A 72089-nucleotide genomic window follows, 5' to 3' on the forward strand; every position below is an offset into this window, starting at 1 on the left:
ATACATTGCAAGATCAATAAACTATTGAATAATTGAGTTTGCGTATCAATTCTCTAACACCCATTTGAGTTTTCTTGGTGTGTTTATCAGCTGTTTCGTCATGCTTGGAACCTTACATATTATCTGTTGTTTTCGCTAACACCTCCTTTTCAACCAAAAGTATTGTTTATCAGGAATATACTCTATAAATGATGAAATCGTGGTCTCCAACAGAATTTTGTAACTGTTAGGATAATTCTACTGGCTTACTTTAATTATGCAATCTCCTCACTTGTAACTATGGTATTTTTATTATATCACCAACATCCATTCAATATATCCAGATGTTAATTAACTAGCTGAAATCATGAACATTAATATCCTAGGAATATTCTTTACTATGTCACACAATCACGTGACTCAATATCCATACACGGAGATGTTCCAGTAATAACTAGTTCCATATAAATATTAGATGTCATGCAGTTGATATTTTAAGTAGCTAAAGAGCTAACTCTTATCTATTTCAAATATAGTATGGTTTTATTAAAACCAAATGTCTCCCCTCCTCCCCAAATTGAAATTCCTCCAAGTTACACCTCTTTCCCGTAATGTACTGCATATGATATGAGAGAAAGCATGGACAGGATCATAGACATTATGAACTGCACTTTGTGCATAGAGGAAAATATGGAAAAAAGATTCAACATCAATGTGACCAATGCCATTGCTGCATATGATAATAAAATAATTACTGGTATGCTGAAGTACTAGTAAAATATGCACATGTCCTTCTACATAAAATACTATAAAACAATCTTCTTAGATCCATTGTAAAGTTTAGATCCCCAAGTCAAAACTATGTCAGAATGTTAATAAATGGTAATGAACTGTTGTTCAAAATGTCATGGTTATGTGAAAACATATCTATACATGTATGTAGGAGAAGTGTTTACAAGCTATTTTACACCCTTCATCCCTCTTAGGTCCACTATAATTTTAAGGATAATGATTGACACTACTGTTCCTACAATATGTATATCTGCAAATAGCAACGAAGCATTGTACACAGTTTCAAGATTATTGGATAAGCCATATAGAAGTAGTATTCACAAGCTTTTTATACAGCTCACAATTATATTATATTTCCTATACCCTTTAAGAAAATAATTGGATCCCCATATGCCGACAATATGAAGATTTGCATATCACATATATCGACAATATCAATATCTGCATTTCACGTATACTGACAATATGAAGAGATCTCAAAAATGTAGACCCCATGTCACAATAGGTGTGGGACGATACAGATCCTTCACTGCTGAAAGGTCGTAAGCGTCGAGGATGGAGCTAAATTAGCAGCCCGTAATTAGCAATGGGGACAACTCCATATGAATGAAAAAATTTTGGAGTGGGACGTTAAACAACATACAACCAACAATCGACATATCCCGTGAGGACCCGCGTTAGAACTGGTCCTCAGTACCCCTTGCTGGTCGTAATAGGAAACTAAATGGAGGAGGGGAAATATACAAGAGGTTATGGGCTACACCGCTCACCTGAGTCACCTTGGCCCACATTATTCCTTCAATCTGGGTTCAAAATCTTGGTGTCATGTTTAACTCCAAGATGGATATGGAGAAACAAGTGAACTCTGTCAGCAGATCTTGTTATGCACAGTTGCGGCAAATAGGCCATATCAGAAAATATTTAACAACAGAAGCAACTAAATCTCTTGTGAACTCCCGAGTTACATCAAGGTTAGATTACTGTAACGCTCTCCTGGTTGATGTTCCAATGAAAGTCCTGAGCAAGCTCCAACATATTCAGAACACTGCCGCACGTCTCATATCCAGGACCTCTCGTTACAACTATATCACTCCAATACTAAGAGAACTACACTGGTTACCTGTGCAGTATAGGACACAACATAAGATACTTACTTATACTTACAAAGCCTTACATGATGAGTGCCCAACTTATATCAAACAATTACTAGAGGTATACAAGCCTACCCGAAATCTTAGGTCTATAAAACAATCAGTCGCTTTAGTTATTCCAAAAAGTCGAACCGTAACATACAGAGATCGGTGTTTCAGAACAATAGCTCAAAAACTGTGGAATGCTCTTCCAGAACATGTAAGGGACTGTAGAACACTGTGTGCTTTCAAGAAGTCACTGAAAACACATTTTTTCCATCAAGTTTTCCAGGACTAGTTTCTATCATTTCAGTCATTCGTGTAGGTTAGATTCTGTGAAAAACTGTGAAATATATATATATATATATATATATATATATATATATATATATATATATAAAAGGAATTGTATGTTTTAATGTATTATACCCGAGACATTATATGCTGTGTGTGCGTTTGTGTATTTCATTATTATTATTTAAATACGCCCTGAAACTGATGTTTATTATTATCTAGCATATTTATGGTTATCTTGTGTGTTCATGTTTTATATGTACAATGAGGATAGGTACAGCTTTTAATGTTTTATTTATTTTCTATGTATTATGTGTATAACATTCTGTTGTAAGGTATATATGCATTGTGATGCACCTTTGGGCGTACATAGTGTATGAAAAGGGTGCTATATAAATATGGTATTATTATTATTATTATTAAAAAGTTTTCCATAAATATTCGCTTGTTAAACTTTGATTGTCTATTGTTGGTTGGTTGCTTTACACATCTGAATCTGCACTATGCCAGGAAGCTTTCATGTAAATGTTAACTTTTATGGCTCAATGGTTCTTCAGAAGAAGAATTTTTAAAGACATTCTCTGTGTATTAGTATGTGATGTTATTAGGAAGTTTTCATGTAAATCGGTAATTTACTAGTTCAGTGGTTCCCGAAGAGAAGATTTTAAAATAGTTTCCATGTATATTTGTAAAATTTTGATCCCTTATTGTGGCCCCATCTTACCCCTAGAGATCATGATTTTAAGAAACTTGAATCTGCAATACGTTAGGAAACTTTAATGTAAAGTTCTACTTTCCTGGCCTAGTGGTTCTTGAGAAGAAGATTTTAAAAGATTTTCCTACATATTTGTCTGTAAAACTTTGATCCATTATTGTGGCCCCATCCTACCACTTGGGGCCATGATTTGAACAAACTTGAATCTGCTCTACATCAGGAAGCTTAAATGTAAATCTCAACTCTTCTGGCCAGTGGTTGTTGAGAAATGTTTTAAAGATGTTTCCTGATATATTTGTATGTAAAAAATTGATCCCCTATTATGACCCTATCCTACCACCGGGGGTTATAATGTCAGGAAGCTTTCATGTAAATTTCGATTCTTCTAGTCCATTGATTTTTAAATAACACCACCCTATTTTTCATTTTTGTGATTATCTCCCCTTTGAAAGGAGGATGGCCCTTCAGAAACTGAAAGCCTTACACTTAAGTATGCTTTTCGGCAAGTTTGGTTATAATTCGCCCAGTGGTTCTGGGGAAGTAATCAAAAATGTGAAAAGTTTACAGACAGACAGGCGGAGAGACGGCGGACAACAGGCGATCAGAAAATTTCACTCAAGGCTTCAGCTCAGGTGAGCTAAAACTATTGGGAAAGGTTTATACTATTTGTAGCACCGCTCCTGTTTAGCCCAAGATATCAAACTTAGGCATTTTATTTATCGGGGTTTTGTGTAAATGATGGAACAGTAAAATCCCAAATGACAATTTTTATGAATTCTTCACAGAATATAAACTTGAGAGTAGGGCAGACCCGGAACCCTGGTATGAATTTATTTGTCTGTTTTACGTCCCTAGAAAATAATCCACTTATGTCACGAGTCACATGGTTCTGTCTCAATGTATGTTCAATGTCATTTAAAGGTCAAAGCGACAAAATCATGATAAAGAAAGGGGAATTTATTGACTTCCAACAAAAATGATGCTAAACTTCTAATAGCAGGTACTCTTAAACGAACGGACAGGTACAGCTTACTGTCAAATAAATTAGAATATTACCTTGTATCATCCATTCTTTCATCGACATCGCGCCATCGTCCCTGGTAGACTTATCTTCTCTTTTTAATGTAGGTGGGTCGTCATCAGATACTGTTAACATAGTATTAACAAAGTAAATATCTAGTCAGACGACTGTTGTCTACCACATACATTTTTGATAATCATAATTAAGTTAAGATATGAAAATATCGATAAAAATATTCAATGATTACTTTTATCTATACCTTGTTTCAACAGATGTTCAGATTCAGAAATACCTGCAGCATTGTTGAGGAGAGGTTCACTTCCATTTTCCTGGTTTCCAAGATTTTTTCTTTCTCTGATGTCGTCATCAACATGTAGTGAATGGCGTCTCTCTACAAAAAGAGGTGGGTTTTTTTTTTCATTTTTCAATAGAAATTTCAGAGGGAAGATGGAAACACACCCAGCTTTGTTTATCTAGAACATATGACAGAATGTTTTTGAAATATTTTTGGAATGTTCTGTCATGTTCTTTCTTCCATAAATATCAAGTCAGTTATGTCGACGCTTAGTGTAGTTAAGGGGTTGTTTCTGAATTCAAATGTGTGGGTATCGCATATAATTACGTCTTTATACAATGTCTCAATCAATGGTGATGACAATATTACTTGGTCGCTGTGTATATTTGCCTCATCAAAAAGAGGAAAAGAAGAAACTTTTATGTTAGATCATTCCATGCATTGATTGTAAATAAAAGACATCAAATATAAGGTGTTTTTTTTTATTTTATACTGTGTTATAAAGTTAATGACAAAAAGAAATACTATTATAAAGATGCTGGTGAAAATCTGAATTCAACCTTCCCTTGTTCCCAATTAGCCTTGAAGTTCCCAATATGTCATGTACACATGTAGTAATACATACAGGTAGCAATATTCCATTATCACTTTCTTATAGTGTGTATATATCTCAACTGATTCGCTACGCAATAGCTTGTTCTGTGTATGATCAGTTTTTAAATCGAGGCAGGCTACTGCCAACCAATTTGATGGTTCAGAGGTTTCAACACTCTCGTTTAAAGTCAGCATTTTGCAAATTTACCTTATCACGATATAGGGCTCACGGCGGGTGTGACCTGTCAATAGGAGCTGCTTACTTATCCTACGCATCTGATCTCACCTCTGATATATCCAGGGATCCATGTTAGCTCAACTCTCTATTTTGTATTTCTTATGAAATTAAATACTGTTCGTTATGTTCGCTTCCATATGCGTGAAGAAATATTTTCGAGAGGGACGTCAAACAATATCCAATCAATCACACAGTCAACCACCACATGATACAGTTACAATACAATCTACTGAGTGTATTTTGTTTATTGCTGCTATAAGATATATTTACAATAACTGCTGCATTTAAAGTCATGGTTTTATCACATTAACTGGCCAATTACATTCTTATGTGAACATATTTACACCCTCAAAATAAGAACTAACTAGAGAAGAATATGTATTTATAAAATGCATGATAGGAAGATTATCTAAACTTTTAAAAAAGTGATATGACATTAACTACACAAGAATACTGTGTTATTGGAGTTTGTTTATACCAAAAAGAGTTGTCATCTTTATTGACAGGCATTGTAGTTAGTAATCCACCATATTACATCCCGTTCTGTGAGAGACAACAGAAGTAGTTGTTGTCATTTCTTCATAATTTACTATATTTGATGGATTTCTGAAGCAGATTAAGAAGTACGTGGGGTTTTCTTTTTGTCAGTGGTGTTACTGCATTTTGTTTTTCAAAACAAATACGGATAGTAATCAAATGCTTTTACTAAAGGTGATCTTGGTGTGAACGTGATATTTTGTGAACTCTCAATAAACCAAAATGCTTGTCAGACCTACTGAGGAATTATTCAAAGGGTCACACAACAGATGCAGCAGAGGAAATCAGTGAGTTTAATGGTTTTCACGACGTTCTTAAAAAATAGTGAACTATGAATTCAATATTGACATTGTAAACAACATGTCTGCAAGTGCATCAGTTCCATTTCCACAACTTAAAGACGTATTTACAAGTGCCACCATGAAAGAAAATGTAATTACAAATTTTATTAAATAGTAAGATAAAACTAAAAGGAACTGAAACAATGTTCCTATTACTAATAATGGTTATCTAAATTGCTATTTTTTTTTTTTTAAAAATAAATTCATTAAAAGTGCTATTTCAAATAAATTTGATGATTGTTTTTACTTTTATCCGTCAGTGAACTATAAGATTGTATTGCATTACTTATTGATATTTTTAGATGTATATGAATTATGGTCACTATTTTCAAATATCTAATAAAAACAAAAAACAAAATATGGTAAAATCTGCAGCATATCTGATATCAATCATCAACTTTTACAGTATTACCCCGAGGGTCGTACGCTGATATTGGAGTATCGGGTTAATATGGGGTATGATTCAGATTTTGCCATGTGTTATTCTCTATTTATCGTCCCTTGTATATAACTCTCTAGACCAATCAGATAACGCGTTGTATATAACTATCATATTGAGGTATTATATTAGCATATGTTCCCTTTCCATCATTCATCTTTTTTAATATTCCATACATTGCAAGATCAATAAACCATTTAGAACTTGTATTTACGGAGCGATTCTCTAACACCAATATGAGTCTTCTTGGTGTGTTTATCAGCTGTCTCGTCCTGCTTGACACCTTACATATCTTTCTTTTTAACTTACACCATTGCTTATCAGGAATATAGTATATAAATATATGATGAAACCATGTTATGGAAAAAGGCACATTAACTGTTTCATGTTTCTGCAATCTTCGAACTTTTAAATATGCTATTTTTTTTCATCATGTCACCAACATGCATGTAAATAACCGAATTTGAATAACTAATTGACAATAGTATCCTATAGGAATATTCTTTACAATGTTACACCATGGTAACTCAATATCCACACATATAGATGTTCCAGTAGTAATTGCTTATCTACACGTGTTTGATTACATGCATTTGAAATATGAAGTAATTAGAGCGGTAATACTTTAAGATTTCTTTCAAGTATAAGTTGTATCTATTGAAAACAAAACCGCCACGGTTGTCTAGTAGTAGAGCATTCGCCCCGCATGCAGAAAGTCGGGCTTCGAATCCCAGATGCAACATACCTAAGTCTTTAAAACAGGTAGTGGCAGTTTCATTGTCAAACGGTCGGTATCAGGTGTGCATGTTACAGGTCCTCAGAGATGACCTTAAACGAATGCCCCGTGTCACAGCAGGTGTGACACGCTATTGAACCCTCATTGTTGAATAGCCGTAAGCGCCGAACATAAGCCTAAATTTGAAGCCCTAAATTTCTATTGGTGACGTCACCTCACGAGTGAATGTGGTTGATTGATTGTATCTTGCTTAACGTCTTGCTCGATAATTTTTCACTCATATGGAGACGTCACCAAGACAGGTGAAGGGCTTCAAATTTAGGCCTATGTTCGGCGCTTACGGCCATTGAGCAGTGAGGGTTCTTTAGCGTGTCACACCTACTGTGACACGGGAAATCTGTTTATAAGGTCATCTCCGAGGACCCGTGACATTCACACCTGGTCCCGAGCGTCGGGCGATGGAACTATCACTACCCGTGTTAACGACTTGGGTCTGTCGCGGCCGGGATTCGAACCCCGGCCTATCGCATGCAGGACGTACGCTCTAACCTCTCGGCCACCGTGGCGGTCCCCGAGTGAATGTGGGATGTGGAAGGAAGCATAAACAGGATGATAGAGATTATGAACTGCACTTTGTGGATTAAGTAAAAAAATGGAGAAAAGATTTAACATCCATGTTATCAATGACATTGTTTGATATTATGAACACAATAATGATTGCTATCCTAAAGTACCAGTAAGAAAGTGAGCATAATATTGCACATAAAAAGCTATTAAACACTCATCTTAGATTGGACCCACTGTAATGTTTATGAAAATATTAGATACCTCAGTCAGAACAATGTGAACGCCATTAAACGAAAATGAAGCATTGTACATAATTCCAAGGCTATGCGACATTTTCCATTTGTATATATGTGTTAGAGGAGAAGTGTTCACAAACTATTGTACACCCCCATCCCTCTTACATCCACTGTAACTTTAAGGATAATAATTGAACCCCTTGTTTCAACAATATGAACTCTATCGGATAAGCCATATAGGAGAAATATTCACAAGCTATATTACATCCCCAAACCGTTTTAGATCCATTGCATGTTTTAGGAAAATAATTGCATCCTCACATCCTTGCAATACGAATATTACAAATGGCAATGCACCATGTATACAGTTTTAAGTTTATCTGATAAGTCATACAGGAAGAAACGCGTTTATTAGGTTTTGTGAGAGACAAACGAACAGACTGGTAGTTTAGCAAACAGACAGACATAAAGTCTAATTTAAACATGTCCCCCATTGAAGAGGGAAAACATAACATTTTAGGAAAGGTGTATACTCATATATTAATATATCGCTCTTGTTAAGCATTAATCACCTGTACCAAATTTAGGTTCTTGATTTATCGGAGGAGTTTATGTAAATTAAGATATATCTGGTGTGTCCAGGGGTTCGTGTTGGCCCAACTCTCTATCTTATATTGTTTATAGGAGTTATGAGATTGATTACTGTTCTTCATCTTCACCTTTCATCAAGTATCAGGTAAACAATCAATACACATCTGACAAGAAGACGTGGAAGAGCAATATATGTGTATTGTCATTTCCCCCTCAAAACAAGAAGGAACATGTGACATTGGTAATGCAATATGAAACAATCAGGTTTTTTATCGGTACCATTTAATGGCCCGATATTCTCTCCAATTCAAAATGGGAAATTTTTTTTATTTATTTTATGGAAACAATTATAATACCGAACCTATTTTGCTCAAAATCAATCATGCAGATTAAGATGCCCGAAAGGGCGAATGAGGGGGAAAATCGCATTTGTGTAAAATAAACATTTTAGGTATTCAATGGAGAGAGTGAGTTGTTATACACGTCTTCATTTATTAAATCAAGAATTAGAAAAGAAATACTGTGATTTTTCAAGAGGTAATTCGCTTCATTGTATTAGTACATGTTCCGGTGTTTAAACCTTTACTGAATTTATTGCGGTGTGGTGCTAGCTTTTTATAGAGGTAAACCTGATTTGTGTCCAAGTCATATCACAATTGGAATCAAAATAAAAATAATTTTTAAAACTCTTTTTTCTATTGTTATTTACTCGAAAAGCTTTCATATAGTTTAATCACAGTTGTTTTCAAGTCATGTCACGCAAAAAAAAAAAAAAAAAAAAAAAAAAAAAAAATTTAAAACATGTTCCTTTATCAATCTAATGTATTATTTCTATGGAATTGTGAAGTGTTCTAATTCAAAAATATTTTTTTTTTTAAATATTCTTGATATCTTTGAACTTTTTGAGTCACGTATCACCAATTCATTTCACTCTGAATATTACTTAAAGTTACAAAATGTCGAAGAAAATGGCCATATAGATAAATATAAATTTTGCATAGGTCAAATGTTACCTAGGTATCAATAGAAAAAGTTATCATTACTCAAAATTACTTTTTAAAAAAGAACAAAAAAGCAATTTATGTTCACATGAAATTTGTATAGGGGATGCTTACTCCTCTGGTGTGCCCAGTGGTCCGCGTTTGCCCAATTATCAATTTTGTATTGCTTATCGGAGTTATGAGATTGATCAGTTTGTTATCTTCACCTTTCATATACATATGCATATGTGTGACACGATGGTACTCAGAAAAGGGCAACACATCTTCAATAATTGCTTTGAAACTGAGGTAACCATCAAATAGGGAATATTGAGGTGAATATCACAGCGAAGATCGATGTCAACACGTAATGCTACAGTTGAACAGCTACTACTAATATGTATCAGCGAAATAGTTTTCAGAAAAATATATTTATATTCCGCAGTTTGGAAGTAGAAAAACCCATATATGAGCAAACCTTCTTGTATTCCGTAGCTCAGTTATTGTTACTGGATAATCATTGAAATGTCTAATGATTTAGCACACCACGTTTTAAGTAAACATGTCATTTATCACCATGATCAACACAAGTGACGTAATAAACCACGTTTAAACAAAATGACGTAATAGACCAAAATATACAAACATTCGTTTACTAATGGATAGTTTGCAAATGAGCAAATAAACATGTGAATTACACAAATTGATCCCGGTCAATATACACTTAAAATAGTATTAATATTTGATATGAAACTGAGCTAAACACCAAATAAGGGAAAGTGAGGTCAAAGAAATTGTTAAGGTAAAACAAATATCGATACAGTTGAATAGATGCCTCCAATATGCATCAGCAGATAAGACATGATAAAGATATTTTGAATAGTTTCTTTGAAACGAGCTAAACACAACGTGACACGGAAGGACAGACGGGAGGACGGAGGAATGGAAAGATGGAAGAAGGGCATGACTTACACTCAACATTCCGGTCATATCCATGACGGGGCATAAAAACGACAAAAATGATAATGGGAGGGAAATAGATTGATTTCCAACAAAAATTATGCTAATCTAATAGCACGTATTTATGGAGAAACTGACATGGTAGGTACAGTTTGCTGTCAAATAAATCAGAATCTTTCCTTCCTCCCACTCGGACACAGGGATAACGTCATACACCAGTGTGTCAGTTTCCGTCTCAGTCTTAGCATGTATTGTAAGTGGTGTGCCATCAGATACTGTTGAGATTGCAAGGACGTTTTTTTCTAGTCAGGAATCCTTTGTGCAAAGTGTGTTATCTATGATCGAAATTAAGTTGCTTATAGAAAAAGCTATAACAAAAATATTCAATACTTACCCTCATCTGTAAGTGTAAATTCAGAAACACCTGCAGCATTGTTGACGAGCGATCCACTTTCATTTTGTAAGTTTGCAAGATTTTGTCTTTCTCCAATGTCGTCATCAGACGGTCTTGAATGACGTCTCTCTACAAGGAAAAATAGTTTTTCAATTGTCAATAAAAATACCAGAGGAAAGCTCAAGACACATCCAGCCTTTGTTGATCAGGAGCCTTTGATAAACACCTCCTCAATGTTTTGGAAGGTTTTTGACACATCCTTCATTTCATAAAAACAAAGTGAGTTATGCGAACGCTTACAGCGTAGTTTGGTTTTATAGCCTTGCCTCTGAATTCAAATATGTGGGGATTGCATACAACTCAGTCTACATAAAATGATTCAGTAATGATGACATTAATTTACTTTGTATAATGATGTGCACTGTCTGCATAATCTGTGAAAAAGCTATATTTTGTTGAATTATCAAATAATTTTGTTATTGCATATTGCATTATGAAGCTAATGATGAAAAAAATGCTATTAGGAGGATGTCAGTGAAAATCTTAGTTTCCCTTATTTGGTTTGAAGTCCTCATTGCTACAAGTAAATAATTGTTGAAGTGTATTGGGATACATAGATCGAGTTACATTATTTTACGATTTCATTTTTTTGTGCTTTATGTAGTTTAGGCTTCGCAGCCTAAAATATAGCTTCCGGAGAAAAATCACCATGCTACAATTACGACATCACACCGACACTGAGTCCCAAAGAACAAGGCTACATTCTACATCGTAGGGATAATACCATTCCTCGTATCTCACTGTAGCTACTTCTGTACACTGTATCATGATTGTATTTCGATATGGACGACAAATGTCTTATTGATATTTTATAAACAATGTTTTTAATTTTAATATTTCCAAATTTAGTTATGGATTTGTAGAATTTTCTGTTTCCAAACGTATTTTCCACAAAACATCCATACCCGCAAGTATATAATACATTGTTCAGAGCTTTGTGATTTCATAATGGAAAAATGAATTACCTGGTGGCTGCGTATTTTCTGTCTCAGCTACAAAATAAAAATAGTTTTATTAGATATCAAGGTATTTGAGAATATGCCTTCTTAATCTAATTAGATTGATACTTTCTTAATGAATCTGTTCCATGTTGGAAACCAACCAACAAATTTGTAAAATAAGCTACATGTATGTGAAATGAGATTATTCCGCAATTTCACATATTATCTATGGGTATTAAGTATGGACTGATATATTCAATGTAGAGATAATACGTTGATTTTTCTACAGCACATATATGAATGATTGATATTTATCAAGGCTGTTTGCAAGTGTGGGGGAAAAGTACTTTGAAACATTAGATTTGTTTTACTATATGCCCATATGCGTAGTATTGAAATAGTTCATGATAAATATGAAATTTGACTCTCCCTCACACGTCCATGGCTAAAGTTGGTATCTCTACCACGTCTCCTGTCCAAATGGATGTCCATTACCCTATTCGGACAATGCATTATAAATAAAAAGTGAGTTCGATTGCTTCTATTTTCCTATAATTTGCATAAAATGCCTAACTTTTACAGTTTGATAAAGATATTCTTTATTCCTATGAGTCTATAAAAATGTCCAAATAATACGGCATATATAACTTTCAATAGATAAATCAATGAAACGTTGTTTTGTCCACTTTTTTTGTCTGGAACAACTTGTGATACTAATTTAATAATATAATATTTCCTTGTCCTATGTTTAACGCTAAATGTAATATTTCAGGGTGTTGGTTTACCAGAAAGATGAATTTAAAGGGAAACTGTCATGACGGGTGCATTATGATACTTATCATTTACTCTATACTTTATGTTCATCTTTTCTTTGTTAACACTCAGAAAACGCATTATTATCGGTGATGAGGACATTACCTTCCTCGTTGGATTTTTACCGTGTTTCTATCGGATGTGGCTTGTTAAGGTACCTATTTGTTTTGTTTATTTTTTTTTTCATTGTCGAGGAAAACAATGACCAAGACACTACAAACATATTTGGGATGTACTTATACGGAACGAATGAAAAACGCCTAATTGATACCATATTGTGATCAGTTTTGGATACGACACACATTTCAGGATGTTTCATTGAAACTGCAAAATTGTCAGAATTTGAAATTATAATGGCTGTTTGAAATTCCATCTTATATAAATATTTATATTCATATTTCTAAATTAGCAATACTGAAAAGATCAATTACCTAACAACTCCACCTCTGCCTCCTCTGTATTGCCTATAAGAAGAGACACATGTTTATGCAATATTAAGGCATTGAGGAATGGGTTTTATTTTAAAAGAAGATTAAAAAGAAACCATTGCGGATGAAAGTTGTTACACATACAACTCAAAATCATGATTTTGTTTCTAAAGCATATTTCTACATAACATGACAATGATTGTACCTGATTTATCCCTTCTCATCCGTTTCTTTCTCTTATTAATACATAGTATCACAATGATTGTACCTGTTCTCCTCTGTTTCTTTCTCTGTTTCTTTCTCCTTTTCCAGACAATAAATCCTATTACTGTTAAGACAATTCCAATTCCAATGATGACGACACCAGCTACCAGTCCTCCAACAATCGCCCCAACAGATCCGGCGTTAGTAGGTAGTGTTGTATAGACACCTTTCTCTGTTGTGTTAGAGAATTCAAAGGACGTCATGAAGCTTGCTGTAGAGCTTCCCCACGTGTCCTCTGTAGTGAACTGTCGTGTTCTATAATAATTGTAATAGATATTAAGTATAAACCAAATATATCAATTTATCATGTTATCAATTCCTGTCATCACTTACTTATTTGGACAAGACGGGTCAGCAAGATAACATTTGTAGTCTGTGTTGATTCTCTGACAGGCAGGATCTAATAAAAATGGAATGGTGTAAATATTCTAAATTCTAAATTCTTCTTTGATATCATATAAATTGCATCTCATTGTTGAATGGGAAAGCATATGAAGATCATATTAAATCACTAATTTTCTTACATCTGTATATTTCATTTCTACCGTAATGTATCTCTGGACAACCTTCAACAAACCCTGTACAACTTCTTTTAACAAGTTCTCCTTCGCTGACTTCCAAACAATTACCTAATGAATAAATGAAAATCAGGCATTACAACAGAGTTATTATAATGATGGATATTACAAACTATAACTTTCAGCCACATAACCCTGTTACATCATCAATACAAGCTGTCACTAAGGTTAAATGTTGCCTGGTGTCTTTGGACCATTCTTTACACAATGCCATTGACTGTTTACCAGATCAAAACACTTGGCTCATGACGGGTGTGCTTAATCTACGTATGCACCTGATTCCACCTCTGATGTTTCAGGGATCCGTGTTAGCCTGCTCTTAAGTTTGTATCCTTTAAAGGAAGTATGCGATTGGTCCCTGTTATCTTCACTATCCCATTCATAACAATTCAGATATCACGTCACATGTATATTCTAACTTGTATTAACTCCATAACTACATGTTGCAGTTCAGTCTAAATGTTTTAAGCATGTTCTCATGTCCCTGTCATTACTATAAATTCTCATACTGTGTCCTTGTGAATGCGTTTCTACTATTTACAATATCATGCTTGGTTATACACTTCATCGCTAACTTTAAGAAGGGAGTAAAATCGTTCCTCCAATGTCCCTGATATTCACCCACTCATCCTGGACTATGTAAAATATCATATAACTATCCTTCAGTACTAGACTTATTATACCGTTGGACCTGGTCATCCATCCCTTTTATTGCACTACACAGTAAATCATTTGCACCCCTTGCATACTAATACAAAATGGTTATGATGGTATCTAACAATAGCGTGATGCAGTCTTGCAAATGGCACTAAATGTACATGTAGTTGGAAATGTCTACATGAATTTAAAGAAGGACAATATCCGTGATCTAAAATGCTACAAAATAAAGGGACGCGATATGAAAATATTATGTGTATGATATATGTATGGTCATCCCCGTACCATGCGAAGGATTACTTAAATCGTTGAGATCCGATTAAATTGACAATCATTGAACTGCCATCGGTAAATATGAATGATGCATAATGTAAATGTGTGCTGCCGTAGTAAATATCATCAGCATACATGCATATGTATAATATTTGAAAATATACAAAAAATCAATTAAAGACATCCTGGTAACCATGGTATCCTAAGTGAAAGCCTACACATTATCATGTGAAAAAAACATTGAAGTTTTCTATTCATATAACTAACTCCAACTACAACCCAAATTCCCATATACATAGACTATGCTGTGTATTACTATGTTTCCCTCCATAGATCCTAGTATGATTTAACCCATTGGTACCAATGGATATTTTGTTTGCACATATCATTTCCATATTCCTATTTGGTGTTGAGTACTTCTCAGGTTTCGGTTTTAACGTAGTTCCACCATCATGTGACGTCATTACATTTCAAAAAGTCAATGCTTTAATCAGATCTATGCATGGCAGGAACATTTTTTTTTTTAGTCATTTTCAATAGTTATTGTAAAAATCGTGTTAACCATAATATATTTCAAAATCCAAAGTTATCAATGAATAATCAAATATACATTTCAAAATTTGAATCCAGGGGCAATAAATCTGTTTTCGTTGAATCATTTATGAAGTCCATTGAGCGATATATTTTCTTTCATTTTCAAAATTATTTTGTATATTTAAAAAAAAAAAAACAGTTTCGTGAAATTGTTATGGATACTATTATATCCAGATTTTGCGAAATTTTGATACTGCAGTGAAAAGAAAATTGCAATTTCCTTACGTTGATAACAGGCATATGTGTACTAAGTTATAAAAAGGATTAATGCCACAACATACGTCCTTTGCCACATGTTTTTATTACTCTGATATATTATTCGAAGAATCAACAATCAAATATAACATGGAATTTATAATTCTAGAGGGGTGGGATCACCTTTACATATATATTTTATAAATGAATAACCTATACATTTGATTTCCATTAGTCCAGGATAACAAAACTCCAAAATTAACTACTTACCCTTTTCAACAATACCCATGATCCCATTATTACAGAACTCCACGAGGGCAGTCTTATTAACGTTAGGGACACAAATGTACTGGTCATTTCCATACTTATCCCGGCTACAGTTCAGATTGGAGGACGCTTTGGTAATTTCTGTAGAATTCGCAGGACAGGACTCAACAATGCCACTCATAGCTATAATCATCAATAATAATTTGTTACAGTAGCGGTATAATTTTAAATATGTGTGTGGGTGAACATTGAAGTACATTGTGCGTACACATTGTTATTAAACTTTCTGTAAGTAAATTGATAGCAATGTAAAGAACACACAGGTATTCTAAAATGCACATGTATGTACATTGAGTAATCGGAATACCCAACCCGACTACACACCCCACCCCCCCCCCCCCCCCCCTCTTTAATATGGAATTTTGTAATGATTGCCAAAGCAAAGATAAAATTGCACACACATTGAAATTCGAATTATATCATTGAAGGAATTGTGGAAAGTTGTAGAGCATTCTCGCAGGACACAAATTGGAAGACATGACAGTAGCGGTTATTGACCATAATATTCACTAGACCGATGTGGATAGAAAAAAAAAACAAGGATAAATTAGGATAGTCAAAAGAATTAGATGAAAATTTAATAATTTTGAACGAGAATATGGGGAAAAATACAGTGTAGGGATATATATTACAACATAACGTACACATGCGATGAAACAATATTGGGATGTTCACACATATTATTAAGAGCCTGTCTAGCGAAAAAAAAAATCTTGCAATGCTGTTAAAACCGTAGGTTACTACATCTTGATGAAATTTGGTGTGTAGGTAGACATCCAAATTAGTAATTAAAAAACACTTCCCAAAAATTGCTATTTTCAAACATGGCCGCCATATGCAGCTCCAATACGCCAGTTTCGAGATACGAACTCTTCTGTATAGGAGGTGCATTTAGTGGAACTTTGAATGCCTAAGTGGGACAGAGTGGATATGCAGCCAACGAGGAAGACAATGAAATGTATTAAAAGCGGCTTCTATTTAAATATATAAATGTGGGAAATACTAAATACTATCGAAAGAAATGTTTTACCGAAGAGGAAACATACAAACAATGTCATATTTGCAAGAAATATCTTGGATATGGTACTTATGACCAGCGAAATAACGTGATAGGATAAGAATTATCTGTATTTAATTACTCCCTAAATACTTATCACTTACTTAGTTTGTGTATCAGTCGAATTCGGGTTATCAAACAGCGTATGAGAAACTTACTGAGTACATTCACTTGCGCTGTGATGAATATCTGTCCCACTCCCGCGAGTAAACAAATTATTTCGCACCTTACTATGTACGAGAGTTCTCCAAAGGGAAATAACTCGGACGTATCTCGAAACCGGCGTATTGTATTTTGCATATTTTCATCAATATTATATATAAAAATCCAGAAAAGGGTAAAAATCAATTAAATTATTTTTTTTTCAAAAGTATTTCAAAGTTACAACATACACTCCTCTTCCAAAAACGACATAAGCCATAATCAAACATGAAACACATCGAAGGGCAGACAACTCCTAAACATTTGTAGATTGCCAACTTTTCAGAAATGAAGAAAAGTACAAATTGGAAGGGTCAGATCTTCCAAATCCAGGCTAGGAAATAATTCATTTTCATACCACTGTCAAAATATACCACTAAACATCATTAAACCATATTATTGAGTATATGAGATATTAGGGTTTAGATAAATTCTGTTTATAAAATAAATCTAGAAAAAGTTATGTGTATATCTATATTGATTGATTCATTCATTCATTGATGTTTACCGCCACACCCAACACTTTTTCAGTTATCTGGTGGCGCCCAGTTTTTATTGGTGGAAGAGAGAACCCAGGTACATTGTATCTGGGTTATCTCTTCCACCAATAAAAGACCACCGACATTCCCAAAGTAAACTGGGAAACTTTCTCACTTACCGGCGCGAGCGGGATTCGAACCCGCGCCGACAGAGGTGAAATACCGTGTGATTTTGAGCGTGATGCTCCAACCAATCGGTCACGGAGCCCCCCGTGTATATCTATATTTTTCAGCCAAAATTAAATTTAAACATCATGAAATGAATTTCATACCAACAGCACACAATAACCTTCCAAAACTGATATAAATCATAATCAAACATGCAACATATCAAAGGACAGATAACTCTGAAAAATTGACGTATTCCCAATTTCTCAGAAATGAAGGAAAAGTACATATTTGAAGGGTCAAATCGTGCAAGAACAGGCTAGGAAATATTTGTTTTTACACCTATGTCAAAATAGACTACCAAACAATATTAAGGCATATTATTGAGCTTGGCTTTTAAAAATCATATATCTCTACTAGGGATTAGATAATGCCTTTTTAAAAAAGTATTGAAAAAAGGTTGTGTATACATTTATGTTATTAATCTAAAATTAAAATTATACATCATGAAATGAATCTCATAGCTACAACTGACAATAGCCTTCCAAAATGGTATAAGTCATAATCAAACATACAACACATCAAAGGGAAGACAACTCTTAAAATTTGGCATATTGCCAATCTTTCAGAAATGAAGAACAAGTACATATTTGAAGGGTCAAATCTTTCAAGAGCAGGCTAGGAGATATTATATATATATATATATATATATATATATATATATATATATATATATATAATCAAGTGAGATGAACGTTAACTTAACGCTTTGTTCACATTAATTCATGAACATAACGTTACATTAAAGTTAATCCAAATCCGTTCATATTGAATTTGACTACGAACAGCACAAAAATGCTTTTCCTTTCTTAAATGTTTTGTTTGATAGTTCCCAATCTGTGGAAACCACGATACTGTTTTAGATTTGAGGCAAATTATGTGAATCGCGCTAGTCTCAAATCGAAATCCGTTTATATTGAGCATGAACAACATTAAAAATATTGATGAAAAAATATATGGGATAATCGAGTTAGTTTTTTAAAGAAAAAGATGTCAAAAATTGATAAAAACCACCGAAGCAGCAGTTTTTAACAAGTAACGTTACAAGTATTCGCGGCGTCATTCAACAGCCTTATTCATTTACTTTTTATGTATCGCTTTAAAAGAACTCAAAAACAACGTTATTGGCTCCTGGTATTGAAGGGGAAATCAAATATGTATGAACGAAATAATCAATTATTTACAAAGTACATATCGGGAAAATGTCTTAATATATATTATGGATGTGTACATTTATTGCGTTATGTACAATATATCTTAATTGAGTTGTGCGGCTGATAATCGAAATTCTTTTCTTCTTTTGCAACCACATGATCCCAGTAACAATCCATAAAATAATATAATGGTATAATTTTATTTTTGAATTCAATTAAGGCGATTTTTTATTTTTATATTTTATAGTTTAATCACGCCTTAAAATTCTAATCAGAAATACAACTAAAGTTGTCTCTATTTTATAATGTATTTATGTTTATTTAGCACCCCCTCACTAGCTGCAATGATGTAGCCTTCTCCGATTTTTTTTTGGGGGGGGTACAACTCCTTAGGATCTCCGTAATGGTGCAAATGCAGGAGTGATTCACCCCCGCAACATTTTCGATCATTCTAAACATTTGCTAACTTTCTTTTCGTAAATAAAATCTTATTCTATCTTTCTTAGTCAATATATATAAAATTACAACCTGCAACTTGCGATTTGTGAGGCTCTATTCTACCGTTTTCAACAATTTCGATGTAATCCAATTGCACGATTCATATTTGTGCGCCATGATTGATGACTGAAGTTTCAACTTCTGATTGCCAAGTTATTTGCATATGCCATATAAGGTAGTATTTACATAAATGGACAAGTACGGAGGGGAAAGTTATTTCATCGGTATTGAAAAGGTTTATATTTACAGTGTAATATCAAGTTGAAAAACGAACAGCAGAGTGTACATTGTTTCTGCAATCTTATGGTATTCCTTTCTTTGCTGGAGTGGATCGAGTAAGTACATTTTGGCTCAGATTGTCAATGTTTAGGTTTTCCGATCTACCTTCGAGATCTCGCGATAACAAGCATGGCGGAGCAGACGAGGAATTTTGCATGCTGTACATATGTTCAATGAAAAACACCTTTATTAGACATGCCCGAGCACAAAGTTGGTAGCTCTTTTGGTGTAAACAACATTTGGGACTAAAACACGGAGCTTATTATCGGTTATTCATAAAATTAATTTGCACCATTACGGAGATCCTATGGAATGGTGGCCCTATACCGAAAACATCAGAATAAAAAAAATCGCATAGGGCTACATTAGTGCAGCTACCCCCTCACAAACACATAGAAATGCTCACTTCCCAAGCCACGCATCCCCTCACAAACACATAGAAATGCTCATTTCCCAAGTCACACATCCCCTCACAAACACATAGAAATGCTCACTTCCCAAGCTACACATCCCCTCGAAAACATGAATGAGGTTTAAAACTCTAATTATTTTTAACTTGTACTGCAGATTCACTTGAAACTCCAGCTACGTTTTCTCATTTTCAACCACCTTCGCTTTCTTGTTTTATTGTTTTTTGTTTGTTTTTTTCATTTAGAGTCTTCAGCCTGTTGCATTGTTTGAAATAACTGTGAGATTGACCGCCCGAGATGCATACATTTTACCATGGTATAGACGCCCGATCGGACGTCAAAATTTTTTTGCTAAATAAAACTAAGATGAATCAACTTCATCATTTTACCTGTAACAAAATGGACAGACCTGGTCACTTTAGTACAATTTACTGCATATTCTACCGCATATCAAAATTTCAGTAAATTATAATGTTCTAGAAACGAATTAGGTCCATCGTACTTCATTAGAAAATAAATACATGTAAACGTGATTTTTGAACATGCCGTTATTTTCTTAGGGCTAGTAGGTCTTTGGCAGGGCTAACAATTCTTACAAACAGTCAGCCCCGCATGTCTATGGCATGTGAAACGTTGCAATATTTGATCTTTTCCATTTGTATTGTATAATTTTCCATTTGTATTCTATATTTTTCATTTGCATTGTATAATTTTTCATTTGCATTGTATAATTTCCATTTGTATTCTATATTTTCCATTTGTATTGTATAATTTTCCATTTGTATTCTATATTTTCCATTTGTATTGTATAATTTTCCATTTGTATTCTGTATTTTCCATTTGCATTATATATTTTTTTCGCGTTTGCATTGTATAATTTCCATTTGCATTGCAAAATCTTTCATTTGTATTGCATGCAAGGGATTTTTTATTTTGATTTGTTACGAAGGATTTCATTAGTTTAGGTCCCACTTACATTTAACCGTCACCAGCTGCAGGTGACGTACCACAAATAGACTTACTATGCTACATGTACGGACACAGTGGCGTAGCAGTGGGGGTTCTTTAACGTGTCAAAGCCTGTCGCAACACAGGATGTCTGCTTTTAAGGTCACATTATCCGAAAGATCCGTGATTCTCACTTTTAGATATCAATGCGTATGGGAAAGTATTAACTATATTGATGCAGCCATGACACGAGTAGAACATGCGACTTCACGGTTACGAACCAAAGGGTATATCACTGAACTACCGCGATCGGTTCCATATAAGGACTAGTTGATCATACATGTACCTAGCAATGAGGAATCTTACGCCGGGAGACCCCCCCCCTCCCTTTACAAATATGATATTTTGTTTATAGATGTCGAAAAAGCATGCATGTACGTTTTATTTTGTTTCAGGGGACTTCCAGGGGCGGATCCAGGAATTGTGGTTACGGGGGCGCCACTTTATGAGGCAGGGGTTCTGGGGCCGCCTTGAGGCGGCCCCAGTGGGTCCAGGGCGAAGCCCTGATAGGATTTCAGGGGGCGAAGCCCCCGGAAGCTCCTGGATTTTACAGATTTTATAGGGCTTGAAATATGTCATTTTTAAAAAAAGGAAATTAGTAAATTGACGCAAATTTTAAGGGTTTCTGGAAAAATTAAGTTCTCTCAATAAAGTAATTCAAGAAATCAAAAGATTTTGTCATTTGTTTCTCCGGGAATGGAAGATATTATTACTTCTTTTATCGTTTAATACATTTTTCTAAACAAGACACCAAGATTTACCTTAAATTTGAAAAAAAAAAATTGAGGGGGGGCTGCGCCCCCTTATATCCGCCACTGACTTCGCCCCCCCCCCCCTGCACCCTCCACCAAGGCTTTGCACTGGACTCACTAGGGATCTTAAGGCAGTCCCCAGACATTCAGCAGTTTACTGCATCCTTTCGTTCAGAATTATCTAGATCAGCCAGTGGTTAAATAGGAGACTAGTCTGAATATGCTGATCACATTAGACGCATAAAGGCGATCAATTAAATACGATACATTCCTGCGAAACGTGGCTCCTGAACTTTACCTCTTCAACATCTCGTGCATTACCAAATTCGATAAACGATAATTATATTTTCCCGCGTTTCGTTAGTAATAGCGGGAAAATGTTGTATTGACGGTACAGTATATTGTACAGGTAGAATGGAATGATCCATTTTTAGCCAATAGAATGTGAGTTAGAAAAACAGGTTTTCGAGCTGCAATTCAGGTATTCACTTCTAGCCGCCGTTCGTCACGAGATAGACGAAATGGACGCCCAAGGAGTTCAACGACAGATTTACCCCATCGCATCAGATTCCGACGACGAGAAGAAAATCATCAAAGCGCAGTTTAGGGCTGACAGAAAAGTAAAAGACGTAAAAAAGCAACGCAGGGAACTGAAGGAAGCCAAGAGTCCCTACACAAAGCCATTGTTGTCGTCTCGGACAACTCCCAATTTATCTATCTGGAAGCCCGGCCACTGTTATCGATGTAACAAAAGGGGTCATTGGAGAAAGGATTGTACAGATAAATTAGATGATAAGATAAGTGCATTTGTTCATCAAGAAAATAATTTGAATACACTCGCAAATAATAGCGATAATTATGATAATGCAATGAAAAATCATACAAGTAATATGTGTATTTCACCTGTTGGTCGTTTAAAGGAAAATATAGGTCAATGGCGTTCGATTGGTGCAAACAGGTATATTTTAGACACTATTGAGTATGGTTACAAAATGCCTTTGTTTACCACACCAAAACCGGTTGAACTATGTAACAATAGATCTGCGTTAGAGAACGCTGAGTTTGTAGATCAAGAGATTGAAAAACTGCTCAGAAAGAATTGTATTGAGGTGTGTTCAAGTAAACCGAGGGTTGTAAATCCATTGACGGTAGCGGGAAACAAAATAAAAAAGGTTAGTATTGGACGCTAGGCACGTGAATCCTCACTTCTTTAAATATAAGCACAAGTATGATAATGCTTATGTTTCAAAAAGCTTATTTCAAGCAGGTGATCATATTTTTTCATTTGATTTAAAGAGTACATATCATCACATTATGATGCATGAACTAGACAAGGAATATCTGGGTTTTAAATGGAGAAGTAAGTATTATGTGTTTAAAGTGTTGCCGTTTGGGCTCAGTACAGCAGGTTACATATATTCTAAGGTTATGAGAGAAGTGTTGAAATTTTGGAGATCCAAAGGTTATAAAATTGTCATCTATTTAGATGATGGAATGGGTGGAGCTTCAACTTTGCATAAAGCAGAGTTGATGAGTTTAGAAATTCAAAAAGATTTGGAGAAACTCGGGTTTCTAATCGCAGTAGATAAGTCATTGGGAGCCAGTGCAGGAACTGATATGGTTAGGGTATGTTTGGAGTACAGTAAACAACAAAATATCGGTTGCTATGCCTAGGGTGAAAAAACTTAAAAGTTTCTATAGAAAATGTTCTGGAAGGCTACAATTCTGGAGTTGTTTGGTTTGAGGTAAGAAATATCGCAGCAGTGGTTGGACAAATAATCTTAATGCAGACAGTACTGGGTGGTGAGGTCAGACTTAGGACAATGTATTTATATGCATGTATTTTGAATCGTACCAGTTGGAATTCAAAAATAATGTTGTCGACAGAGGCAGTAAGTGAACTTAGATTCTGGGAAACATCAGTGGAAGAAATGAATAACAATGGTACCCCATTAAGTCAGTTGACGGAGTCTGAGGTAAACAAAGTGGTAGTCTATTGTGATGCCTCAGACACGGGGTTTGACGGTCATTTGACATTATGCTCAGAGGGTGGGCATACTGATTTAGAGTGGTATGGAGTGTGAAACGAATGGGAAAGTAAGCAAAGCTCTAATTGGAGAGAGTTTGAGACAGTTAACAGAATATGATCAAAGTCAGTTGACAAAGTTGAAGGCATGTCAGTTGAGATCAATTCTGATAATCAAAATGTGGCGCATATATTGAGAGTGGGAAGTAAAAAGAAAGTTACAAGACATTGCAATGTCGGTGCATAGTATGTGCAAAGACAAGGCCATTCAAATAGAAGGAAAATGGATACCTAGAGAAGAAAATCGTAAGGCAAATTCTTTAAGTAGAATTACAGATTGTGATGACTGGTCAGTTAAACAATGTGTATTTGATTATTTTGATATTATATGGGGATCACACACGTGCGATAGATTCGCCAACTTTTATAACAGTAAGTGCAAGAATTTTAATTCCAAATATAGGTGTGAGGAGTCAGGCGCTGTAGATGTGTTTTCTCAAGTGTGGACATATGATGTCAACTGGATTGTACCACCGTCAAAGTTAATTCCGGAGGTAGTAAGGAAAATTGAGAATGATGAATGCAGTTACACGTTGGTTATACCGGAATGGAAGTCCGCTCCCTATTGGCCAATGTTGGTCGATATGGAGGGAAATTTCAAATTTTACATTAAGAATTTTTCGAGAATACAAAATGTGCATGCTATCTGCAGGGGTAAGGGGAATAATGGAATCTTTGGTATAAAGGGTCTTCTGTTTAACATGCTCTTTCTGAAAATTAGATTTTGATTACATTGTAAAATATATTTACAGGAATAGTTCTGCAGAACAGCATTAAAAAGACTGCAGAAAAGCATGGCGTTGAACCTGGAAGTTATTTGGCAGATATGTGTCCATTCTTAAGCAAATGGATTTTGTGCAGCAAAAGTGAAAACACTATCAAATCTTGCTTCAATGCTTTTAAAAGATGGGAGGTTTTCATCACAACACAAGGACACAGTGCGTTACCGGCAAGTCCGATCCACGTAGCATTATATTTGACACATTTATTACAGTCGGGGGCATCTCAACATCCCGTGAACAATGCGGTATACGCTATTACGTGGACTCGTGATTGTGCGGGTTTAACTGATCCAACGAAAAATTCATTTGTTAATTCTGTACAAGAAGCTGCAAGACGAAAAGCCAGTCATAGTATCCAGAAAAAAGAACTCATCACCAAGGATGCGTTAATTGCACTTTGTGATACATTTATTGATGAAAGTGATTTGTTAATTGTAAGAAATATTACAATGATTTAGTTTATTTTGCCGGTTTCCTTAGGTTCGATGAGGTTAGCTCATTAACATTTAATGATGTGATTGTACGTGATGATTACTTAGTGTTGTTAAGAAATCCAAAACAGATCAGTACAGACAAGGGAGCGAAGTTCTTATCGCTAAAGGTTCAACGTCTGCATGTCCAGTCAATATATATTTGAGACATATAGATCTTCTGGGTTCAATTGATGACAAGCAATGTTTCTTATTTAGACCAATTTTTAGGTCTAAAGATGTTTGTAAATTAATTTATAAGAACAAAAAGCTTAGTTATACTGCGGCTAGAAGCAATATTTTGTCTTTGTTAAAAACTGTCGTTGGTGAACACGTTAATATAGGTATTCATTCTTTAAGGGCAGGTGGGGCGACTGTGGCAGCGAATTCGAACGTTGATGAAAGATGTTTGAAAAGGCACGGTAGATGGAAAAGTGACACTGTCAAAGATGGCTATATAGTGGATTCTTTGGTGAAACGCCTTTTGGTGTCAAAATCACTGGAGTTATAGTTTTTCTTTCACAGTCGGTTGTTTTTTCACCCCCTTCTTTGTATTTTCTAGAGCAGTCACGGCTGGCTGTCAGGCAATGTATGTTAGTGTTATGTTTTTGGTGTTAAAATGTAGTATAGTTAATACTTATATTTACCCGCGTTTCGTTAGTAATAGCGGGAAAATGTTGTATTGACGGTACAGTATATTGTACAGGTAGAATGGAATGATCCATTTTTAGCCAATAGAATTTGAGTTAGAAAAACAGGTTTTCGAGCTGCAATTCAGGTATTCACTTCTAGCCGCCGTTCGTCACGAGATAGACGAAACTTAATGGATAATTAAATCTTATGTTTTCATCCATGCCATGCAAAAGTTAAACATTTACAAATAAGTTGTGAGGTCCGTTCACAAACCCCTGCATCCAGCGGCACTTGGCAACGGACACAGGTTTTCTAGAGTTTTTTGCGATTTTCATCGTTTTATTTCTAGTTTTTCCCTGGCCGGCCCTGATGCTATATAGAGGGGATTTGAGGTATATTTAAAAGTATTGATATGTATGTATTGCTCATATTTTGTATATGGAGTTGGAAGGTTATCTTAACTTTTGCACATGGGAAAACGCCTTGTTTTTCTGCGAATTGTGTATTTAGAATACAATAAATTACGGGCGTCCAGCAGTCACGGCTGGCTGTCAGGCAATGTATGTTAGTGTTATGTTTTTGGTGTTAAAATGTAGTATAGTTAATACTTTAAGATTAATCCATTGAACAAACTCGATGTTAACAATTGGTGGGGACCCAATAGCCGAATTAAGTTTCCCGAATCTACTGAATTCTGACTAAATAAAAATGTGCATTCTTTTCTGGACAGTTCTATTTTTTAAAAAATGATCGGGGGGGGGGGGGGAGATTCTCCATTACTAGAGCTTGCTACGTATTTTTAAAAATAACTAGTCCTCCATGGACCTGGTCCCGGTAACTCAGCAATATATCGCTTGGTTTGTGGGCGAGAGGTCGTGAGTTCGAGAACCGTTACTGCCATTAAGACATAAACAAAGACAGTGATTGCTCCATTACCAAACACTCGGCATTTAAAAGTGAGAATCACGGGTCTTTCCGTAATGACCTTAAAAACAGATATTCCGTATCGCTGCACAGGCGTTGGCACGATAAAGAACCGTCATTGCTACGGCCCTGTGTGCTAAGCACGTCTACATATGTAGTACATTAGTGATGTTACCTAATGAAATCCTTCGTAACAAATCAAAATAAACATTCCCTGGATACAATACAAATGAAAAATTATACAATGCAAATGGAAAATATAGAATACAAATGGAAAATTATAGAATACAAATGGAAAATATAGAATACAAATGGAAAATTATACAATACAAATAGAAATTATACAATGCAAATGAAAAATTATACAATGCAAATGGAAAATATAGAATACAAATGGAAAAGATCAAATATTGCAACGTTTGACATGCCATACATGTCAAGCTAATTTTATTGCGAGTTTCAAACACCTCTTGAAGTGGACAGTTGTAAGGTTCACCTTTGCTAGAATACAAGTATTGTTTACTTGCTGTCCACTAATACCGCCATTCATTTTTAAATATGATATATTCTCTCTCTTTCCCTATCTCCACTAAATGCACGGCAAAGTTCTGGGGGAAGGAAGGAGGGGGGGGGGGCTTTAAAGTATATGCAAATCCTGCTCATTTTTATTTACAAGGGTTCTGAAAATGTTTTCAGAGACATTTGCAGCAGGACACATTTCTTTTTAGAACATCCCTGCCCAAACACTTTTGATTATTCAATGTTGTCCGATCTTCACGAAATTTGTATGATGGGGTAAGAATAAAATTATGAACTCGCCATTTTCAAATGTTCGCCACAAACGCGTCAAATCTCTGAATAAAGCTTTCATGAACTGGAGAACTCCTGTCCGATTTTTTCCTGGGTTCTAAAAACGCATATAAAAGCATTCCCAACATCGCCAGTTGTCTAACCTCCCCAAGTTGTCCGCCGCTAAACTTTATACGGTAACAGGATAAAACATTACTAGCCGAAATTTTGCATCGGACACGAAAAGAAAGACTTAACAAAATTAAACGAAGCATGCTCTACTTCGATAATACTTTTGGTAATATTTATGTGATATCGGTAGAGTATTACGTACTTTATATCCAGTCAATGACCCCTGTATACTTTATCCAGACAGATGCTACGTCACAACTGAATGTGCACGTAAAAAGACATTGAAGCTTAGAATTTGCGTAACCGAAAACGATGACATAAGCAAAGTTGAGACCTACGTTAAATATACGAAGGGTAAACAGTATATATAACACAAGTTTCAAAATGCACACAGTTACAAATATATGCAAACATGCAGTGCCTGTACACCTTCATGGAGTGAGGCTTACATCCGTAATATAGTAAACGTATAATATTTACTCCTTATCCCCCGTATTTTGAATCTACACACTTTTTCTACCATAAAGCTGTAAGCCAGCCAAGCTTGTTGGAGCATCCGCTGTGTGATATGCAAAGCCACCTAATTGTATATATACATACAATGCCATAATTTATCTTGAACGACAATAACATGATCAATTTGGGAAACGAACAAATTAAGATTAAACACTGTCCTCTATTAAATGTATGAAAGGTGAAGATAACGAACAGTGATAAATCCCATAACTCCTAAAAGCAATACAATATAGATAGTTGGGCAAACACGGACCCCTGGACACACCAGAGGTGGGATCAGGTGTCTAGGAGGAATAAGCATACATTTTGAACCCCATCATTGACGTTAAAAACAGCCCAAGAATAACCATAGATGGTTAACTATGGAAACCTTTGTCTGTGTAAGTATGAATAAGATCTCTGGGACAATGCCGGACGAACATTTAAGAGACCTACAGTAGTAAACATTGATTAATGATAGTAATGATATCACCTAACCTTTGAAAATTAGATATATAAGAAATGAAGTGTGTGTGAAGCGCTGATTTGGAATGAGCAAACACAAGACTACTACTTTAATTCGATTGGCCTAACAATGGTCCTGCTTACTTTTTTGGCGTTTTAATACGGTAATTTCTACCATAAAATAGTTTCCCGTTATTCTACGAAGTGTGGGAAAGATATTTTATTTAAATAAATACCAAGAACCACCTGCAAAGTCATTGTCGTGAAACTAAGAAACAAATAGAAAACAGAAAATATTTGTAAGTCATTCTAGTTGGGTGGAGACCAGCATTGGTAATGGAAAAAAAAACACTTTCTCAAACCTTCTGCTCTATATTATGAAAATACTAAGATTTGATTAACAATTGTCGATGATGACTAAACATCGATACTACATTGCACCCCGAATGACTGATCACTAACATACAAACTAAAACAAGAGGTCCATGGGCCACATCGTTAACCTGAGTTACATGTACCTTGTCAGATATTTTAAGATTATTCGTATACAATTGCATGTAAAACTTTTATCCTTATTGTGACCCCAACCTACTCCCGGGGGCCATGTTTTTCTTTCTTCAAATTGAATCTGGACTATGTCAGGAAGCTTTCATGTGAATGTAAACTTTTCTGGCCCAGTGATTTTTCAAAAGATTTTTAATGATTCTCCCTATATATTTGTATGTAATACTTTGATCCCCTATCGTGGCCTCCTCTTACCCCCGGGGGCCATGATGTTAATAAACTTGAATGTACACTATGTCAGGAAGCTTTGAAGTACATTTCCACTTTCCTGACCCAGTTGTTTTGAGAAGATTTTTAAAGAGTCCCCCTATATATTTGTATGTAAAACTTTGATCTATCTTGTGACTCCATCCTACCCCGGGAGCATGATTCTTAAAAACTTGAATCTACACTATGTTAGAAAGATTCCATGTAAATTTCTACTTTCCTGGTCTAGTAGTTATTGAGAAGAAGATTTTTTAAAGATTTTTCCGACATATTTGTATGCAAAACTTTGATCCCACCTTGTTGTCCCATCCTACCCCCCCCCCCACCCGGGGGGGGGGGGGGGGAGGGGGCATGATTTTAACAAACTTATGTTAGGAAGCTTTCATATAAATCTCAGCTTTTCTGGCTCAGTGGTTCTTGAGAAGAAGATTTTTAAAGATGTTCCCTACATATTTGTATGTAAAATTTAGATCCCCTAATGTGACCCCATCCAACCCCCGGAATACTCCCGGGTGTAATCCGGGGGTTATGATTTTAATAAACCAGAATCTGCACGATGTCAGAAAGCTTTCATGTAAATTTCAGTTTTTCTTGCCGAGTGGTTGTTCAGAAGGATAATTTTAAATGACCCCACTCTATTTTTGCATTTTTGTGATCATCTCCCTTTTGAAAGGGACACGACCCTTAATTTGAAGAAACTTGCGAGTCCTTAACCTGAGGGAGATTTTGGCCAAGTTTGGTTGAAATTAAGCCAGGGGTTATGGAAAAGAAGTCGAAAATGTAAAACGTTTACAGACAGACGAACGGACGGACAGACAGATAGCCAGACGGACGGGCGGATGAACAGGTGATGGACAACAGGGGGTCAGAAAAGCTCACTTGAGCTTTCAGCTCAGTTGATCTAAAAATGAGTGTGATAGATTATTAAGTACATTTAACGAAAGTAAGGAACTATGACAAAGTGATAGCTGATAATGGCACTGATCTTCATAAGAACTCAACTGTGGGTTACTAAGTTTTTGAAACTATAACTAATAATAACTGCAACTTGAATATATTTAGTACTCTAAACATGTACTATTGAGATTGTAGATACATAAATGTTATCTATATATTTCATTGTGCTTCCTCTATTTTTTATAAATTGATTTTCGGAGGAAGGAGGCAAGTTTGAGATTGTGCTCAAATTTTATTGCTCAAATGAAAGAATGGTTGGAATTATTCGAGAAATCCAGGCTTGAACTGGAACAAGTAGCATATTAGAGTATTTAAAAAGTAACACACAAGGCAAAATGGAAGGCATTTGTGAAACCAGCTCTGCCAATCTGACAAACCGTAATAATGCAATGAATGCAATGAATGCAATATAGGTCTTGAAAATGATAGAAGTAAGCAATTACAAAAACATACAATGCGCTAACGAGATATGAAAAATCGCTAGTGCAAAATACAAAAAATATTTGAACAATGTACACAAATAACAGGTACTAATCCAGAACACATAAAAATGACAAAATGTATAGAGAATTTTAATCCAAAAGTAAGAAGCAAGGAATTACCATGCCGATACTCGAAAAATTAGAAAAGGCCACATAGATGTACTATACATGTATGATCTTAGCTACATGTAAAACATCAGGGTCAGTAGGTTCCAGAAAAGCAAGAAGCTTGCAGCACCATTGTTGTCAAATTTACTGTGGGAAGTTTCACAACAATATGTAAACAACATAGACATATATTCTTTTTATAAATTATAAGAAATAACATCACAATTATGTATTATACTAAAGTCGTGTGATATTTTGACACGACCAGTCAGACTACCTTGTCACAACAAAAACTAGACCGGACCAAGTTTTCAGAGGTCATTTACCAAACAATATATATATTTATATTGCAAACAAAACAGATTACCATCCTTGGAGGGTGAATTACAATAAATTAGGATGACATATGAAATTGACCATTGGATATTTTTAAAAAAAAATGTAATTAAAAATAAAGTTCAGTACAATATGGGATGTATGTAAAGTATTTTTCATTAAGGTTTTTCCACAATTTACTTGGGTACTGTCAACCTTGATATATTGTTATAATTAAACTATGTGTGTGAATGTATGTATGAATGTAATTATCAGATACTAAAATTTGCAAATGAATTTGAATTAAATGACACAGAATGGAAAATTATCTTCTGATTGCCCTTTAAAGTTACAAGTAATTGTAAACTGCAATGGTTTCAATACAGAACTATGAACAAAATTTTAGCTTCAAACTCATACTTATTCAAAATCAAAATTAGAGATGATAAGAATTGTACATTTTGTCAGATACAAGAAGAAACAATTTTGGGAATGTGATAGTGTTAAGCAATTCTTAAGAGAATTTGAAGTTTGTTTTGAACATAAGACCAATCCTCAAATATCAATAAAAAAAAAAATTATTTTTTTGGATTTTTGGATGTAAAGTAAGCTATACAAAATAATCTTGTTCTTCGGCTGAAATATTTTATCTATACTATGAGATGTAAAGGGAATACACTGAATGTAAATGTTGCGATATCGCTAATGAATACATTTTATGAAACTCAAAGACATATTGCATATAAAAGTGGTGAAAAATATTTGTTTGACAACTGCTGGAACCGCTGTAATCAATTATTTCATTGAGTGTTTGTTGGGGGGGTTAAAAAATATATAAATTTCAATATATACATGTATGTACCTTTAATATATCAGATAATGACTGAATGCATCTCTCTCTCTCTCTCTCTCTCTCTCTCTCTCTCTCTCTCTCTCTCTCTCTAAATATATTTATGTTCCGTTAGCCTCAGCTTAACCTTGCCAAGTAGACTAGGCTTGTTTTTTGGCATGACAGGCAGAACCAGTAACACAGTGTTGAATTGAAAAAATGTAATTTATTAATTAAATGACGAAAATATAACTTGACAAAATAATGGGGGTCAGAAAAGACTAGAAAACATTGGTAAACGTCTTTGGATAAGTATTATGCAATCTGACCCCCAGCAAAATCTAACATAAAGATATATGGGGGCCAAAAACATGACCCCCAACAAACATCACATAAAATTATATGAGAATCAACTAATATGTTATCTAAACAACACAACCTGCCTGTCCACAAAAAAGGTGGGTAATGTAAAAACTACAGGCAAGTGGGAAATGGAACAATACAGGCAGAAAACAATTACAAAGGAGGTAGTACTGGGGTTGGATGGTGGGTAACAATAATTTTCGTAGCAAAATTTTGCGTGGCTTCTCCTTCTAGTAGAACAAAGAACAATGATCACATGGTAGAAAGGTTCCACGCTGATTGATTTAAAACATCCAAACAGCAGCTTGGGTAAATCCAGACCCTGAACAGTGTAGTATAATGTCAACAGAACTATGGAAAAATAGGAACATATAAGTACATGAAAAATACATGGACATGTCACATAAAAGTTATTATTTCACTTCGTATTAAATAATAACTTATTTATGTTCCGTTAGCCTCAGCTTAACCATGCCAAGTAGACTAGGCTTGTTTTTTGGCATGACAGGCAGAACCAGTAACACAGTGTTGAATTGAAAAAATGTCATTTATTAATAAAATGACGAAAATGAAACTTGACAAAATAATGGGGGTCAGAAAAGACTAGAAAACATTGGTAAACGTCTTTGGATAAGTATTATGCAATCTGCCCCCAGCAAAATCTAACATAAAGATATATGGGGGCCAAAAACATGACCCCCAACAAACATCACATAAAATTATATGAGAATCAACTAATCTGTTATCTAAACAACACAACCTGCCTGTCCACAAAAAAGGTGGGTAATGTAAAAACTACAGGCCACACATCCAATAGCATATATTGGATCCACCCACCCAAAGTAAATATATACATATATATATATATATATATATATATATATATATATATATATATATATTGTATGCATGTTTAAAATTATATATATATATATATATATATATATATATATATATATATATATATATATAATAATCACAGCGACTGAATTTCTATCAAAGCCAAAGACTGAAAAAATCCTACCCCCTCTATTGTATTGTTATAAAGAATTAAATCATTGTTTTACCTGTAAAAAAAGTTTACAAAGTCTGAGTAGGTCTGGTGTGTCTTAGTGTCGATCCCTACTTCAAGTACACCTGATTTATGTCATTTAAAGCACCCGTTGCTTTTGTTCTCTACCTCAGTGGATAGACCTTCTGACCTCCATTTCTAAAGGCCTTGCGTCTGATTGCCATCAAGGTCTCTGGATTTTAATTTGAAAGAGGCGTACATTATGTATTAAAGTAGGCCTATACACGGCCTACGTCACAGTCAAATGTAAATGTGGAACCACGCGTCTGTTTTCCGAAATGTGGTATTTCAAAGATAACAGTTTGATTTTTACATGGCGATATGATTGTCCGATATTGATTCCTTCCAAGGCGTTCTTATCAGCTGCGGTCAAATTTTGTACAATGTATTTTCTAAAGGGGGGGGGGGGGGTGGGGTAAAGATGATTCAAGCTTTAGATAAAAATCGGTTGGAGAACAGACAACATTTTGGCGGACGAGGGCGTCCGTGAGATACATTGACTATTCATGTATGTAAAAGTTTTACAAAGATCCATGTTCAACATATGGAAATACGCGGGCATCAGAAAGTTGGAGAGACGGGTGGGAAAGGGGGGTCTATTCATATTTCCACCACCATCATCATAATAATATTATTTCTTTTGTGAGGATCCGGGTTAATGTAGGTCCTCAGTACCCCATACTCGTCGCAAGAGGCGACTAAATGGGACGGTCCTTCGGATGAGACCACAAAAACAAAGGCCCCGTGTCACAGCAGGTGTGGCACGCTAAAAATCTCTGCTGAAAGACCGTCGGCGTCGAGCATAGGCCTAAGTTTTGCAGCCCTTCAGCGGCAATGGTTACGTCTCCATATGAGTAAAACATTCTCGAGCGTAATAATTGCTAATTCAAAACTACGCAGTCGTTGAATCCAAATTATCATGAACAAATACATGGTAAGCTTGTGTAAAAATAAAAGTTCACATGTCGTAGTTGTGTTCCCTGCTCCAATGTTGCAGATATTGCCGCAAGCTTCAAAGAACGGGGCAAGCTTCAAAGAACGGCTACAAATAATTTGTTTTATTTCACCGACCGTCATAAATTTTTCATTTTTTCCTCATCCCGTCTCCTGTTTTTCAAAATTATTGGGGCGGCATCTGTATAACGCGATTACAACTGTAGTTCCTTATTGAGATTGCATCGACATACATGTAGATCGGCGTAAGTGGTGTACATGCACGTATATCCAATTTATGTACATGCAAATGATTCCATGATAAAAGATATAGCACACATTCCACACATGCATTAATCATAATAGCAAAACTATCAGAATTCAGTTTGTTACTTTCGTTTTACATTCACATTGTCAATACCCTCTTCTAGAATAACTTGTTTTCAGATAAAATGTAAAATCTAATTGCAAACCTTATGTATCTATAGTACTTATAGTTTAACATAGTTCAAATTATTATCCAAGGTTGTAAATATACTCAAATTTCACATGACGTATGATAATATGATAGAGCTTATATCTTTTAAAATGATGCGTCAACATATGATTTTCTTACGCAAATCCTTTTTCTGAGATAAGAATCTGTTAATTAGAAACAATTTATACAAGGTTTCGTCCATAAAAATTGGGGGGAAAGACCAATATTGACATCAAATGGCAATTTCAACAGTATTTCTTTTAACATGTGTGGGCTCACAAAGTGTACATTATGAAAATAATTATTCAAATTTATTAAAATAAATGATTACATATCATTAAATAATGGGTATATAGTCTATGTTGCTTCTTAAAGCTCATTTCTTTTGGAAAAATAATAATTATTAAGGAAAATAAGAAGGAGGAATACATTTTCATTAATGCTGATTATATGTGGATAGGGTACTTACTTTTGAGAAGCAATGACAATGAAATTAGCATGTTGACATATATATTTTTCAATGTTTATCTATTACTGGAATATATATATATATATATATATATATATATATATATATATATCTTATAAAGGCATTTTTTCATGATTGAGTCCATTTAAGGCCGAGTATAGGTCTACCTTAAGGAGAAATCGTTTATTCAAAATTTGATTATGGCTAGCATATTTCCTATTTCCGTGTGAGCAGATCTTTCTTTTGGTTTGTAAGTTTAGACCTTATTTATCGTTAATGTTTTTTACCACTGATGCAGAGTCTTTTTCACAGACTCATCTTGTTTTATTTTCAGTTCTATGCTACACACAGCCTTTGTCTACCCCACTCATGAAATTCTGTTTCGTTATAAGAACACTAAAATCTGAACTGCCTATAAATCAATTAATTATCAAATCACGTCCAATCTCAAGGAGTATATCAGTGCATAATCAAACTATTCAATCGATTTAAGAAAGAAAATTATCATAATGAATAGGCCATATGTAAATCTTGATCCCAGTCTTTAAATCTAGATTTAACGAATAATGAATAAAAAAGATATATGCCGTTCTTGGCACACTGATTTTGACTGCGGATAACTCCGTTTACCTGATCAGGATATGGGGCTCACGACGGGTGTGACCGGTCAACAGGGGATGCTTACTCCTCCTAGGCACATGAACCCACCTCTGGTGTGTCCAGGGGTCCATGTTTGCCCAACTATCAATTTTGTACTGCTTGTAGGAGTTATGAGATTGATCACTGTTCGTTATCTTTACCTTACGTGTTATGTGTGATAAAAGGGTGAACAACTGCAAGGGAGGTTTTGATATGAAAAGGGTGATCTGTTGTAATTGTGATGTATGGTTAAGCTTAGCCATACCATCTCTAAAGATTAGAATAAGTTCTGGTTGTTACAACTTTAAAACGTATAGCGTGGCTGGGGGTTTGTATAGCATGACTGAGGGTTGGTATAGCATGACTGGGGGTTGGTATAGCATGACTGGGGGTTTGTATAGCGTGGCTGGGGGTTTATATAGCGTGACTGGGGGTTTGTATAGCGTGACTGGGGGTTTGTATAGCATGGCTGGGGTTTGTATAGCGTGGTTGGGGGTTTGTATAGCTTGGTTGGGGGTTGTATAGCGTGACTGGGGGTTGGTATAGCGTGACTGGGGGTTTGTATAGCGTGGATGGGGGTTTGTATAGCGTGGATGGGGGTATGAAAAAGGAGGAAGTTATCTTGACAAGAGACAAACTGTCTTGAAATAATGATATAGAAAATACTTTCACATTTCTTCCAATGTTTTCTGAAGTAAAAGTTAAACGCAGAGCCGACTACCTTCCAAGGAATCAAACCATCATCCCCCTTGTATTGAAATGGAGAAGAATGGGGGATGTCCAAAACATTACGAAGACCCCCTTACTGTCATCAGTGATCTTGTTGCACATGAATGTAGCCAATTAGTATCAATAATGTCTATGTCTTAGATAAACTAGTTTTAAAAAGAAAAATGTTGTAATATTTCCATTAATTTTTTTTACTCTGAAATAGTAACATACTGTGTGGTGTTTATATTGCATCTCCAGAGCTTTTCTATATGTCAGATTTGATAAAAATCACGCTTGTGTATTCATTTTAAAATATACGTATATATTCGAATGTATTTACAGAAATTAGAATATTATTTTTTTATGATATTCTTGTTCCACATTGATGCACGAGTGTCTTCTTTTGTGAATAGTTCCAGATTTAAGTAAAAAAGAAGAATTGTAATGATTAAATCTATATAAAGAAGAATTGTAATGATTAAATCTATATAAAGAAGAATTATAATGATTAAATTTATATAAAGAAGAATTGTAATGATTAAATCTATATGAAGAAGAATAGTAATGATTAAATCTATATAAAGAAGAATTGTAATGATTAAATCTATATAAAGAAGAAATGTAATGATTAAATCTATATAAAGAAGAATTGTAATGATTGCATATAAATCAAAATGTTTATGATAAGTGTGTATTTCATGATCTTACATGCGATATTCAGGAATTTTTTTACATGACCTGACAATGAAACACAACACCCATCCACTTCTACCTCCAAATCCTTTAAAATTTTGCTTACTATAAAACTACATGCAGAGTGAATAAATATATGAGACATATTTAATATATAGTAAGTGCATGCCTGATTCGATATAAATGCAAAATCGCTCTGAAAATAGGATTCTTGTATACATATATTACAGCAATACATTTAGCATTTAATGGTCGAAGGTTTTTTCAATATAGTACTCTCCCTCCAAAATTGAGCCAGAGTACAATTAAAATAACATCCACCCTTGAATAATGGTCAAGCATTGCATGTGTAATATCATGTGTTAAGTACTAGTATTATATTATCTGATGTATTTTCTTTAACTCTGTATACCTGACATTGATTAAAAATTTCACACCAGGGTTTTTTGGGTTTTTTTTTTCTGCACTTCATGTGTATCTGAACAGGGTTGAAATGAACAATTTAGGTATATCCAATAAAAGAATTCTTAACAGGCTGTACATGTATACATGTAAGTATCTCTCTCTCTCTCTCTCTCTCTCTCTCTCTCTCTCTCTCTGCGCGCCATTGCCGTCAGATACGGCTCTCTAAAAATAAAAACAGTTCAAATCGTCGACGTCGTATAAACATGATAAAGCATTCAAATTATAAGGCACCAGACATTTAATTAGCCTGTGTATGCATGGGTGGATATGATATAACTATAGGGGATTCAGACATTATAGGTTTCAAGCCTGCGTTTAATAAAATAGAACGTATGTTACTTGTAGTAATTATTCTTTTTTGTTATTGTTTCCTGAATACGAGTGGGAGTTGTATATTGAATACTACGTACAGCTGATTTCTCCATGTAAGTAGACCGGTTTTTAAAATTCATTGAGCAGAAGGAACGTGTTTTCACGGATACTACAGGATATCCTCCAATCTCGAAAGCTTTGGTTTTGTAATATAAAAGTCTATGCTTTAGCGGAAGCTTTTATATTTGAAACAAAGTTTCTATAAAGAGGAAGTTAGCCTGCATCTTCACGAAAACAAGAACGTTATTTCTATTCTATAGGGACTCGAAAACACTTTAGCTAATATCCCTAAGTATCGCAATAAGATTATCTTACTCACCCGTCTATTGCTTTCACGTCATCAGCTTATTTAGATTCATTGTTAATGCACAACATTAAATAACTATCCAAACCATTGCGTGAATATTCTCCGAACCATGTTCCTGCCACATATATTTCTAAAATATCGAGTTACTTTGGTATTCTATTTTCCGTCTGTCAATGTGTCCTTCTCAGTGAACCACGGTAAAGGGACTTTAAATGTCTATCAAATAAACAACCACGCATTTTCTAGTGCAGCATTTAACTTAGATATGATATTACACATGTTGAAGCGGGCGAGAATTTCAGTTTAACCAATTTTATTCGCAATAAGAGGCCAAAGTTCAGGCAACATTTCCCGAATCACTTTGTCTTACACTGGTCTGAGATTCGAAAGAGGATTCAGTCCAAATATCCAGCCTCGACAACGTACGCTGATATTGAGGTTAATAAACTGATCGTAAATTGTCTGATTTCCTTCATTGATTAGTTGTAATATTGAAAATCAGTTATGCTTTCACAGTATTCGTTTTAAAAAATCAAAGTACTGAAAGTACCGAAAAACACTACGCTTGCTTGTAATGATGCTTAATGGATATACAAGTTTAATACCACTAATAATACATGAAAACAATATGTTCGATAATTTGCTGCGATTGGCCTATTACTTGATGATAAAAACTTGCAAAACTAAAAATATAAATAAAAGATTGCTTTATAGTATAATGTAAGTAAATTCCTGTATCAGAACACCCTTTGAACCAATGTTTATTACACAACGTCCACAGGCATCAGTACTGTTTTCATTTTCTTTTAAATACAATAAATACATCTATAATAGTGTGATATATCAACAGATGTAAATATCTAGTACATATTCATTTCAAGTACAGTCAACAGTTGCTAATGTATAGCTAGCGATTTTTAGTAGTCTTCTATACATCGCATACGTCGGACTACTCGGTTTGACTGAATGGATGTTTCTTGCTTAGCGGCCCTTTTCAAGAATGTTTAACTCATATGAAGACGTCTCAAATACCAGTGAAGGGTTTTACAGTTAGGCCTATGCTCGAAGATTGCGGTCAATGAGTAGTAGGGGTCCTTTAACGTGCAACACCTACTTTGACACGGGTCATGTGTTTTATGGTCAATTCCGAGGATCTGTGACATTCAAACCTGATACCGAGTGTTTGGCGATTGAACTGTCATTATCTATTTTACTGATTTAGGTCTGTCGCTGCCGGGACTCGATCTCTGGTCTTCCACATGTGGGCGAACGCTTTAACCTCTAGACCACCGTGGTAGTTTACTCACTTCGATGATTTCGGGTGTAGCAAAATGAAAAGAAAGATAGGAAACAAAACACAACACAAAACGGAAAACAGAACGAAATTCAAAAACTATATAGGGCCAAGCAAAAAAAAAAAATAAAAAAATAAGTATTTGATCATCATACCATGTCTTAGAAAATCAAGTGAGTCAGGAATATCTTTATTCTTATTTTCAAGATTATATATGTATTACTACGGTACACCATGTATTTCAAGTCAGCATTCAAATACAGTCATTTGTCTATTTAAAGTATTAATTTCTTTCTGTATCATGTTTACATTGAAAATGATCTTTATTATTGTGGTTAGCACAAACTGGACAGGCACTATTAATGTTCTGCACACTGCAACTGCTTTCACAGTTGTAACACATATCAGGAACAACTGATCTACGGAATATTATTTGGATTCAAATAGGGCAATGCCTTCCTCACAAAAACTTTGTCCAACAAAGAATGTGTGAAGGGGTCCTTAGTAAGATCTAAAGGTTTGAAATCCTGCAATCATTCAATGAATCTGTTCAGCAGCACAAGTTCAGGACTGCACTTACTAACAGGATAACACGTGGTTATCGCACACACAAATACACACACACACACACACACACACACACACACACACACACACACACACACACACACACACACACACACACACACACACACAACCTGTCAATGTGTTCGGGACTGTACGACTGAGCGATACAAAGCTTATACACCCCAACACTTGGTTGACACAATTCAGTGTCATTGTATCCACTTTTGCCAAAAGAAACCCTCTTAAAAGTTGTTGTGAAATACAAAAACCATTCGATAGTTTATACAAGAGAAATAAAACTTAAGACTTGCTAACCTCCCCCCAATGAAAAAATAAAACCATTAAAATATAAACTGCATTTTCTCATTATGCAATTATATACATACATACATCGTGCCCCGTATGGATCCGGGTTAGAATAGGTCCTTGGTACCCCTTGCTTGTCGTAAGAAGCGACTAAATGGGGCGGTCCTTCGGATGAGACCGCAAAAAACGAGGTCCCGTGTCACAGCAGCTGTGGCACGATAAAGATCCCTCTCTGTTCAAAAGCCGTAGGCGCCGAACATAGGTCTAAATTTTGCAGCCCTTCACCTCCACTAGTATGAGTGAAATATTATCGAGAGGGACGTTAAACAATATCCAATCAATCAATATGCATACATCGTACATTTATCTTTAATGGAGAAAAGCGAAATTTTGACGGAATGCTCAATACTGCGAGTCTCGATATTATATTTGTGTATTTTGTATTTATCTGTATGTTGTGTATTCGCTTTGTGTACCCCCCCCCCCTTCTCCGGACTGCATTTTATAGCAGTAGAGAAGGATAGATAAAATGTAATTGTAAGTGATACATTGAATAAATGTATTCAACTCACTCCAATGATACCAAATTCCCTATTTTTGTGTTTGTCAATGTTTTCGAGAAGTCACCCCCCCCCCTTTTTCTTGAACAAAAAAGATATATGTGTAGACCTATAACTATTTCAATAATTGTAAATTAAAATACATATATCGTAATACGAGTAACACATATAACAAATTATCTTTCAGGCACCTTAATTATACCATTTAAAAATAATTTTAATGAGTAACATATTTTGAATTTCTTCTAGGACTAATGCAAGTAAAAAGTGCCTTGCAGGAAATGTACCGATACATGTATATTGATCCCTATCTTAGCAACACAAACTGTTTTTGTTTTGTAATGTGATTTAAAAAAGGAAGGTGAATTTGTGTTACCCAAACAACGAAATAGGTTTGTAAGCATTGCAGATATAGTAGAACACTGACCCCCAATGCCCAAACATCAGATGAATTTTGCACCACTCTGTACCTCACGGATTTTCATGACATACTGTACACTTGTATCTATTTATTACTGAAGCCGATAGGTACCAGGGTATAGAATTAATATTTATTTAACTGGCCACCGCCACTTAATTCATGTGGCGGCTGCCACTTCATTTAACTGGCGACCGCATGTTATTATCTGGCGGCCGCCAGTTAATTTATGTGGCGGTCGTCAGTTAATTATCTGGCGGCCGCTACTTAATTTAACTAGCGGCTGCCATATAAATTAACTGGCAGCTGCCACTTAATTTATATGGTGGCCGCCACTCAATTTAAATCATTTATATGGCTGTCGCCAGTTATTCAACTCCTCTTTCTTTCTCTATCTCTCTCACAAAATGAAAAGGATGCACTCCCTCCCCAATGCTTAGTGATATGTAATATGTATGTGATATATACATGTATACAATTAAGAGCATTAAATTATTGTTTTTCGATTGTACTGCTAAATACGTAGAACCACGGGGCTGACCCTCCACTTTTTTACAACGTTCAATTTCTGTTATTTTAACATGCAAACTAAATTATTTTCACATGTGAAATAAGATTAATTGGCGGATTGGCCCCCACCCCACTCTTTTGGTGGTGGTAATGAATGGTAAAAATGTAATAATGAGTTAACTGATAAATTGAAGGATGAACGGAGCCCCCTCTCTCCAATATAGGAGTACGAAGTTTGGAACAAAGAGACAGTTTAGGTTCCTTTTCTGCCTGTCAGCAATTGCAGAAGACACTTTCTCTTCCGACTGTCCCTATATACTTCGAAAAACGATGCTGCGTGTTTGCGTAGTATTCTAAATCTTTCCACAATAATCGCCAGATAAAATAACTGTTGGCCGCCAGTTAAATTATATCGCGGCCGCCAGATAATAAGTGGCGACCGCCAGTTAAATGAAGTGGCGGCCGCCACATAAATTAAGTGGCGGCTGCCAGTTAAATAAATATTAATTCTATACCCTGGTACCTACGGCTTCCGTAATTTATAGATAGTGTGCGTAAAATTTTATATTCGTGAATAACCACTGTATATTTTCTGACAAATAAATTGCTAACGTTGTCTTTTAAAAATATAGAATTTTACACTCGCACTAAATACGTCGTTGATGTACATACGTACTTAGGTGAATATTGTCGTCTGCTGTAATATACCACATGCTGTTTTCCGTGTAATCAAATGAATGTGAATGGTAAAAAAAATAATAATGCTTGAATCTTCAAGGAATATATTGTTTGTTAAAAGAATCATCCATTGTTATATAAACTATTTAAATGTAGTTTACCTGATATGTAACAGTCATGAATTCTAGTGAATCGTTGGTTTACACTAAAGGAATAACAACAAAAATGGCATCCGATCTGTAAGATAGACTTAAATTTATCCGGAGTTTTGTTATTATGATTATTTTAATGAATGTCTAACTGTTTAAATAAATAACCATATGAGCATATATTATTTGAGAATATATTTACTACCCAATTCATTCTCGTTTCCTCTACAACTGCCACGATCAACGCAAATTGCGTCACGATGGCGAACTTGTTAGCATCTTTCAACTGATATTTTAACCCCTCTTTCATCGTCGCCCGGGATGAAACTAAGAAGAATTTTAAGTTATTTAGTAAATTTTTAAACCATATGAAAATTGCTCCGGGAGACGAGGGAAGAGGTGTTGGATTTCACTGGTTTATCTATATAAAACCATGAATACACCACAAATAGGCTCAAAGCCTTTACTTTATTTGATTATGTATTACGCATGCTCATAGATAAGTTGATTTCCATATGCTTTTGAGAGTTACTATGAGTTACTCAAATCTTAGCATATAGTGAAAGTCAATGAGGTTCAAAAGAATAATGGATTGACTATCAATTTTCACATCGTAAAGTCATATAAATGTACGGCAGTCAGACGTTTCAGTCCATAGACACTTCGGCCCAGACGTTTCGGCCCATGATTGCTTGATTGATGTTTTCCGCCACACTCAACAAATTTTCAGTTATATGGTGGCGCCCAGTTCTTTTTTGGTGGAAGAGAGAACCCAGATACAATGTAGATGGGATGAGACCACCGACCTTCCGAAAGTAAACTGGGAAGCTTTCTCACTTACGGGCACGAGCGGGATTCGAACCCCTTGCCGAAATTGGACACTTCGGCCCAATATTTTGAAACACTTCGGCCCAAGTAATATCGGCTCTTTTTTTTTTTTCGTCCGAGACACTTCGGTCCATTTTTCTCCCTCTTACGTCGCCCATAATATTGCGTTTCAAAATCATCATAGTACATATACATTGTCACTTCGGCCCAATGACATTCCAGCCTAGAGATACTTCAGTCCAACGACACTTCAGCCCAAATGTAAAATAAGGATATTTATTAATAATTTAATTCTTATTGTATCTTTGTCTCTGATTGGTCAAATTCCAATTGAGGAACACAGGTTATTTTTGTATAACCTGGTTTGGTCAGCTGGTTTGTTATGGGGACCCCCCCCCCCCCGACAACCATATGTCGGAACAATTTTTTTTTCTCTCTCTCTCTCTCTAAACTTCTATGGAATAGAAAGTCAACGTGCACAATAAGATACTTCGGTTCGATACACATGTTGTTTTCTCGTTGTCAATATTAGCATATAGGCCTACTTGTACGCAAATCACTTTTGTTAAACATCTGTCTCTGTATGTATGGTCGAATAATACAATTGATAGATTAAAACAAATATATTATATTCGAATTAATGATTTGCCAAGTAAGTATTACCCTGTTTATTTTGAAATACATTTCTCACTGGGGAAAAGAAGGTGGTGCGTTGTTTCATTCCTTGATCCGTCTTTCAACAAAGCAAGCAAAAATTCATACGTCACATTTTATCACATGACGTCAGACACATTGACATGTGGATGCTATTTGTTACTTGCTTACATATTTTCTTGTGTCGGATTTACTATTAGCGACAACATTACATACAAGGGTAATTTTTCATTTAGTAGAAGTTTTCACAGAGTTGAAAGCCGTAAATTATTGCATTTTCTGATATTTGAAGATTTATTTTGGGTAGGCCTAAACAATGCAATTTCCCGTATTTTCTCAATCTGTCGGAGATGAGCGACTTCAAAGTCCAGGCGCGTAGCCAGAAAGAAAATGAAGTGTACGCAAAGTACGTCAATGGGTCTGGTGACCGTCTTGAGGTCCTGGAAGCTCCTGGGTTTTATGAATGAAATCAATGTTTTTTGTTTTTTGTTTTTTTTGTTTGTTTGTTTGTTTTTTGTTGTTTTTTTTTTTTTTTTTTTGTTGTTTTTTTTAATTTTGCATGGTCTTTAATTTTAGTGCATAGTTGATAATTTGAAATTGAAAAAGGATGAAATTTGATTAAATGGGCATTATAATGTTGATTAAACTATAAATCAGAACTATATAACGCAAAGTTATTAAAAGGCACAAATATTTTAACTACAGATCTCTCTCTCTCTCTCTCTCTCTCTCTCTCTCTCTCTCTCTCTCTCTCTCTCTAAATATGATGTGTACGCAATTGCGTACTTGCGTATAGGCAGCTACGCGCCTGATTAGTCGATCTCTATCTCTAAAGGGCAGCGAAATACGCATTACATGGATAGTCTACACATATTTTCTATCATGATAAACTACACTTTCGATACAATATTTTGATAAATGGCTAGGCTCCGTAGAACTAAGATTAAAGATGACGACCTTTGGCTTCGCAGCTAGATCTAGACGCTTCGTGTCGCTGTTGCTAAGTAAATCATTGCGTGGCTTGGTTGACTTGTATTTTCCCGTGTGTATGTGCATTTTGATAAACGAAGGTTAGCATCTTTGTCTCTTGCATTAAATTATAAGGAATGACTTTAATTCTGGGGCAAGTTATACGAGTATAACGTGGTTTGGGTCAGTTTACGCTTTTTTATAATCTTTAAATCAATTCCTTTGGTTTTTAGGTAGATGTATTTGTTTTCATTCCTTATTATATTGATTACCCGTTTGTGTTGTAGCCCTGGATAATCGGTACGATTGAAGTGAAACCTGGTTAAACGCGCTAATTGTGAAGCAAAAACACGCGCGGTTTGGCACGCGCCCCTGTGTACCCCCAGATAATTATGAAAAGCTACACTGTAACTATGAGCAGTTTGAGGAAAGACATTTGACATCGAAGTCATTTTATTGCATACTATTCCTTAGCTGTTGTTAGAAAAAGAAATTTGTCGGGTGAAACTATATGTATATAAGTTTCATTATAAATAGTATATAAATACATAATAAGTATGTATAGGTTCCCATTTTTCGCAAATGGACATGCAAATTCAATTTTAAAACCACTAACATGACTTAATTATCCACCAAAAATACTTTTCATTGATAAATGTATTCAAGATATTTCAGCTCAGGAACACTACGGATATAATATTCTGAGTATTATCAGGAAGATTGTAAAATTATAATATTCTGAATATTATCAGGAAGATTGTAAAATTATAATATTCTGAATATTATCAGGAAGATTGTAAAATTATAATATTCTGAATATTATCAGGAAGATTGTAAAATTATAATATTCTGAATATTATCAGGAAGATTGTAAAATTATAATATTCTGAATATTATCAGGAAGATTGTAAAATTATAATATTCTGAATATTATCAGGAAGATTGTAAAATTATAATATTCTGAATATTATCAGGAAGATTGTAAAATTATAATATTCTGAATATTATCAGGAAGATTGTAAAATTATAATATTCTGAATAATATCAGGAATACCTCTATGGATATAATATTCTGAATATTATCAGGAATACCTCTATGGATATAATATTCTGAATTTTATCAGGAAAATTATAATATTCTGAATATTATCAGGAAGATTGTAAAATTTTGTCTGATGCGTAGAATATTTTGTTAGATATACATACACATTTATGTTGTAATATAGACCTATATTTTAATAAATTGCAGATATGTGTGTCGATATCCGGAAAGGGGGGAGGGGTGACAGGACGATTTATTCAAGTTATTTTCGGCATGGCCTAGGTCTTACAATTTGTTTCCGGGTACATCAAGGCCAGATCAATTATTCATTTTAAACAGCGGCTTAGATACCAACTTGATCAAGCATAAGGAATGATGGGGAAATGTGGAATGTGAATAAGGTTAACGCATTGTGTCGTGTATTCATTCGGGGGGGGGGGGGGGTTATATGCATTTTATTACTGTCTAAAATGATGAGATGAGGGTGGTATGGGTCCTCTCCCAGAAAATTATTGAGAAATGAGGTACCATACTAAATGATGCAATCGTAAGACACTTTCTGGGGATTTTGAATATCACACCACAACAATGAATGTCCACATTCTGCCAATCTTCTATAAATGTCCACATTCTGCCAGTCTTCTATAAATGTCCACATTCTGCCAGTCTTCTATAAATGTCCACATTCTGCCAGTCTCCTATAAATGTCCACATTCTGCCAGTCTCCTATAAATGTCCACATTCTGCCAGTCTCCTATAAATGTCCACATTCTGCCAGTCGCATATAAATGCGCCAAAGTGTCTCTGGTCCGAAATATCATTGGGCTGATATGTCAGTGTTTCTATATATTGTTGGGAGGAAACTAAGGATGATTTACAAGGGCAGGGATCGGGCCTAAATGTCAAATGTATTCAGGGATAAAGTAAAAAATACGGGTGATAATATAAGATATTCCTCCATCAAAATAATGCATAAATAAATGGGCCGAAATGTCAATTAGCCGAAGTGTCAATGTACTACCTATTTTTGCGTCGATTTATTTTTGCGAATGTGAATAAAAAGCCTATACATTTATTTTTGTGTTTCTTATTTTTGAGAATTTATTCTGGAGTTAAAAAATAGATCGGCAAATGAATTACATTGTACGGATTTATGTAATTAATTCAGTAATGTCAACCCAGCAGACATTTGTCTATATACTGCTAAAGACCTTCACTAGGTGTAGGTGAATTTATAACTAAATTACAAAATTTAATTATGTCTTTTTCTATCTTTTAAAAGTAATGCCGAATGTGACAACATACCAAACTATCTACGGTATAGGACAGTCGATAAAACGTGAACGTGTGTATTTAATAAAATCAATTTATTCTATTTCAAAAGTGTAATACAACTGACCATCGTATTGGTGGATCTATGACTTTTTTACGGTAGAGTTATTTTTGAGAAAAATATTTGTGCGATTCCAACTGACTCGCAAAAACGCTAGAAATTAATCGACAGCAAAAATAACCAGATTTACGGTATGACGTTTTGTTAAAGCGTAACGTTACGTATGATATAAATATCAAGCCCAAAAAATGAACCGAAGTGTCTCGGAGAAAAAAGATAATAGGACGGAAATGTCTTTGGGCCGAAGTGTCTCAAAAATTGGGCCGAACTGTTCTACTTTTGGGGCCGAAAACGTCTGGGCCGAAGTGTCTGATATTCACATGTACAAAGGGGTGTATAAAACAAGTGCCGTGTACTGTACGTACAATGTATCTATGCTTCAACGCACACAGGGTAGTGGACAGTTAACACAAAAGAAATGTTCTTTCTCGTGAAAATTCTTCAAGCGACATAGTATTGTTATGAACAGTAACGTTGCTAGTTCAAAGCAGGGGCGGATACAGGAATTGCGGTTAGAGGGGGCGCAACTTTAGGACGCTGCGGGCCTGGATTTTACAGATTTTAAAGGGCTTCAAATGTGTCTCCTATGTAGTCATTTTTACCATTTTTTGTCATTTTTAATGAGGTGAAATTAATAAAATGACGCAAGATTTAAGGGTTTTTGAAAAAAAAAGGTAAGTTCCCCTAATAAAATGAATTCAATCTATCAAAAGATTTTGACTTGGTAGTGGAAGAAATTATGGCTTCTTTTATCGTTTACATTTTTCTAAACAAGAGACCACAATTTACCTTAGATTTGAAAATTTAAGGGGGGGGGGGCAGCTGCGCCAACCTTAAATCCGCCATTGAAAAGTATAAACATGTTCGAGAATTATTATGCTACTTTATGGTTATGTCATTGAACTTAACAGCCTGCACAATACGGGAAACAAGTTTTAGTAGTTTGGGCACTAGGAGGACATTCATGTATTATTTTTCTGTTGGTCATCAAAAATACTGTGTATGGTTTGGAATCTGTTGACTTGATCCTGGATTTTGTGTCCGTTATCACTCTGAACCGCATCTGGACTTTCACTGAGATTGAATCTGACCAAACAAAGCCTCCCAGTTTCATACATATATATCCACTGACAAGCATCACTCTGTGGAATGAATTCATTTTTTATTCGCCAAACAATGTTTCGACTCAGTCGACTGCATAACTGGCGTAATTATAGGGGGATGTCCATCACTCAGGTTCAGTGTAATAATAGACCCTTTTGAATCAAATAACTTACCCAGAAACATATGTTGGCGCTGTAGTTGCCAAAATATCTGATACTTTGTGGCATGAAAACATTCGGGTCCCACATCATCTGGCACTATAAAACTAAAGTGAAAGTCAAAAGCATGACATCAGACGTATGTTTTTCCTAACATCACTAATCTGGGTCTACTTTAGCGGAGTCATATCAATTTTCAGCTTGTATACAGAAACGTTTTACTGGTACCACAGGTATCTGAATTTTAATGAATAAAGAGATACATATATAAATAGAATGAAGAAAAAGATCTATTTATATGCGTGTATTGATAAAAAAAAGTCACTATTTTCGAAATAAAATCTAAATTTAAAAAAAAATCACCAGTTTCTAGAAACATTTCGACCGTGTTACCGGTCTCCTTCAATCGTGTATCTATCTATCTATATATATATATATATATATATATATATATATATATATATATATATATCTATCTATCTATCTATCTATCTATCTATCTATATATATATATATATATATATAGCGGATTATATTTATATAGATAAATATAGTTTGTTTTCTTTTCCCGATTGATTAAAATCCAGATACCTCTGATGGCACAAGGCTGGCCCTTCTAAAAAAAAAACAACTTTTCTTAACGTAATATAACAGGCTAGATTTTGTCTTACTCATACATATACATTTATTAATATCAATGCACATTAATGCATATGAATGAAATTTAATTATATTACGAAATATATCAAACTTTTATTATCATATATTTGAGAAGAGCTTCTACTATGTCAAAAGAGGAATAGATAGCGCTTATGAGATGCTACTTTATCACATTCCATACACTTGATATTTATCATTTGGACAAACCAAATAATTACATTTTCAACGAGTCGAGTTATGTCGACACAAAAATCACGTTTTAAAAAACATCATGTGTTGCTCAAATTTACAAAATATTTATTGTATACTAGTGAAACATTCTGAAATTTTAGATGATTTAAATAAAAATGCGAAAAAAAGCTTTTCCTGCATACTTGCAAGTACATGCAAGTATTTGCAGTTTCTTATGAAATAAATGTGGAGAAATCATTTATCAAGTACATACTGATAGAATGGAATAGGAAAATACCATGACATCTATATTATTTGCATCAATCCCTGTAAAATACAGTTGCATATGCATAATAGGTAATGCATATAGCATACTGGCCAAAGAAAGAAAAAATCAAATGCGGACATGTATTCAACCGGTACCGGAAATGTGCACTTAGCGAACATGTTACATTCTCTTTATTCTGATAAATCCACGAAACGAAATTATAAACTCCATTTGTATCTCAACAAAACTTTACAACACGTTTTATTCCATTATACAGACTCATGAGACTACAACACAATTCACCCGTCTTCAATCAAGGGAGATAACATAGTCGAATATTTGTCCTGAATCGAATGCTTGATTGGTCAGGAGTTTTGCAGTTTATATAAATCAGGAATCTGATCATGCACGTACATATAGCACTGGGCATCTGGTTGGATATATTGCGTGCACATTCAGTTCAAACTTCATTGATAATCACACACAAACTTAAATATACAAATAAGGGAATATTTGATCGGAAACAAACATCTGGGTGAAAATACGGGATTTGCATTCGCACTCCAAAATAAACACTTGATTACACAAGTAATATATAAAAGGACATTTATGTTCAAAAATATAGTACAAATTTCAAAACTCGTTGTCTCTTTGGGAACCACATACTTATTTACGGTTACTTTGCATGTACACATCTAATGATTGAACGAGAGAGAGAGAGAGAGAGAGAGAGAGAGAGAGAGAGAGAGAGAGAGAGAGAAAGAAAGACAGAGAGAGAGAGAGAGAAAGAAAGAGAGAGAGAGAGAGATTTTCAGCTATTTTAGAATTTGTGATTGACAATGTATTGGAAACTTACAGGAGTTGATGCTTATAATTGAATACATCATTAGAAATTAAAAAAATAGTTTGAGCTTTGCATGTATAGAAAATACTGACTTCGTATGTTAGAATACTGAAGAATTAAATTGTCGGAAACATGTGGGAGAGCGGACCAGGCCCTTTGCCCACCTCAACTTCTTGTATACGTGCCTTATACATGTATAACATTTACACAAGTTCAATCCGTGTTGACACTCTAGTTTTCTTTTAGCTCTTACAAGTTTATTGTTATTTCGAATTTCCAAAATTTCGGCTTGGGCATCACTGAAGAGACATTAGTTGTCAAAATGCGCATCTGGTGCATCAGAATTGGAACCGTATAAGTTTTACATCCAAAAGGAGCTTGAATTAATGTATTCCACTATTAATTATTCTATCTGCGAGATTCGTCCCTGAACATTTTGAGACATGGTTTTGGCCAGAGCAGAAATTAATTGATTTTGAATTACATCAATATTGAATGCAGATGTCGCTTTCTTTCAGACTCATTAGAAGAAGAAGAAAAAACCAGGACCATGCAGCTTTGTTTTAATTGATGCCTTTAATAACTTTTAAAGTGATAACTTAACAACGATGATGATTGGTTGAAAAATTCGTTGGGTTTTTGTGTCAAAATTTCGTTCGGATTTGATCTGCACTAAGCACGGGGACTACTTGAATGCGTCTTCCCCGTTCTAATTTTAGCGCTATTTATTGGACGGGATTTTCTACACTAACGAAATGCATTCGTTTGATTTTTGTTTTGCATTGCTATAAAAAATAAGCACAACTACAGATATGAATAAAATACAAATTAATTTAAAGAAACAACATACATAGGCGAACTTGATGACGTAGACCACTTACTGGTAGAAGTAGACATATTGCACGGGATCCCGGTATGAATCGTCTGCTTTACGAGATTGATAACATGACGGAGCAAGTGGCGACTTCTGATCTGGTAAATATTAATGAAATTGAACTGCGTTAACGGTTATATGGGGCTCAGTCAACGAGTGCGTTTTAGATGAAGAGGTGTTGAACTTTTTACTCGATATTTAAATGGAGCCGAGTTGCATTCCACCGTTCCAACGACACAGCCAGTGTTCAACGTCTCCTCCAACACAATACAGCATCAATCCAATCACCACTTGTTATCTTCCTTTATATGTAATTCATCTTTTAACCATTGCACCTTTAATTTGGCGTACAATCCATTTAAATCTGCACAGTAACTGTACCTGACCTGCACGCACAGCCATGCCGTTTTGTTGTTGTTTTCATTCTTACATATATGTATTCCTACGCGCCATTTCAAATACGTTAATTCAAGCTTTTTGATGGGATATACTATTTGTTTTTCTATCTTACAAACATAATTAAATGATAAGAAGTAAAACTTATAATTCTTTGTTTGATGCATGTATCAAACAAAAAATAGGACGGAAAACTTTTTCATCAATGCGCTTATGAAAGAATTATAAGTTTCATATCAGTACATGGATTCGGATATAAATTAGATTTTTTTTTCGTTACCATATACATATTGATACTATTTATTAAAAAAAACACAACATTTATACCCTTGCCGTTTGCAAATCCCACTTATGTATTATAGTATACTGACTTTGTATCATATCAAATAAAACCTCAACACGAATTTTACTGATTTGTGAATGCTAATATTTGATCAAATATTTTGAATTTGAATTGTTGACGTATGTAGCAGTATGTGTATTTTTAGTATAAATATATACCAAATCTACGAAATGTAAATATTTATGAATGAATTACACTCAAGCATCGAAGTAATCATAATGGCATGTTAGATGTTACAGACATATGTTAAAACACGCTTGCATGCATGCGATGTTCCTGAATACAAATATTCGTATATTCATGAATGAAGTTCGTAAGGTTAAAATACTTTTGGTCTTTTCGTATTTTGTTTTGTAATTTGGTTTACCATTCCTTGCACTGTGTAAATGAAGAACATCCTGGTAAAGGTTGTAATTCTACATCAGAGTACATGTGTGTAACGCAAAATGTAATAACCAGGCACGTATTTTCGTTTTTAGGGGTAACTGTAAGTAAAAAATGGAAAATCAAATTATTCAAACGTTTTTGCCATAAAAAGTAATAACAATAAAAAATATGATCGACAGCAACAGTAAAACAAAACAAAAACCCAAACATAAACCATTATGTTTGGTTGGATGTTCAAAGTCCTGATTCGTGGTGGTGTGTTTTACTTTGAACAACTATGTGTATTTATTTCTAAAATTCAGGAGATTATCTGCTGTTCTCCCTAACATGTATAATGACAAATTTAAAGTTATGGACCTCATGTACCATTGTGAATGGTTTGAGCGAATAAATGAATTGAATTGACTACCTCAATACCCCCACCTCATTGTTTTTAATCGGTGGAGGTTGGGGTGGGATGGGGTGGTTAGAGTCCTCTACTATGTGTGTCTCGTAACCCCCCCCCCCTCCCAATCTTCATATATTTAATTAGTGGTGGTGATAGGTATCAAAACTTTCAAGTTGGGGTCAAGTGGAGGAGGGTAATTACAACATTGCAAATACAGGATGTTATTAATAAAGGTGGGGGACAGACCCACTTTTCCCTCCCTTTGATTTATGTGCCTGATAACGACGCAGAATATGATAAACTTCATTATTACATTTTGCATTCGTACAATTTGCATTGAGTTCAACAGAAAATGGAATTTGCGTCGATTTCAACGCAAAATGTAATGACACAACATGTCATAGATATATAACATCTATTGAGCGCCAAAATTAGCATAAAATGAAGTAATTGAAGATGACATTTTTAATGATACATTTAATTTCTAATTATTGCGTGTTTTGAATGAATCAAATAAATCTGTACTGTCAATTAATGAGAGCATTATTGAGTTATTGTTCCCTTTTATTGAATTAACGATATCATTTGTCCTAATTAGAGCACAGTAGTACAACAAGATCATCGTTTGAATCATTCTCTATCTCAATCTCTCTCTCCAATCCCATACACTTGTGTAGTGTTGTACATGTATATACAAATTTATATATGCATACGCAGTTTATGTACCTACACGATTTCCTGATTTACAAATCTGCAACACTCTGACCAGTAAATCTTACGGTATAAGGATTCATGTACAATACAGCGTAAATATTGTACTCTGATACTTCCCCTGCTTGAAGATAGCTGATCGGGCTAAGCGTGTCGCGGTCTGTACAGCGGTGTTTACTGTAGGAATACAGATGGAGTTTTTCGTTTTGTTTCATGGATTATGCAAATAAAGAGAATTTTACTATTACTTGGGGTATTTTCGACAGGTGTACACGAACATCGATATGCGGTCCTTTACAAATATTACGAGTATACCCAGTTAAATAGTCGTCCGCATTCGATGCGTTTTCATGGCGAGTATACAAGCCATATGCATAAGTACAGCGTCATTTGTGTATCTGCATTTGGCTTGAAGTAAATGTGAATGAAATAAATTTTCTGACCGTTGCTAATTCCATTCTATCATTAAATAATCGATAAAATATTTCGCGGGTTTTTTGTTGTTGTATAGTTTTGACATTTTTATTGCAATTCTACCCACATGCATATACAGAAAAGCCAGTCTATCTAAATTTATTTATTCAAAACTATTAGAATGATTTATTACTACTGTTTTATATGTTTATTGCATTTTTTGAGCACTGAATGGTGTTCCAAAACATGGTTTTATTTCTTTTTGATGTCCTATGACTTAGCATAGGATATTTACGTGTTACCTGTCGAAGCTAACCGCACACGTAAATCGACAGCACTGTGAAGTGAAGCATAGCAAGACTCGTCTCCTTTTATAGCATGTGAGCCGAGATACATATAACAATAAAAAATCATCTAATATGGCGGATTAGCAGATAAATATGGCGGACATAGAAAATTCCACTATATTTCTTACTTCATATAAGCTTTAAGAAACCCTCACAGCTACATTCATGAGTTTTAAACATATCTAAATTTATTGTAATTCACTTCCACTTGATTATATCTTTTAAATATAAGTTGAATTTGAGTTATTTTTTTTTTAAAGAAACACAAACCAAACAAACAAATTAAACATCATATGAAAGATAACCTTAACCATCATGTCGCGACAAGCATTGGCACGAAAAAGTCGTCATAGCGACAGTCCTGAACGCTAAGCTTGCGCCTACCCTTTTCTTATGATTTTATGACAGTAATGTCTCGAATATTCTTCGACCTATTATTACATGCAAGAAATTTGTAGAGATGAGGCGCATTTTTCCGGATATGCGTCGATCATTTTTTATGAGAGTTTAATATAAATGGCTAAAAATTGCGTCATAAAACTTTCCAGGATGACAGATGGTGACTTGTAGACGTTTTGAAATATGCATTTTTCCCATTTTTAAATGTTTATGGTTGATTCTAACAGAACGTATCAAGCCATTCCATTTTCATGAGAAGTTAGTTCTTCCTTAGCACCTTTCACACATTCACGGAGCAGGAGCCGGTCGACGCCAGATGCAAAATTCTAGTCATCCGGGGTGATCCACCGGGAACAATTCGTAAACAGACCGTAGACATCCGTGTTCTTCAGCAGAAAAGTTTCTTACACGGATGACCCCGGATCTTAGACGGTTACTTCGGTGGTTGCTCGGATTTCTCGGTTGATACATGGACATCTCGGTTGATACACGGTAGTACTCGGTACCTACACTGATCAATACGAAGGAGTTTCTACCGGGACGATAAAAAAATTAACAGGTTTAATTTTTTTCACGGCTTGGCTTGGCCAATCCGGATTGTCCCGAACAACGCCGAATGTATACATGCTTTGTACACGGCGATGACTAATTGTCACGGATCATCACGGATTGACAATCCAGGATAATCCGGCGTTTCATCAGTAAATTTGTGAAAGTGGCTAAATCGGAAGTTCTCCAAAATTCAGTATTTTTTTTTCCGAAACCTTATGAACGACTCCTGCACGCTTACCGTGGAATTTTTAGTGTTTTAAGGACTTGCGAGATACCGGAAGTGAATACAAAAAAGTACCGGAATTGGTATAGAATTAATAAATTTCATTTCTTGCGTGTTTCTTTTTCTTTGTGTGTGGGTGCTATTTTGAAGAATGTTGGTATTTATTCCTGCTATTTGTAGCTATTCTTCGTCAATCGAATTATTTAGTCAAGATCTTATCTCATCAGAAATGGGATGAAAGACCTACCACGGTACACGTTGCTCGCAACGAGATCGTGTCTAGTTCTTTTATTATTTCTGGAAAACATGGTTTTTTAAACATCGAAATTCAATTTCATTGAAAACTGGTGGTTTAAGTTAACTTCTGTAAATAGAAAATGCGCATGTATATTAATGATATGAAAAAAGTGAAATTGAAAACAAAAAGTTCCTACACAGCTATATATAAAAAAAATATATAAAATTTGTTAGTTTTGAAATTTCGGATGGAAGAGTTATCTTTCTTAAAGTAGGAGGACCCAAACAACCTGGTATGTTTTGTAAGAAAATTACATAGTTGGAATACATTTTTGTCTAAAAGCCAAAACTTCTTTCTCAGATAAGTGATAAACGATTCAGGAAGAAAAATATACAATGCTATTGTAGGAATAAACTTTTTTGCATAGAAGTTTTGTAGATTCTTGGATTCATTTATACATACAAATGTATACATATGTTAAGAGTTTGATCCCTTGTTGTTATCGTCAACTTTCATGAGGAAAGCAATGAAATAAAGTGCTGTTAAGGAGCATAATATTGCTAACATAACAGGCCACACAAGTAGGATAACTATCTTTAAAAGAATTTGAGGAGATACATGCAGCTAACAAATATTTGACATAAAATAAAAGATGCAACGACCACATATTGAATTAAAATGGATGAGTGTTAACGCACACAAATAAATACTACACACGGTGATACAAACATACACAAAATAATGCATACAGCAAACACACAAATATATACTACACAGAGCTATTCACACTGATAATCAGATTTAATTAAGGAGGTAATATACATCGTCATAATGGCTGACTTCCTTTACAAACATGAATGAAAACATCAATATCAGCAATATTTCACGTTTACTTATCTACCCGAGTAGCTCAGTAGATTAACACACCGATTGCTGACCTGTAGGTCGCAAGTTCGATTCCAGCAGAGGTTTTAAATTTGTTCAGGTTACCTTCTACTAAAACTGTATTTTTTGACAAAATTAAGTAAATTTGAAAAATTTCAGCTTCAAAATATTATTATACATATCCTCCACTTTTCATCTACATCAAATTTCTCTGGTGTATAGTGTAGCATACCTCCTTAACTTATACACTTTAATGGTGTTTTCATCAAACACCTTACAGCATATTCAAATTAATTATATGATAAAAATACTTACTTTGATTTGTTACCTAGGGGAAATTAAAATAGAAATAACATTCAATTTACATGCAAAATGAAAGCTTATATGTGAAAATATCCAAACTTACAAAATGGTTTAGCTATCAAATGACTGATAATTTAGCAACATTGATTTTGTTTTGGTCACTGGTATATTCATGTGAATCATTTTCTCTGAATCAAAATATACGAAATGATTGTAAATGTATTTACATATGGGGCCTATACAGTATTATGTTTACCTGCACTTTTCATCTGCAGACTGCATCAAGTGCTACTGTACGCTTCATTAGTATCTGCTTCTAATACAACTAATTTGTTTCCTTTTCCCTCCCTTCTCTTTAAAGTGGAATTTTTAAATATGAGGTGAACTTACCTTCATTTCTTGACCGGTCGCGGTAGTTCAGTGGTAGAGCACTCGATTCGTAACTTAAAGGTATTGAGTTCGAGCCCTGCTGATATAATGACCTCTTCAATAAGATATAAACTTTTGTTAGTTCGGTCTATTACTCCTTTACCAAGTACTCGGCACTTAGAATATCACGGCAGACGTTGGCATAAAAAAGAACAACTTAGCACTAGGCGCTTCTAACGGTGTCGCTTTGCTTATGAACAAGTTATCTTAGTATTTCTGTCAGATATCCCCTTCAATAAAGCGTTGAAAAGAACTAAATTTACCTTCATGAAAAGAAGAGTTCTGTTTCCAGGTTCTTCGCTATTTGTTACACGAGTAAATAAGTTTTTACCGGAAAACAATGGAGTTTCACCAGAATTAACGTCATTATGGTGATGACTCATCCCCCTTAAATTGTAAAAGTCAGTCGTCAATTTTAAAAGTAAGCACCTTCGTAAAACTCCAACAGGAGCTGGGAGTGGAGTTTTACGAAGAGGCTTACTTTTACAATCGACGGCTGACTTTTACAATTTAAAGGGATCAACTTCAACTACAGAAATTGGACCGAAATATATACAGACTGCTTCAGTAAAAACACCAAACCGATTATTATGTTTACCAATAGGGTATTGTAAACTTTTTAGCTACTCTTAGTCTTTCTACATCTGTTCAAAACTTTATCATAAATGTACCATAGCGCGCTCAATGTAAGCAGGCGAACTCAAGTTATCCTGATATTTCTAAATAATGTGTCATTAACCCTCAAAGCTTAAAAGTTCTCTATGTATCATATTTTAGGATTCTGGATCCCCCAGGAACAAAGCACCCCCACCCACATACACACACTTTTGAATGACAGTTCTATACTAGACCAAAACGTTGAGGGGGTAGACTTGTCAAGATATATTTTTTCATAGTCCATCCCTCTCATTTAAATATATATATATATATATATATATATATATATATATATATATATATATATATATTACGTCCTTGTTCCCCTCTCTTTCGTGTAGAATCTCTAGGTCTACATGTGAAGACAACCAATACGTGATGTGTAGTTGTATACATGTATAACAATAATATACACAGTAGAATCAACAATGTTTGTTATAAATCAATGACTCATGAAAATTGACGCCCATGACAATCGATTATTCCCTAGAATACATGTACTTATATATTGTATGCATTATCAATATAAGCATTTGACATGTGCTTGTTCTTTAGAAATACCGTACCCCGTGGATAACCGGATTTGAATAGGTCCTCAATACCTCTTGCTTGTCGTAAGAGGCGACTAAATGGGGCGATCCTTCTGATAAGACTGGAAAACCCGAGGCCCCGTGTGACAAAATGTGGCACGATAAAGATCCATCCCTGCTCAAAGGCCGTAAGTATTCCGACGGTCCGATAGTCCGACGGTCCGGTAGTCCGACGGTTCGATAGTCCGACACTCCGATAGTCCGTTAATTTGTGGACACATATAAGAGATCGCTATGTAATAGGCAGCAGACAACAGGATTAAGTGCCGTGTGCCAGAGCGATTTTTTACGTCACAATAGCAAAACATCGCGCTGTGGGAAAACTTTGAACGGGTTCGACCTACATCGGGTACCTGTAAAGTGCGAAACGAAACGAAACGAAATTTACCGAAACGTAACCCACCGAAACAAGACGAAACAGATTGCATAACCGAACTCTATTAAATATAATAATTAATAATAGTGTATAACCGAACTCTATTAATTATAATAATTAAAAATGGTAGCTTAAGCCCCTGTTAAAGTTACCACATATAAATAAAATTCGCCTCCCCATTGATGTAAGCTTTCGGCTTGACAGATACGAAGTTTTAAAAGTTGGAAGGGGGTGAGTAAGCACAAAGTTCATATCCGAAGTTGATTGAATACATGTACCATGTGCAATTCGTTTTGGATCCATAAATTTTAGAAGAGAGGGTGACAATTCGGCATAAATACACGTTTCAGTATTTTTTGCTCTAAAGACAAATCTATGTATACATGTGGATATTGTGTATTTGTATGTAGTATATCAAACGGTGGATTCTGAGTATGTCTTCCCGTTCTCTTTGTAATTTCTGCTTCCCTTGTTCATAAGCCTTTTGAGTTTACAAAATGCTGACCTCCTCCTGATATTATTGCATAAAAAATTATGTTGTCCGTCCCGTTTTCAATTCCCCGTCTTTGCAACACCCCAAATGTATAGAGTTATATTTAGACTCACTACATATCAATAATAATTTTTATTATTATACTTTCATGTAAAATATTCGAACCTGATTGGTCGAGAAGCATTTGAAAAAACATATTGTTACCCTCTGAGAACAAAAAACACGCGCCCTAGGGTGATAGTATCTAGCAACGGGTAACAGTACTTAACAACGGGTGATATTATAAAAAAATTATCACATGCGTCAAATTTATGCGCGTACGGTTCGCCGTAGATTGCTAGACGACGTCGTTTGAGCGTTTGTAATAAACGCGAGTACCCGCATCGAAATACGAAATTTCGCATGACAGTGATTGATCAAATGTCAACAGACGTAAGTTTTTCTGCTTTTCAGTTTACATAACATTCAGTATAATAAAACAAATATTGCATGTAGTTGAGGTTAACATTGAAATTTTCACCCCTCGAGAAACCATTGTCAACCTCGGCTACGCCTCGGTTGACAATGGTTTTCTCGGGGTGAAAATTTTCAATGTTACCCTCAACTACATGCAATATTTATATAATAGCACATGTATATGTATCTTACCTAATTGCATTCATATAATATGGTATACTATGTAACTTTTTCCATTATTGAAAGTACTCGCACCTCAGAAGTTAGAGATAAAATAAAAGGTTAAGAGCTCTTCCTGCTTTCAAATTTCTCAGACACCGGTTTCTTCAAATATGTGTCTATGCCCAAAGACGGATCCAATGCCAGCGACCCCATCCCTTGTTTAGTGTGTTTCGCCAGACCTCTGAGACTGTAACTCTCCGTTCTGAAATTTATGGATCTGAAATTAATTGCACATGGTATTTAATCAACTTCGGATATGTACATTTTGCTTACTCACCACCTCCCTCCTTTCCAGCTTTTAAAACTGTGTATCAGTCAAGCTAAAAGCCTACACCAAAGGGGAGGCCAATTTTATTTATATGTGGTAATTTTCACAGGGGCCTAAGATACCATTTCTAATAAAAGAGTTCGGTTATATCTGTTTCGTTTCGTTTCGTTTCGGTGGGTTTCGTTTCGTTTTGCACTTTACAGGTACCCACCTACATCTACATGCCATTGTATATATTTCGGCATCGTAGGAAACCCACGGTTAATTACGCTTCGTTCCTTTCTCCATCACCCGTGGGTTCATTCATTCCTACTCGCTGTGTGTCAGTCTGTATGTATGCATACTGAACTTAAGGAACATTTTCATCGTGTCTTTATAGAGAGCTATGTAGACACATGTAGGTATACATATATATACAGATATCTATAGGCTTGTAGGGAGGGCTGACAGCGGATACTCGTCAGGGACGTAGCAATAGAGGGTCTGATCCCCTCCCCACTTTTTAAAATTTTGCCCTTTTTTCTTTTTTTACATGTTAAAACTCTTTTTGGTCCGGCTGCCCCCCCTCCCCCACCAATCCTTTTTGACTGGCCCCCAGCTTCCTCCTTTCAAAAACGAGGCCACGCGCCTGCTCGTGCCCCTTAACACTTTCAAAGGTAGGGGGTGGGGACAAGAGTATGTATTTACTGTATGTGCCCCCTCCTTACACTTCTGGGACCCCAAACGAGATCCTCATCTTTATAATAAATGTTGTTTGATAACATCCTCCCCTTAATTCTAGTGCAAGAAATTTCTGTTCAAAAATTGTTATTTGCTATAAAGAAAGGTATACCATAAAATTGGTATAAAATTCGGATATCCAGATTTGCGTTGAAAAACTTAGATAGGCTCTGATGTGCGCATAATTGCATTATTGTCGTCCCATACAAAAATTGATTTCCTTATTGATTATGTTATGCCCCGTTATACAGAAAATTTTCTTTTAATATACTTTTGCTCGGGGATGGGGGTGGGGGGGGGGGGACTTGAGGCCTACTTCAAACTTTTAAAACTGAGCAGGGTATAGGGATTCCTACCATTTTTACCTTGTTATTTCAGGGGTTGGGGGTGATTTTGTAGGTTACCGTCGCCATCTTCATGACGTTTATATGGAAAAATTTGGAATTGAATCCCATTTTAGCATGTGCCCCAATCTAAGTTTTGTGCTCCCCTACCAACATTTTACGATGTTTGACTACGGTATTGGCGTTGCCTTATAGCTAATAACAAATTCGTCCCAACAAATTACTAATTTGTCCGAACAAATAGCTAATTCGTCCGAACGAATTACTAATTTGTCCGAACAAATAGCTAATTCGTCCGAACAAATTGCTAATTTGTCCGAACGAATGTCTATTTCGTCCGAACAAATCGGTAATTCGTCCGAACGAATTACTAATTCGTCCGAACGAATTACTAATATGTCCGAACAAATAGCTAATTCGTCGGAACAAATAGCTAATTTGTCCGAACGATTTTCTATTTCGTCCGAACAAATAGCTAATTCGTCCGAAAGAATAATATATTTATATATGACCGTGTCGATTTTGGCAGTTTCTGGTAATTTCCATAAAATAATGCCTGATATGAATAAATTTTAACTCTATCAATTAAAAACTTTGGTGATGGTCAACATGTCGGACTATCGGACCGTCGGAATATTGAACTGTCGGACTATCGGACGGTCGGACTACCGGACCGTCGGAATACTGAGCTTGAACCGCGCCGAGCATTGGCCTACATATTCTAGCCCTTCACCGGCAATGATGACATCTCCATTTGATTGATTGCAAATTGTTGCTTTTATGTTCCATCCTGAATTTTTCACTCATATTGAGAGGTCACCATCTGTACGTGAAGTATCACAAATGTAGACCCGGCCTATGTTTAGCGCTCAGTACCGTAGTAGTGAGGGTTCTTTATCGTGCCAACGCATGCCGTTTTTAAGGTCACCTGAACGACCCGTGATTCTCACTTCTAAATGCCGAGCGTTTGGCGAAGTAGCAATGACTACCTATTTTGACGTCTTAGGTTTGCCATATGATTGAAAAATTCTCGAGAGGGACGTTAAACAATAGTAAATCAATCAATATTAGGTTTGACGCGGCCATGGCATGAGCGAGAACGCTCTACTACTGGGCTACCACGATCCCTTATGAGTGAAAAATTATCGAGTGGGACGTTAAACAATATATACAACAAATGAATGCGGTAAAGTCTTTGAATTTTGCAAATACCACTCCCAATTGTTTCATATTTGGAGTTGGTCCCTTTAAATTGTAAAAGTCAGCCGTCGATTGTAAAAGTAAGCCTCTTCGTAAAACTCCAGTACTAATAACTGTTCGATATCTCAATCTTTCATACATATGTTGTCTCGATATTTCGAGATTCTTTCTCCTAATGATGGAATTTTTTCTCAAATTTTCGAGATAACTATCTAGTAACAACGACATTTGTTCTAGTAATTTTCAGATGATTATTTCAAAATTACGGTATATCATTTAATAATTACGAGATAATCATCTCGTAATCCGGTAATTACGAGAAATTAAATTGCGGGTTATGTTTAAATGATACTGATAGGTTTTCTTAGTAAACAGATAAAATAAATCACCCCTCCATAAATATCAGAAACATTAACCATATCAATCAGTTGTTTTATTTTAAACACCGTTTGTAACTAACACTGTAAATTTTGCTTATGGCGAATTCGTACGATGACTTTGAAAGCAAACAAAGGAAATTGAGTTGTAGGCTTATTCACTTTAAGATTATGGTAATCTGTTATTCCCGGGCAACAACAATCACGACCATGAGAGATGTAGCTTTTGAGACTCGTAAAAATCTGTTAATGTCGGAACACCACTAGGAGTCTTCATTACAACCCTACAACATAAATCTCTCAGGTGAACACAAATTCTATGCCTGCCCGTGCTCAACTTCCGTTGCACACCCTGGAGGTATAAATCAGCGACCTGTCTGTTCGTCTTCTAAACATGTCAGTGTTACGCTACAAGTCACGAATCATATCGATGAGCGCACTATTCTTCCCTTTCAAAACTCGCAGAAACCTGGCAAAGAGATCAACGTCAACTTTACCCATTTACCATCCATCAATGTTTTAAGATTCTCTGAACTTTTTTGAGCAATTGCGTTTTCATCTTCAAGTGGGACAACACCACTGTTTCGCCATTCAGCGTTGATCGACCTGATTACATTCGGGACGTAGTTTACTCCGCTCTTCGTGTCTTTAATTGAGTTGACTTGACATTCTAAATTACATTTATTTTACATCTATTTTATCTTTTTGTTATTTCTTCTAGATTATTTTTTTTTTAAATTCTATATTGTCTTACATATTGTATCCAATTATTTATTCAATAAAAAAAATGACAAATTATTTCCTGTGTCATCCGATCGTTATTTCTGTCATTGGCTACATAAGTATGGGAGCTTGATAACAAAACAAATCACAATAGAAATACAAATAAAAGATATATTTTCAGTTTCATTGGGATATTACATGAAGTTGGTACATGCTTGGATTTAATACAACACCCTTCTGGTGTTTTAGGGGTTTTAAATCACGTCGTCACCGATCTTGTCATTTATTCCAGTGAAACTCAAAAAATGATGTCTTATTCTTAAATGAATACATGTACATCGCAAATCCTGATTGAAATGATAAATCAGAAGTTAGTTAGCAATTCATTGAAATGAAAAAATGTATCTAAGTAATTTTAGAACCAATACCTTGCTTGATGTGTAGCATCTCTTTCTATAAAGGAAAGCCAATGGAAGAGGTTGTCAAAAAGTATCTGCAAATGAAAAGCACATGCTGTGTTTATTCACAATTTCTCCATCTACAAGTAGTTGTGGGGTTTTTTCCAGTGATATCAGGAACAAAATGAGAACTGTGTTAACTGATGAGTCTTTACACAATCAGTTGTACATAATGATAAATGGTCAACCTTTTGAGGAATTCCATGCTTGGGAATGTGTTATTTACTGGTTTGAAACTCTACTGGTACCCCTCAGTCTGGTTACTACAAATTAAAACAAAGGGATGGTGGTGAATTTGATATGTTGCAAGTGTCGAACAAATTATTTGGTAGAACTGATACTCTGTAACGATTGGCGATGTATTAGGGAAATAAAAAGCTTGAAAATCTAAATACTGGTTTTATTTAGCCTTTTAATGATGTATCACAAACCAATAACATAAATCGAATTCAACCTGAGCATCAATAGTTCCCAAAAACTGGCCCCTCAAGTTCCGAACTTGAGCATGTGAAAAGAATTCAACCCCTGAAATGTAAAGAATGTGTGTACAGATAAATATAATACTTGTATTATAGCGACTGGGAAGTCCGACTGAAATGAATGGGGATATACAACGCCGCTTACCTAATCAAGATATAGGACTCACGGCGGATATGCTTACTCCGCCTAGGTACCTGGGACCTTATTCACAAAACATCTTACGACTAAACTGAAAAAAAAAATTCTGTCTGATAATCAAATTCCGATCACAAGGCCGTAGGTACGTATTAAAGTTTTATAAACCATGGATGTACTTTACATATTAATTAAAAAAATCTACAAGAAATATAAATTAAGAATATTACAGTGTTTATAAATTTTGATCTTAGTCGTAAGATATTTTGTGAATAAGAACCCTAACTCCACCTCTGGCGTGCCAAGGGGTCCGTATTTGCCCAACTATCTATTTTGTATTGCTTATAGGAGTTATGAGATTGCTTATTGTTCGGTATCTGCCTGTCAGTCTGTCTATTCGTCTATTGTCCATAAACTTTTCACGTTTCCATCTCTTTCACCAGATCCAATATACTAAGTTGAATGAAATTTAGAATGAATTACCCTTAGGTAAAAGGGATTCAGGGCTCCTGAAATGAATTTTGCACATTTGCCACGACCAAAATAGGGCAGAGATCATTAAAAAAATTCTCACGAACCGCTTGGCCAGAAAAGTTGAAATCTACCTGAAAACATCCTGAGATAATGTAGATTCCTGCTTATTTATAGTACGAACCTTGTACTTTTGTCCTTGGACTTTGGCATGCTTTTAGGAAAATATAGGCTAGACAAAATATCATGAATCATTAAAGAAAAGGCTTCCATATACATGCATCGTGTATATATTCCATATGTCAAGAACTTTCAGATGATATCATAATGTTTGGCCTTTTGACCTTAACTTTTGGGTTTTTATCCAAAGTTCAGAATGGTAACATCAAAACACATAACTGTAGTTAATGATGAATCTTTCCTGTTTCATTTATGCATTCCTTGTGACACGGCCTTTCGTTTGGTATTAACGTTTTTAACCTCGTAACCTTGACCTAGGGCTTTCAAATTTTGAATATAGTACGGGAAGAGTTCACACTTCACACCATGATATTTGAATTTTTATTATTGTATCATGTTTTTGAGGCCAGGTTGGGACACAATATGGGGTAATTTTTTTTACTCGGAGTAAATGTTTTTAAACAGATATTTTAAAAATCACAACAGCAGGACGAATGTGACGTAGGCTAGCGACGTGCCCAATGGGCCTCTTGTATATAGAATTGCTACACTTCACACGTATGTACAATTATATGTTTCTCTTTGGGTTTTTTTTTTCTGCAATGCTAGCGAATTTCATCTCCCTGTTAACAAATAAAAAAACAAACGTTTTTCCTTCTTTATTTTGTTAAATTGTAAAAATATGAATATTCTTAAACACGTACCATATGTATATGCGGGCGATTTCAGAATTACATATGACAAGCCTCGGTGCTTAACAAATAATCATTGTCAGATCATATGTCGGCTTCTTTTGTCAATACCCCTCCCACCACCACCCCAGTAGAGAAAGTTCAATAGGACTATTTCATCAATTCTCCAGAATTCGATTAATAATTATATAATAATTGTATTTGACGTTTTCGCCAGATGGAACTTTTTTTACCAGTAGCAATTAGTGTTTATAATTTCAAAATGTTTTGATCACGATTGTTTTATGCTGTTACAAAGTTATATACATATAGATGTCAATTTTATCTTCTTAACCACATTTCATCCGAAAAATATGAGAAGAAAATAGGGTTATTTTGGGACAATAATATCTTTTAGGGAAAGCCACGATAGTTCACATCAATTGAAAAAGGGGTCATTAACCAGATAATTGAGATATTAGAGGGTTTAACCAAAAATATATCTCAGTAAACAGAGGAAGGCTCTCCCAGTATCGTCTGTAGACAGAAATCCACAGTACATAACCATGTGTAAACAGCTATCCGTAATTGTTAGATAGGGATGCTCGTTGCCTTCCAAACTCATAATTAACTTCCATCCCACATGTGTCATCCTACCAACTTATTACTAACTTTTTTCAAATGAATAAATACACTACACACTATTTCAGAATTATGACAACAAATCTCAATTGAAAATATATAATATCAAATAACGCATTCATGACAATATAGAGCGGATTTGGGTGGAAATCATTTCTTTGTATTTGTTTTTGATATTTTCTGTAGGGGGGTGGGGTCACTGTGTTATGGTGGTGCACTGTAAGCTACTATAAATGTATATGCATGTACTTGTACTTCAAAATTGTATGCATAATCACGTTAACAATAATTCACCACTTTAAAACCTTCACTTGGCTATGCAGTTACGGGAAGACATGGCATGGTCAGCTCTTCGAAGAATTACATTAGAGCATAATGTTCCTTAAATCATTGTATTTTTTTTAGAGCAAGATCATTTTGACTTATAACAAAAAAACTACATGGTGATATAACATTTTCCGTTTCATCTCGTGTGTTGGAAATAATGACACCGACATTGATTTCCCGATAGTCTCACAATGTACTTGTATTTACTTCCTTAAAACGTTTGCATTATTTTCTCTTCTCCACAAATATTCAGGAAATTTCACTTAATCTACTCCAAAATTCAGCAAACTGGGTTTATTATGAAAAGCCCGCCAAGCTGTTATAGAGGAGTTGCTCGCTTTACATGCTTTTCTTTTTCCAGGAGGCCCTCCGTGGGTTAAAGCATCGCGCTCAAAATCGCACGGCTCCTTACCTCTGTCGGCGTGGGTTCGAATCCCGCTAGTGCCGGTAAGTGAGAAAGTTCCCCAGTGTACTTTCGAAGGTCGGTGGTCTCTTCCTAGGTGCATTGTATCTGGGTTCTCTCTTCCACCAATAAAAAACTGGGCCCCACCATACAACTGAAAAATCGTTGAGTGTGGTAGGAAACATTAATCAATCTTCTTCCGGGAACGAATGCCAATATGCAAAAAGCATCAACACATTTTTTTCATATAATCGGTGTACTGAAGATAACTAACTGTTCATGAATTGATGCATCTATTTATATTAACCCTCCACACGAAATGATTCATATAAATCGTTATGGATATAGGTCGTTATGGAATCTTGTTATTCGCAATATTCACCTAACGTTAATGATTGTTTGAACTATCCAGATTCCTTATTCCTCTGAATGTTCAGGAAGTCCATGTTTACTTTACACCCAGTGCTTTATTCTTTATATAGCATCTATAAGATTAACCCATGTTCGTTATTTTCACTTCTTTTTTTCTCTCTTCAACATTCACTATAAACATAACTTTAGATGATAATAATAATAATAATAATACCATATTTATATAGCACCCTTTTCATACACTATGTACGCTCAAAGGTGCTTTACAGTGCATGTATACCTTACAAGAGAATGTTATACACATAATACATAGAAAATAAATAAAACATTAAAGGACACATCTCATGTTTTCAAAGTATACAATATTACATGCATTTTGTCTTCTTTATGCTTATAGTAATTAATTCTAATAGTTCGTTGGCCGAAATTTTGCGATAATTAACCACAATACAGACTTAAATCTAAGCCTCAATTTCAAAAAGTCAAGTTAATTAGGTAGGTAGTCACGTGGTACAGTGACATCACATGTGCCCTTCGGATTGTGAAAGTACTGCGAGATATTAATAAAAACTCAACTTTTAGGGGCCTAATTTAATTACCATGGGCAACATTTAAATCGATGTTGACAAATTGTCCGAGTTTTATATGTGTTCGCCACCAGTGCACACATATAACGATGTAAATACCCAAATATAGCGAGTAAAACGTGTATGAAATCGGCAATATTGTGAGTAAATAATGTTTATATGGGTCGCTGTCTACAAACTGTTTGGTGATGTTATTCCTTTATACATCTGTAATTGGCGCTGTTTTTCTAAAATAAACAGTGCAATCATTATTTATTCTTAGATTAGACAAATTATGATACGTTAAATTGTTGACAACTAGACCCTATGCCAAGCTATTGTCACGAGTGCATTTCGGAAAGAAAGAAAAAGACAACACACACACAAATTAATAAAAAATATTCAAATTTAAAGTGTTAATCACATTATTTTATTTTGATAAAACAATCTTATTACTATTTTTGAATTGTGATCTGCACGTCTTTAGCAAGTACGAAGTGGGAGCACGGCCTTATATAGCCTACTGATGTATTCAAGATGCTACGAGTTCAATAAGGAAATAATTTTATAATTCAATTTAAAGTTAGGAAATACAATATTCTATTATTTGTATAATTAAAAGTTCAATTATTTTGTATCTTTATTTTGTTTGTTTGTAAATCTACCAGTTGGTAGAAGTTACATTGTATCGTCGATATATGTTGTTACAAGGTGAAGTTCAGTTGATCCGAGTGTGTATTGAATTTGAAGAGCAAAACAGAATGTATGCTATAGGCCTACCAGTGTTTATAGCTTCGATATATCCATTTTCTCGCAGTTTATCAGGGTCTCTGTCCAAGCGGTGTTTGAAAAGGTGACTGGGTGTGTTTTTTAAGGTAAAGTTCTTGCTCCAACAAAAAAATTATCCACGTCTTTTTTCTCGTACCTTCCTTCGAAACATTGAGAAATACTCTTTTTACCGACAACTAGTACACCTGAGCACGGCACAAAACATCTTCATGCATTATTATTTACAAGCCGTTAACGTGATAATTGGTTTTTTGTAGATTAAATCTAATCTGCTTATGAAATAGCTAATAGATGTTTTCAAACCCGAGGGCGCATATGACGTCACACATAATGGCGCGTAAACTAACGAAAGAAAATATGCATATCGCAAGATTTGAATTTCATCGCTTTCAAACTCGAAAACTACGCAAAATATTTCATTTAAAACACATTTAAAGTAGTTTAGGCATAAAAAGAGTTAATTTGGATGAAAAAGTTTAGAAACATGCGTTGTGTCCTTTAAAAGCTGTACATATCCTCATTGTACATATAAAACATGAAAACACAAGATACCATAAATATGCTAGATAAGAATAAACATCAGTTTCAGGGCGTATTAAAATAATAATAATAATGAAATACACACACGCACACACAGCATATAATGTCTCAGGTATAATACATTAAAACATACAATTCCTATTTATTTAATTTTTTTTTGATAATAATAATTGACCAAGGAATGGAAATATATTTCGATTTATTTCACACAATTCAAAGCTGGGTATGTCCATTGTTCATAAACCGCATAAGTCTGTTTTATGACTTTCCAACATAGTCGATAACGCTTGCTTCATTTACGGGGTCTAGGTTCAATTTTAGACTGCAAAATAAGCACGCCATTAAAAGAAATATCAGTTCTCTCTTTGCGCAACATAAGGAGAAAGTCTTTCCTTTTGGTGTTTTGGATGAAATGGTCTACATTTTCTGTATATAAAAAGATGAAAATTTGCTCCTCTTCAATCAAACAAAGGAAAACGATCTTAATAATGCTTTTATTTCAGCAAGCTAGCCCTATAGACATATCTCATTACTTTCCTTGTTTCCTGACATTTATAACTAATATAGTTTTATACATGTAAGAAATAAGAAAGGTTGACGATTTGGATCTCCATATACATGTATATTGCAGATTATCTTATATACGACTGAAAATAAGAAACGTTAACTAATCCGATCTCAATATATTATATTGCAGATTATCTTACATACGGCTGTTGTGTGAAACATTTGTTCTTAATTGACACCCTTGACGTAGATAAGTTTCGAGACATTCTACATTTAAAACATTTTCTGAAAATCCATAATCAATAAAGACAATATTAAGATGAGGTAACACTTGTTTTGGCACTATACGTTCTAGAAACGAAAACTTCATTTTAGTATAGATACACTGTAAAGTGTGTGTTATTTATATTAAAAACACTCATAACGACTCATTACGAATTTTATAAGCGTTATACGGAATTACATGATGTGTAACAGTTTATATTCTCACTCGGCGTTTAATCAGCATGGAACGCTGATCTTTTGAACTTTAGCTAGACCCACTGGAAGTTACTTTTTTCATTGAAATATTTTTGTGTTTTCAATAATTGTAACTACCCTTACCGAATACAAAGGTTCTGGCAAACAGTTGCTATAAATTTGCCGCAAGTTTGCAGCAAACCTTTGGCAAATGTTTGCTGTACATTTGCTGCAAATTCATAATTGTCATGCAAATGAACTTTGTGGCAAACAGTTCTGACAAGTTTGCGGCAAACATTTCTGGCAAATTTGCGGCAAACGATTCTGGCAAACATTTCTGGCATGCATATTGATATAAATCTGGTTCTGGCAAATTTGCAGAAAACAATTCTGGTAAATTTGCTGCAAAGAGTACTGTCAAATGTT

At 34.9% G+C, this 72089-nt stretch overlaps 1 protein-coding gene across 4 annotated transcripts; it reads right to left on the bottom strand.

The window, feature by feature from the left end:
* Positions 1–3490: 3490 nt before the first annotated feature.
* LOC125676217 (uncharacterized) lies at positions 3491–38974 on the bottom strand. Of its 4 annotated transcripts, none has more exons than XM_056159075.1 (10): positions 38788–38974; positions 15913–16092; positions 13870–13974; positions 13679–13745; positions 13350–13600; positions 13085–13117; positions 11865–11891; positions 10840–10968; positions 4224–4322; positions 3491–4056 (listed from the first exon to the last, which is right to left on the bottom strand). In XM_056159075.1, exons 2-10 carry the CDS (start codon positions 16088–16090, stop codon positions 3917–3919), a joined length of 1029 nt encoding a protein of 342 aa, XP_056015050.1. In that variant the 5' UTR covers positions 16091–16092; positions 38788–38974; the 3' UTR covers positions 3491–3916. The 4 variants fall into 4 exon arrangements, with proteins under 4 accessions (XP_056015050.1, XP_056015048.1, XP_056015049.1 ...); XM_056159073.1 differs by having other exon boundaries at positions 4191–4322; XM_056159074.1 differs by lacking the exon at positions 11865–11891 and having other exon boundaries at positions 4191–4322.
* Between the last annotated feature and the right edge of the window lie 33115 nt (positions 38975–72089).

This window comes from Ostrea edulis, chromosome 3, assembly GCF_947568905.1.
Source record: "Ostrea edulis chromosome 3, xbOstEdul1.1, whole genome shotgun sequence".
Taxonomy (NCBI): domain Eukaryota; kingdom Metazoa; phylum Mollusca; class Bivalvia; order Ostreida; family Ostreidae; genus Ostrea; species Ostrea edulis.

Bases quoted from the DNA above. Each gene is read 5' to 3' on its own strand.
- LOC125676217 (XM_056159073.1), bottom strand. From the start codon at position 16,090: ATGAGTGGCATTGTTGAGTCCTGTCCTGCGAATTCTACAGAAATTACC. The intron at 13,746-13,869 runs GTAAGAAAATTA...CATTTTTATTAG, and splicing joins TAGAAATGAAATATACAGAT to ATCCTGCCTGTCAGAGAATC. The intron at 11,892-13,084 runs GTAATTGATCTT...TTTATTTTGTAG, and splicing joins GGCAGAGGTGGAGTTGTTAG to CTGAGACAGAAAATACGCAG.